General features: G+C 38.9%; 1 protein-coding gene across 1 annotated transcript; it reads right to left on the minus strand.

Moving 5' to 3' along the window:
* Nucleotides 1–958: 958 nt before the first annotated feature.
* LOC122809096 (myosin-4-like) lies at nt 959–31,385 on the minus strand. The gene is made up of 39 exons (XM_044080324.1): nt 31,182–31,385; nt 30,945–31,088; nt 29,994–30,150; nt 29,884–29,911; nt 29,663–29,777; nt 29,477–29,569; nt 29,316–29,379; nt 29,118–29,216; nt 23,838–23,941; nt 22,640–22,778; nt 21,098–21,216; nt 20,836–20,985; nt 20,575–20,745; nt 20,179–20,488; nt 19,617–19,684; nt 19,070–19,157; nt 18,858–18,975; nt 17,772–17,895; nt 17,552–17,688; nt 17,201–17,456; nt 16,856–17,098; nt 16,581–16,757; nt 16,348–16,493; nt 16,168–16,258; nt 15,689–16,078; nt 15,471–15,597; nt 15,042–15,160; nt 14,684–14,880; nt 14,409–14,592; nt 14,091–14,256; nt 13,784–13,908; nt 11,990–12,298; nt 5,583–5,786; nt 5,367–5,492; nt 3,373–3,543; nt 3,186–3,290; nt 2,997–3,092; nt 2,721–2,855; nt 959–1,063 (listed from the first exon to the last, which is right to left on the minus strand). Exons 1-39 carry the CDS (start codon nt 31,383–31,385, stop codon nt 1,043–1,045), a joined length of 5,820 nt encoding a protein of 1,939 aa, XP_043936259.1. The 3' UTR covers nt 959–1,042.
* Between the last annotated feature and the right edge of the window lie 40,704 nt (nt 31,386–72,089).

The raw sequence follows: 72,089 nt of genomic DNA on the forward strand, positions 1-72,089 counted from the left end.
CTCATGTGCCTTCAGTTTTGCATTCCATTCCTGTATCTTTTGCTGAAGTTCTTGCTAAGAGTCTTCCTGTAATGCCACATTCCCTGCATACAGCAACTTTTTTTATCTGTCCCCTCCATAACCATTTTCATTCGCCAGTATTTCTGTATCACAGACTAGAAATTGACAGTGTTTTCAACAGAATATGACTTGAGGAAAGATCCATATATTGCAAAGCCTGTTTCAGTGCTTGAGAACATTCTGTAGCAAAAGCAACAGTTTTAGCCTTTCAGTCTTTTATGGGTTACATTCTTTTATATGGAAAAAGTAGATAAAGATCCAATACAGCTGACCAAAATTACATTTAAAGAAAGAAGATTAACTAAAGTTTGTGAAGAGTAAATCTATATAAATCACAATGACTTGTAAAGACCAGTGAAATTTCAACATTTATTAAATGGCTGAACATTTTAAACAAACCTTGGGACTTCACCGGTCTTTGCTGGTCATTATAATTGACTAAATCCTATTTACCAAATCTTTCAGACATTGACCACTGCCTGAGTGTGAAAGAAAGCTTCTCTGACCCACCCAGCAAGGAAAGAGACCTGTACACTGCTCATATAAATTTAACCAACACCAAGGTCATAAGTTATATTTCATTCCAGAGTGCGTTTGGTGACCAGAAGATTAAGTAATGAGTTCAGACAAAACATACTATAAATAATTATGGTTGTAGGTCAGCATTTAAATATCTTGTTAATATTACTAAGCATTTATTTATAGATTCCTTACCATATTTCATGGATGAGAATGTATTTCAGCAATCAAAATTCACTTACTTGAAGTCTTCTACTATTCATAGATTCAAGAGTACTTAATTAATATAATATACTATTTGCGTGAATGAGTTATAGGAAAAATATTCAAAAATTCTGATCAAATTTTATTTTATTTCTACAAAAACAAAGAACTGTACAATAATTATTGGATGCTTAAAACACAGGAAAATGAAGAAATACACATTTTGTTTCTTTCTTCACTTCTTCACTGCATTTGGTGTTCATTCTTCTCTTTCTGCTTTCTGAAAATAAAAAAAATATATATGCGGTCAACAGAATACATGTTGCAGATGGTAAATACTTGCTTGTTTGAGTACATTTTTACTAAGATTGTGAGATGCATTCTCTTAATGTGTGATTCGAGAGTACTAGAATTGCAGCCTGTACTGTTCTTAGTATTAGCTATAAAAGGTAGAAAGCTATTTTCTGCAGAACACAGTACTATAACCCCAGCAGTGAAACTGGAAGAAGGTATTGGGATCTGCAGTATTTAACGAATTATGCAGTCTGCTGCATTGATAAAGTACCTTTTGCAGTTTGTATAAAATATAAAAGGCAATAAACTGCAGCATTCTCTTTTGATTTTTGAAGCACAGATAGAGTGATCCTAGTACCATCCCAGCTTGATGCAACATGGCACAGTAGTTTATTGAAAAACTGTCTACTGATAAATAAACGAGTAGGTTATTTATACTAGGTTTTAAATTACGAGTTATTAATAAAGGCATGCCAATATATCCTATTTGTTACTTAAACATAAACACATAACCACAAGATTAAATGAAGGGACTTGTGAAAATTACCAAGTTCTGTAGCTGGTCTCAATGCAGCTGAAGTAATAATGTGCAACAGCTCAAAACAAATCCAGAGGTCTATACAGCATGTGATAATGGAAACAAATATTTGTCGGTTCTTTTTGGTAAGTTCTTTACTTTTATGGCTACCATCTCCATTAGCTGCACAAAGTTAGTGATTTAAAGAAAACAATGTCAATGCTACAGGTAATTATCAGTAAGTGCATAGATTTTCATGGAGGGAGGCACCCATCCATGATCTGGACTATATGTGGTCTGGTGGAGATTAGATTCTGCTCCCAGCGCCAAATCATATTTGGAAGGGTATTCAAAAATTAGTACCTGCTACAACTGTAGCTAACCCTCACCTGTCACTTGAATAAATGTTAAACTTAATTTTTTTTTCACTTGCCCTGCCAGAATACTTGTTTATCACAGAGACAGGCACTCGAATTTTCATTCTTGTATATATGATGTTAACCACAGTGTGAAGAAGAAAATTCTGTGGTGTTTTCTCTGCCCTCACAATTTCTGTCTTGTGACCTAAATTGACTATGTTATGGTCATATAATTTAAATGCGATTAAGGTATGACATAGCATCTATAGGAAATGCCGCAGGGTATATGGAATACGTAATATGTGCAGCTTGGATACAATAATATCAATGATACTTGGGTATTAAAAAATGATATCACATAGCCTGTAGACACCTTCCAATACATAACTGGCTATTAGTTTCTTCAGGAATGCTCCAATAAGTACATATAGGTGGCATAGGCTCTGAGTTTCTAAAGCTGTATTCAGGACATGATGGACGCCAGCTTCCAAACATTCTCAGATATTTGCTTCCCCAAATATCTTCCAGTTTTCAAAAGACATATCATGACAAATATTCTTTAAAATTTCACACTCAAATCTCTGAATATATGCTGGAGAACTAGTAGCCTTACTGTATTTGGTCTAAAGTCCTCCAATAAAAAATGATGACTGTGTTTCCTTTAATATTCTTAGGATTTTGAGAAAGCAGAAATGAAAAAAAGAGGCAGCATTTAGAAATTTCAGAAATTATAAAGTATTGTGCAGTTTCATATTCTAACATCTCACCTTGCCACCAATATCACGGCTCTTAGCTCTGAGCTTGTTGACCTGGGACTCAGCGATATCAGCACGTTCCTCTGCTTCTTCAAGCTCATGCTGGACCTTCCTGAACTTGGACAGTTGGACATTGAACTGCTCCTCCTGGAAGGTAAAGGATATATTCAGTCTATTCTCCATATCAAGTAATGAGCAACAAAAATAACATTCATTTTAAATATCAGCCAGTGGACAAAGCTTAACACATTTTCTTTAAGGATTCTCACTGGAATAATTAACACTTACAGATTCTTCAGCTTGTCTCTTGTAAGCTTTCACTTTCAGCTGCAGTTTATCAACCAGATCCTGAAGTCTCAGTATATTCTTCTTATCCTCCTCAGACTGTAAAATAAGATAAAATAATCTTAGATTAAAACTATGATTGACTTAATGACAGTAATCAAACTATCCCCTAATTCAGAGAGGTTGATTTACCTGGTATGTGAGCTCCTTAATTCTCCTTTCATATTTGCGGACACCCTTAATAGCCTCAGTACCTCGTTTCTGTTCTGCTTCCAGCTCATTTTCCAGTTCACGTACCTGAAATATAATAAATGAAAATACTTTGTTTCTGTAGCTGTTTACAAATGAATGTAAAGTGATGATTTCACACTGCACTTACCCTAGACTCCAGTTTCTGGAGCTGTTTCTTTCCGCCTTTCATTGCTAATTGCTCAGCCTCATCTAGACGATGTTGTAGGTCCTTCACTGTCTGTTCAAGGTTCTTCTTCATCCTTTCAAGGTGGGCACTGGTGTCCTGTTCCTTCTTCAGCTCCTCAGCCATCATTGCAGCCTATTGGTTAGACAGTAAAGACAGCAGTGAGAATCATCAAAAGATGAAGTGCGTTTTAAATAAGGTGTAGCAAACAAATGATGTTATAGTGAATCATTAATAAGTCTGTGTTACTCTGGAAGTGTAATTATTGCAGTGTACCATGTAGTATTTTACCATGTATGTAGTATTTTAACATGTATGTAGTATTTTACCATGTATGTAGTATTTTAACATGCTATTTAGTAAGAGTCAGAGTTGCATTAATGACAGCCAAGATGTTTCGCACCCACCTGATGATCTCAAAAAGATTAGTGAAATTCATTTTTTGATGTCACTGTATTTTGCATCAAATACTGTCCAACAGCTGAGGTTCTATCTGTCTTTTTCTGCCATCCCTTCATATGCAAGTACATTGGACTAGATACGTTATGTTATTTGTCTTCAGAAGTTAGAGCTAGACTTTGATTCATGGAAGGCAAATGCAAGGTATCTTATCTTACTCTGAATTAGCACAACCAAACTGAATGTAGACAAAGAAAGATTAACAGATGAATGGATGGCTAAATAGATATATGGATGAACAGATGGAATAATAGACACTATTGAAAAAGTAATTCTCCATCTTAAAAGTATCACTGATTAGATAATCTAAATAAATATGGGCACCTAGAAATTCCTGACTGAAGAAAATAATACATAGAAAAGAGCTCAAAGATCTCTAAAGTGAAATACTAAAATGCCTATTGAATTACCACATAGGTGGTAGTACACTAAACACCGAAAGTGTGATAAGAGACTTAGGGACACAGGTGGACAGTGGTCTCACCCTTGATAACCACATTGCCACAACAATCAGGAAATCCTTCTATGTGGCACACCTCATCACTAAGGACTTTTCATCCAGAAAAAAAGGAGGCCATTGTCCCACTATACCCATCCGTCATTAGACCCATTATGGAGTACAATGCCCCATTTTGTATGTACCTCTCAAGACATCTGCAACAACTGGAAAGGCCGCAGAAATACCTCACTAAAAGAATCACAAGCCTAAAGCAGATGCCCTATGCTGACCATCTAAAAAAACTCCACCTATAATCTGTTGCATATCGTCTACTCAGAGGCGATCTATGCTTAACATACAAGGCCATGTCAAACCCAGACCTGTTGGACATGCTGCACTTAAAAACTCCCAATCCCTCAGAGACACACACACCAGGGATCTAAACCTTGTCATCACAATGAACAAAACATGCTGAAGGGATAGGTTTCTGACCCAGAGATTCCCCAGACTCTGAAATAGACTGCCCATACACGTCAAGCAGAGCACCTCTTTGGCCCTCTTTAAATGAACCTTGATGATTGGATGGGAGATAGGAAATTCACCCCAGGGATCATGTCAGTCACCATGCTACACAGGGGTCCAGGGAAGTAAATACTGTGGGAAGAAATAGCCAGGGAATTGTTATGGCTAGGCTTGTATAGGCCCTAGGGTCAATAGCCTAGTACCAACCTATGAACCTATAAGCCTAATGGTGAATAATTGACTGTGCTTTACAGAGCCCCAAGAAAGTTATTTTCTGATTTTCTTTGTCTGCTGTCACCATAAGCGTGGACATGCAGTTATAGATGCATGCAGCAGAAGTACATCATTTATCTAGAATAGTGTTTTCATGCTGCTTTCTCCTACATTATAATTCACTCCTTAAAAAAAATGTATGTTGATCCACAACTGAGGTGGCTGGCAAAGTAATTCTTATTTTATTTTAGTTTCTTGGATATAACAGACAGCTTGGTACTTCAATGCATGTTTTTTTAAATCTAGCAATAACAGAAATACTTACATCTGTGATAGCCTTCTTAGCTTTTTCTTCAGCATTTCTTGCTTCTTGAATGGCTTCGTCTACTTCTGACTGAAGCTGAGTGATATCACCTTCCAGCTTCTTCTTTGTGTTGATCATGCTGGTGTTCTACAAATACAAAGCCAAAGTACGTGGTTAGAATCTGCCATGACAGACCTGAAACACAGTAGCACTATTAGAGCATCTAAGTCGCTTTACCTGGGAGTGAAGAAGCTGCACACGCTCACTGGCATCGAGCAGTTCCTGCTCAGCAACCTTGCGAGTCCTTTCCGTTTGCTCAAGCATGGCTCTCATTTCTTCAAGTTCGGCCTGCATCAAGGAACTCCTGCGTTCAGACAAAGCCAGCTGTTCTTTCAGATCCTCCTGTCCTCTAACAGCATCATCTAGGTGAAGCTGGGCATCCTACAGAGTATTTCACAAGTATTACTATTCTGAATACTTTCTCAGTCAATACATCAAAAATCTGCTTTAAATGTAGCATTTTACTTTTATGAATTATACATTTGAGTGTTGACTGTTGGAGCTGCCTATGTACCCTTCCTACCAAGTGGGGGTGTCCAACCTTTTGGCTTTCTGGGGATGCATTGAGTGAACAGAAATGGTCTTGGGGCCGTATATAAAATATATCATATAGTTAACTCTTTCGTTGCTCCGGAAGACCACAGTCGACCTCCTGGCTGTACTGTAGGTGCATTTGAACAATGAATAAATGTAATAAATGCCTAATATTTGCCTTAAAATTCTAATTCTCATTCTAATTCTCTAATCTAACAGTTACATCTTAGTTAATATATATATATATATATATATATATATATATATATATATATATTTATTTATTTATTTTTTTTACAAATAAACAGATATTCACTACAGCACTAGCATTTCTCACTGGGAAAACCATTCCAGTAGTCCAACTACATAAAATGTCAACATCAGCAGCCCTACAATACTATAATCCACAAAAATAACCCAACAAATTTGCAGTAAAGTAAAGAATTCACATTACTGACTTAATAAAAACAATTCTGAATAAGCTACAAGAGGGTCTCACCCAAACAAGTAATTGGTGCCAGAAATATGGCCTCAAGCTAAATGCCAAAAAATGCATCATCATCCCCTTTGAGGAGAGTGATGTCCCCACAAATTATCACATTAATAACAATGTTGTAAGCACGCAATAAGTCGTATGGTACTTGGGCACCCAGGTTGATAGAAACCTGACTTTTGACCACCACGTTGTCTCCATTGTAAGGAAAGCTTTTTACATGGCCCACTTCATTAGTAAGGGTATCTCATCCAGGGACAAGGAGGTCATAACATCCCTGTATTCTTCCTTTACAAGAGCCATTATTGAGTGCAATGCCCCTTTTGGCATGTGCCTCAGCAAAACACCCTGCCAAAAGAAAGACTACAACCATTTCTGACAAAAAGGTCAAAGGACTAAGTTCACTTAGTTATCCAAACAGACTAAAAAGCGTATTGCTTTCCTCTGTCTCTCACTGGCCCCTATAAATTTCAGCATTGGCTTGCTTGCCAGGCTAAGAAAGATCCTGCCTTAAGAGTCTTCCTCTACCTCAGAAATACTGGTTATACTTAAAATGTTCACTACAAAGACCACAGCCTTCACTGCAACATAAACAAGCCAATTTTTATGGACAGGTTCTTGACACAAAAACCTTCAACTTCTGTGAAAAGCTCCTCTCATTATCAAACAATGTAGTTCAGCAAATGACAACTGGATGGCTGGATGGATAGCCATAAATGTAGTCCTTGGGTAAGTAGCATAGCCTTCATCAAACCAGATGGAAAATCCACACACTAACCTTTCCCAGCTGGATGGCTAAGATCTAATATTGGTTACTCAAGTCTAGTTGCCCAAGAAGAGGGGCATGTTTAACTAAGAATTCCATTTGCAAAATTATATTCAGTATACACATTAAATCTTTCTCTCATACACACACACACACACACACGCACACACACACGCACACACACACACACACACACACACACACACACACGCACAAGCCCCTACTTGTAAAATAGGCAACCTCAGTAATCACATGACACCCACCACTGAATGAAATTGTCTGGAAGTCAAAATATCTGAAAAAAAATCATAATAGTAATGGATTCATCCATGTAATTTCCCACCACCAAAAGGGCCATCAATAAATCAACAAACAACTGCTCGGCAAAAAGTAAATCAATAAGAAAACCATAAAATATAATGCTACATACTGGTGTAAACATATAACTTGTGTCAATCTCCAGGTTAATCCATACCAAAAGATTGCTTCAGAGCTTCAGCTATGTACAAACAGCTTTATCCTAAAAACTTTACCCATTGATATTTGCCTTGCTGTAATTATAACTGTAAAAAAATGTTTTTAAGTTTATTCTGTACCTCAATGATTCTCACTGTTATGAGATGTAATCTCTGCCATATCGTTTGAGTACTACATCCATAATTTGCTGTCTCTCTCTCTCTCATGTATTGTATTACATGGTTTTGTGTTATTTTTGGAGCTTTTCTCCCCAGGCCTCTGCTGAAAATGGACCTGTGTCCAGTCGGGCTTTCCCGGTAAACAAATGTAAAATAAAATAAATAAAAATAAACTTCCCTCCAGTCTAAAGCCATTTGACATTCAGACATTTTAATTTGTGCAGACGTTACTCACAGACTGACAGTTTACTGAGTTGTAATGCTGACCTTCGCTTTTGAAAAAAAACAAATTCCCAGACTTTGTCAATAGCTCAAAGTGTAGAGAGGATTATTTATTTATTATATATTTATTTATTTTTGGAAAACATATTTAAAACTGTTAAATTGATTACACACCCAGAAACACAGAAAAGTTATTGTGATTATGTAAACCACAGACTGCTGCAAGAAATCAAAGTCACATTAGCACTCTATGCTTATGTCCGAACAGATGAATCATACCTGTCAATTCCAAAGGAAGTAAAATAGCTTAATAAGAAGGTTATTTGCAAGGTTACATTGCAGTTTATATTGGAAATAAGCAGAGATATTTAAAAGACTCTGTTTTTTCATAATTATGCCGAAAAGTCTTCCAAGGTAAATACAACTTCTGATTTAGTATGGAACCGTACCTCTCAACCTTAGAGCAAGAAATCTGGACAAAGCGAAAAATAAAAGTGGGACACATGCCCAAAAATAGTTATGCATCACAGACACCATTCAAACAACTGCAGCTGCAAACATTATACATCACTTATAATCTTTCTATCCCATCATTGTCAGTTAAACATTATATGGCTCATTCAGTCCTGCCTTCTTTTGCAACAAAGAAAACCATGTTTTGAAATGACAAATGCATTAAAAATAATAAATAAAACACACTGCATCAACATCCTGCAACTTCCTACCTGCAAGCAAAAACAGAGTTTTCACTGAAACCAGGGTTGCTTATTTCCCTAGAATGACAGCTCTCCCTAATTAAGTCTAATGGGATACAATCTACAAGGATCTGGACTACCTGAAATAAATTAAATTATGGCCTGTAAATTGAAAGTATACTTTGTTTAATTAAATTATATTTCTAAGCCCACTTACTATATTTTTTCAGTAACATCCCAATATCCATTTCCAGGTGACTTTACAAGACATTGGCAGTGGTAGACTTGGCATCCTTCAGAACCCCACAGGCCCACGCTAATACATTGTCCATTAAATGTAAATATCCATCCACTGTAAATGGCAAGAAGCTATGTCTTAAAAAATCTACTTCTGGCATGCGTACCCAAGTATTAGGATTTCGAAACAAAGAAACATATTCTCCACAGTCCGTAAATCTCTGTCTTTAATAATCATCTACTGTTGCAGCACTCCCAACACATAAGCACGTGACACACATACACACTAAAATCCCCAACATTTAAAAAATGACATTGTGCCCACTTGATTTGCCAGTATTGATGATCCGCCAAAGCTATGCTTACTGTTGTCCAATCTACCACTGCTTAGAACCCACCAATGAAAAAACAGTACTAGGTGCTTTTTTGTTTGTCTGAAAAAACAATACAACTTTATATGCTACAATCCCACATAGTCAGTCCACTACTGACCCATTAACCCTAGGCTGCTGTCTCATTCTTACTGCCTGGAACTGCATTACCTTGGATGACTACTTTTATTTCCTAAGCAAAAGACACAAATTGGAAGAGGAGGCAAAAATCCAGACATTCTTTGAAAATCCATACAGTTAAGAGGTATGAGTTCATGTTCAATACAACACTCTCCCTGTCAGGAAAGCGGCAATTTAATGAAAGTGTACTCTTAATGTATGATATATTTGTGAGCTAACTTGTTTGTGTTCAGTAGGTAAACTGATCATTGTTAGCCTCTTTGTGCATGCGTCTCTCTCTGTCATGCACACATATACACACATACACGCACACACTCTTCTGCTTTCATGCATACAACTCTGCTTTCATGCATGCACTCACTCACTCCGTACTTACCTATTAACACATGTAATTGCTGTCCCTTTCAAAGGCAACAGAGGCAAATCCATACATGAGTCCCTCTTCAGCGAGAACACACACACATACACACACACACACACACACACACACACACACACACACACACTGATTGTTCAGTGCAAAATAATGGCGTAGATACACTGACCCTTTTTTGGCTCAAAAACAAAACTAGAAAGGTGCTTTGGCGCATGCGCACACTGACATTAGCGTTACAGGTCACAGGAGCAAAAAACACAAAACAAAAAAAGTGTTTTGGGGCATGCGTACATCGATGTTGCAGTTAGAGGTTGAGGGCCGCATGGAAGAGCTCTGAGGGCCGCACGTTGGACACATCTACATTATACACTTACATGAAAATAAAATAGACTGCAGTCTAGCAACAATACTTTTCTTCTCTCAGAACCTACCTTTCAGCACTGTTCTGTATATAATATGTGACTGCACTATATAAATGCAGGAATACACTAATGAACAATGATTTTTTTACCTTATCCAGCAAAAATCATCCACAATACAAAATCTGATACGGAAACCTTTTTAGCTATTCAAAGTTAGTAGCAAAGAGAAGATTTTCTAATAATCATTTTCTAGTTTTCATAAGTTACACTTGGCAGGCAATAAATGATGTATTTCAGAAAAGATAAAAATAAATAGATGTACTTCAACTATACCTCAGTGTATTTTGTTTGCTAGGGAATTTAAATGTAGCAGTATAAAAAAGAGTTTGTATTTTACCACTGTATTCTGTGTAACTTAGGAAGGTCATTATATGTCTTAATACACATGTGGCACCTCTGACCACAAAACAACAATAAAGGAATGTGTAAGTGAATGAAGAGGTAGATTAATTTAATATTACTCTGTGTGCTTGTGTGTTCGTATAAGGGAGCAGCCCGAGAGAAACCATTGCTGCTGGAGTAACCAGCAAATGACAAAACAGTATCAAACTACAGGGGTCAAATTTAGTTAAATTATTTTAAATTAAATTTATAACATTCTAAAAACTTAACTCTGCTTGTTTGGGGGTTTATATTAATACTTGTTTTAAAACAGTTATTTAACAATAAACTAATTTAGGCTTCAGGGCTGTTAATGTAGCTGCCTCTTGGATGCAGGCTTGGTAGTTTAATTCCCAGCTGGGGTGCCATGTCCTCCCCTTAGCAACATGGATTTTTACCATGCACTGCAGCTTCCTCCCACATCCAACAGAAATTAGTGATCATTCAAATAGCTTTCAGGTACATGTATGATTATGTGTGTGGTGGGGGAGAGGTGTTTGTGGCAGGCATGCATGTGGGTATGTTACAGTGACCCTATGACCTAACCAGGATTACATGTCTATTTTATACCAAGTGAGTTGGCTCCCCATAATGCTGAATGGGATAAAGTGGATATTAGAAAACTAATGAACAATAATAAATGGACCAATGGTCATGATCTTTTTATAGCCACTTATTTCTGTTTGTAGCAATATTTTTATCAGTTTTATATATTTTGAAATTATTATAGAGTTTTGCATACTTGTATGTGTGTGTGTGTGTGTGTGTGTGTGTGTGTGTGTGTGTGTGTGTGTGTGTATATATATATATATATATATATATATATATATATATATATATATATATATATATATACATTTTTGTGATACAACTTCCTTTTTAAATATTCCTTCCATCTTGTTTTGTTTTATTTTCTTTTTAAAATGAAGGTATCCCTGATTTTAACAGTTATATTTATTTTTAATTTATTAATTTGTTAAACAGGTAAACCCACTAGGCACAAGTATTATTCTTCAAGAGCAGCTTGAGTGCTATCTAATATGATAGCTCTACAACTGTTTAGATTAGCCCATTCTTTATTGTTTTAGCCTTTGAAAAAAGCAATGTCAAGCTGAGAACATTTAAGAGTTTACTCTGTACTCGATAATCTCTGGCACAATATAACTTTCAATTGATTTCCTTTAATAAAAGAAAATGCAATTAACTTCTTGTTATAGCTCATTGTATAATGACGATGTGGACCCAACAGTTCTGTGTGTGTTAGTCTACTAGAACTGCAGAGTAAAACATTAGTACTATAAAAATACCTACCTTTAGTTGTCCTTGTACAGTCCTGAGATGTTTCTGTGCTTCAGTAGCTTGTCGGTTGGCATGGCTCAGCTGAATCTCTATCTCATTCAGATCACCTTCCATTTTCTTTTTGAGTCTAAGGGCATCATTTCTGCTCCTGATTTCAGAATCCAGTGTGCTCTGCATGGACTCAACAACCCTCAAGTTATTTCTCTTTAGCTGTTCAATCTCTTCGTCTTTTTCTGCAATCTTCCTGTCTATTTCAGACTTCACTTGGTTCAGTTCCAGCTGAACACGTAGTATTTTGCCTTCTTCATGTTCTAGTGAACCCTGTGATTTGAAGACATACCAGTATGAAGCAAAATTGGTAACAGACAACACACAGTTGGCTCATATATCTGTATATTTCCTCACTTGCTTGATAAGCTATGAATCATACTTATGAAATGGTTAGTTATAGCCTACCACCCCAAATACTGCTTAATGACCATACAACTTATGTAGTCTTATATTACCATGGACTCATTCCTGGTGTTTTCTGCATCTAGACTACTCTGGATCCCAGCAGTGTTTTTTTTAGCTAGAAAAATCTCTGACAAGTTCAGATCCATGAATGAGTCCTTGGACACCTGTGTGCTCACAGACTTGAAATTCATCACAAGAATTTTAAGCATCACCTTCTGCAGTTTTAATGTCAGTGTTTCTTAATCCATGCATCTCCCAACTCTAGCACCTTCCACCTTCCTCCCAACCACTGCCCTAAATCTGTAGTCAGTAGAAGTGTCAGAACTCTCTACAGCGAGTCCCAAAACATGAAGAGTATATGGCCAAAAATTGGACTTACACATGCTAAGTGCAAGATGGTCATTTCTCAAGATATTCCCTTTTCTCTGAGGTATGTCAGTCTTAGAGTTAGTATATAGAAGTTTGGAAAGCTTGCCCCACTGCAAAAAAGAACTTTGAAAGAGGAGTAATCTTTGAGATTCACTCTTCTCCTGAGTTTTCTGTCTTTTTTTTTTTGGTTTGTCAGCACTTGGCATTTCAGATGCCAACATTTTGGTAGGGAGCCCCCTAAATCACATGTTTTGTAAAGTCCAGGAAATGGCATAATACTCATAATTCCTGTGGGAATTCACTAATGGTCCAGATATACCAGGGGATGAGGTTTCTGTGGCATAGCCTTCAGTATGCCCTCAGAACTACGTATACTCATTCCTCAAAACAGTATTCATTGCTTTTAATACTGTAGACATTAGACTGGACTAGTGTGTAGTTCTCCAGTTCTTTACTTAATCTTATGCATTTATTTATTCTGCGCTCAAATGTATTTGTTTATTATTGTTATTTGTTTCCTTGTTTAATAAGTAGGATGGGATTATGACAGAAACTTTGCAGTCATCAGACATTTGCCCAGTCATCAAGTCACTGAATAGCCTTCCCCTTACTCAGGCACTTTATCATCCTGGCAATATTTATTTTAACTGGAGTAAGTGGTATTATTGGTTTATCCTTTATTCTTTAAGAAGCTAAGAGGTAACCACACATCAAGTCTTATTACTTTGTTTGTCTTATGATTTTAAGAACTTTCAGAACATTTAATTCTAAGAAGGACAGTTATTAACTTATGAACCAAATGATATCTAATGTTTCCATTGTACAACCCCCCATTCTTTATGAATTCTGAGCAGTATCATAACAAAGTTTATAAAAGTAATTAAAGTGGTGTTACATTAATGCTTGTGAATAACAGAGGTACAGCCTCGTAAAGGTAACATTCGACAATGAAGGGCATACTGTTAATTTACAGCTCTCTACCTCTGCTTCCTCAAGTGCAGCTTGAAGGTCGCTCTTTTCTTGTTCAACCTGCTTTTTCGCTTTCTCCAGCTCATGGATACTTTTTCCATTCTCTCCAATTTGTTCAGTTAAGTCTGAGATTTCCTCTGTAAAAGAATAATTGTAAAACTTAATTAGCTTTAAAGAATGAGTTTATTCTGAATGTTCTGTTTCAAATACAAAGGGCTGATCTTGCATTAACCATTCCTCAATCCAAACAAAGTTAAAAGATTGGTCAACACTGCCATACATCCTTGTTTGTCAAAATTTTAACTATAATTTAACTTACGTTGTAGGTTCTTGTTTTCACGTTTAAGAGTTTCAAGTTGGTCCAGGGCTTCTTCATAGGCATTTTTCAGCTTAAAAATTTCTGTACTTAAGCTGCGAGATTCCTTCTGAGCAGCTTCTAGTTCAGCCTGGCCTTCTTCAAACTTCTGTTTCCATTCTGCCAAAACCTTTACAAAAGGAACTAAATCAGAGCTTGTGCATGTGTGTGTGTGTGTGTGTGTGTGTGTGTGTGTGTGTGTGTGTGTGTGTGTGTGTGTGTGTGTGTGTATGCTTGAGCATTTGTTCAGTAGAAATACATTGCAATTGTAATATAATTTACCTTGTCAAAGTTTCTCTGCTTTTTGTCAAGCGCTGCAGCTGCCGAATTTGATCTCTCAACATCAATCATCAGATCCTCAACTTCAGCCTGAAGTCTCTGCTTGGTCTTTTCTAAAGAAGCACATTTGGAGTTCACAGCCTCAATTTGTTCTTCAGCTTCCTGCAGGCGTTGAGCAAGCTTTTTCCTAATAATCATAAGATATAAATGTTATTCAGTGATTCACAATTAATGTATGAATGAATACAGTTGGATTTATGATGAAAAACAAAACCTACTTTGCTTCCTCAAGTTCATCTGTGCGCTGGACTGCATCTGTTTCATATTTGGTTCGCCACTGGGCAACCTCACTGTTGGCTTTGGACATGGCTCGCTGAAGCTCAGCCTTAGCTTCCTGCTCTTCCTCAAACTGTTCACGGAGCAGGTCACAGTCATGGCGGGCAGACTGCAAGGCATGTGCCAGAGCATTCTTGGCCTATGGTTAAAAATATGTAGTTAAGCATGCATTCTGAATTAAATGTGAGTTTACAGAAAAGCTGCAGAGTAAATATGAAATCAAGTTTTCATGTTTTTGTGTCATGATGTAATTATACACACTAGAGAATGCATCGTGTTCCATAAAGAGAAATATATAACCTTAATTTCTTCTTCTAAATGCCTTTTCAGTTCCTCAGTCTGCTGAATGAAGCCTTGTTTGCCTCTCGTCAGCTGAGATATCAAAGATTCCTTTTCTTCTAGCTGCCGTAAAAATTCACCTTTGGAGAAGTTACATTAAATATTAAGATCAATAATTTAGGATTGTTGTAGTAGCACTAGTAAGGCAAACACTAGAAGCACATTATTAATAGTATGCTTCAAAAGTGTGTGTGTGTGTGTGTGTGTGTGTGTGTGTGTGTGTGTGTGTGTGTGTGTGTGTGTGTGTGTGTAATCATGTTTATGTGTGTAAATACCATGTCTACATGATGACACACAATACAGAGATTTGAGTATGAGTGTGCATGGAACTTGCTCGTGTACACAGACAGCTATATCAAACAGCATAAATATAATTTTGTATCCCAGTACCATTTTCTGTTTGTAGCCGTGTTTTCTGAGTAGTCAGATCGCTGATAAGGCGCACATGCTCATCATCTTTTGCTTTTACTTCACTGAGTTGATCTTCCAATGAACGAGCAAGTTTTTCAAAGTTTGCCTACAATTCAGAGTAACAGATAACAGTGCATGAAATAACTTATTTTGAACATTTTCACCTACTTATATTTATTTTGTTTTATAGAACAGACCTTTGATTTTGAAACAGATTCCATGTTGCTGGCAAGATCATCAATTTCCATCTTCAGCTCACTTTTTTCCTTCTCAAGTTTTTGCTTCACACGTTGCAAGTTATCAATCTGTTCCCCAAGTTCTGCTACAGTATCAGCCTGCTTCTTACGGAGAGCTGCAGCTGTGGCTTCATGTTGCAGTGTGGCTTCTTCCAGGTCACGACGCAGTTTCTGAAACTCTGCTTCACGTTTCTTGTTCATCTCAATCTGAGCAGCAGTTGCACCACCAGCTTCTTCAAGTCTTTCACTAATTTCTTCAAGTTCCCTGGCAAGATCAGACCTCTGCTTTTCTATTTTTGCACGAGATGCACGTTCAGCTTCAATTTCTTCTTCAAGTTCCTCAATGCGAGCCTAAAATGGTAAACCAGCATAAATATTACTTAGTTAACACATATGCATCAGCAAGCTAAGTCTCAATTCACAATCATGAAAAAGCATACTTGAAGTTCTTTGATTTTCTTCTGTAGCTGTATTCCCAGAGCCTGCTCATCCTCTATTTTGCTTTGCAGTTGGCTGAGCTCAAAGTCTTTCCTATAAAAAATTAACACAAAATCACTGAGTTTACATGTATGACATAGTATGACATATGTTTTAAGTTTTGTTTTCATGTTTTCACTAACTTTTTTAGCTTTTCTTCAGTTTGTTGTTTGTCATTTTCAAGATCCATCATAGTTTCTTGAGCCAGCTTCAGGTCACCTTCTAGCTTCCTTTTAGCTCTTTCCAGATCCATACGCAATTTTTTCTCTTGTTCAAGAGAACCTTCAAGCTAAACATTAAAACACACACTTAGTTAAAATCAGTGCTAAATTAAAATTAATTTAACTACCTCTCTTTTATTATTGTGAATGCATACATCATCAACTTGCTGTTCCAGCTTAATCTTGGCCTTTGTCAAACTGTTGACTTTGTCTTCTTCTGCTTGAAGGTCATCAAGGGTCTGCTGGTGAGCCTCCTGAAGGGCTTTCTTCTCTTTGGTCAGTTTAGCGATGCTTTCATCAAGAGCTGCCATCTCCTCTGTAAGATTTTTGACCTAGTTCAAAATGGACAGAAGTAATGGTTAGTTTTATATAATCTAGGGTTGCAATAAAATGCTATTAAAATGGAATATTATATTTGTTGATAATTTACCTTATTTTCTGTAGCATGTTTTTCTTTTTCGACTTTAGCCAAGGTCAGTTCTAGATCATCAATGTCTTTCTTAAGCTCTGAACACTCATCCTCCAATTTCCTTTTCTTGGCTGTTAACTCAGCATTTGATTCCTCCTCATCTTCCAGCCTTTCATTCATCTCTTTGACTTTGGCTTCAAGGTGAATCTTACTCTTGATGAGGCCTTCACACCTCTCTTCTGCATCAGCTAAAGCTTCTGCTTCCTAAAAGAAATTATTTATGAAGTATTAATGACTCACACTCTTTATAAGAACTATCAATCTTATTGTTTTTTTTTTTGTTAAAAAACATTCTGATTTGCTTACTGCCTGAACTGACAGCTGAAGATCATTCTTCTCCTGGGAAAGAGCAACCATTTTTTCTTCCAGCTCTTTTCTTCTGGCCTCTGACTTTGCAAGCTCTGCCTTGGTTTTTTCAAACTCTTCCTTCATGTTGGCCATTTCTTTTTCAGTCTCTGCACTCTTCAGCAAAGGCTTTATTTTGAAGTACAGCATCATCCATGGCCAGGTTTTTACATTCATGAATGACCTGATATTGTACTGGATACAATATAGTGCATCTCTGTTCAATAAAAATAGGATAATGATTTTCAAATGATAAAATTCAGAAATGTCACATAAGTTAGTATATTTAAATGTTAAACAGTACACCCATACCGTCTTTCCACCATCTTTTTGAATTCACCTCTCATTAAATAACCCCGACAAACAGCTTGTGTACGAGTGATAATTTGTGCAAGTTTGTCATCTCGCATTTCTTCAAGAATACCCAAGAGACCAGCTTTGAAGAATACCTGTAAAACAACACAGAGTCTGAGAATATCAGGTCTAAAATGCAGGCATCATAATTTTATTACAGCAGTGAATGAATGCATACCTTGGTGTGTCCAAATTTGTACTGGGTATGATCAACATCAATTGAGGATAAGAGTTTCTCAGAAGCCTTCTTGCTGTCAATGAACTGACCCTCAGGGATGGCACTTGCATTAAGAACTTTGTATCTATTGTTATAAATAACAGTATCCATTTGTTAAGTAGACAGTGACATTAGACTAACACCTAATGGCAATACATGAAAAGATAGGCAAATATGGCTGAATTCCTTTATAAATATTATTTTTAAAGCGTCTTCACATTTGTCTGAACTGAATGACAATGCTGACTTGGATTAAAATTCTAGATAAAAAAGAAATCTAATAAATGAATTATTAAACACACACACACACACACACATACATATATATACATATATATATATATATATATATATATATATATATATATATATATATATATATATATACTATAGTTAGAAAAGATTTTTTTAGGTGTATAGAGTTTCATTGTACCAGATTATCCAAACTCATTGGATACTTCTCACAGCTCTCCAGACAAGGACAAGCTGCTTGATTTTGGAAACACAAGAGGCTTTTCTGTACCTCTTGTGCTGTTCTCAAATGGAAAATGGCAAGCACATCTATGTCCATATATTTGCCAGTTGCTGTTTCACTGCCTCCTTTTCATTTACTATGACTCTGAAATCATTTCTTTCTATTTCAAATGATGGTTACAGATCATGGCCATCCTGGAAATGGCATTTCCTAGGCACTAACTCAGTATTCTTTATTGAGTGGGGGTGCATTATACATTGTGCCATATTTTCATGTAGACTCAGACATCATTGCATTATCTGGCCCTGCTTGACGAACTGCATTTTTATCCATGCCTTTGTCTCCCCTAGGGACCATACAGTCACAGCGCAACTCCATCCTCACTTCAGTCAGGGAAATGGAGATTGGCTGTCTGCCACAGTATTCCTCCCACTGGACCAGCAATCCATCAATCTATTCTCACATTTCAATTTCTGAGGACACATATGGATGTCTTCCATATACACTATTAAGCCAGCATAATATCAATGCAACATGTGTTCAAAAATTTATGATTAAAAATGAATGCAAACCTCTGCTTAAAATCACTGTAGATAATCCTGCTAGGGAATCCCTTTCTGCAAATTCTTATACCTTCCAAGACACCATTACATCTTAACTGATGTAGAAGTAGCCCATTGTCCATAACACCTAAAAGAAGAAGATTCATAACATCAGATGTTTGTTTTGTATTTACTAGTGTTTATTTCTGTAAATGTTTACACAGCCAGTACACTAACATTACCTGGTGTTTTAGTTTCATTGGGAATTAGACAACGTACAAAGTGAGGATGAGTGCTTCTCAGGTTAGTCATCAACTTGTTCAAGTTTTCCTGTAGTTCAACAAATAAGACAAGCAAACTATATTAAAAGTAAATTTCAGATATGCAACAAAGTTATTTAATAAATAAATCAAAGTTTTAGAAACAGTTTGCACTGTTCTATACATTTAGTATATTAAAATTAATTTTCATATTAAATATATTACTATGTTTAATAAAAACTAAGCACAACATAATAAATTACCATAAAAAAATCAAAAAAGCTAAGCATACTAAAACTTAAATAATATTCAGTGCTAGATATTACAATGATACAATATATAAAAAATCTGAAAAAGGCTAGGTCAAACATATAAAAGCTGAGAATTTCTTAAAGCAAGCCAAAACATAGCACTTCCTAAGCCACTAGATAGCAAATTCAAAGAATATACATGTGTGATAGCTATACATAGACTGTGTAAAATATATATTCAGATATTTAAATTAGAAAAAAATGCATTCTTTACATACCCTAAAGACAGCAGACACTGTTTGGAAAGAAGATCCCTTCTTTTGCTTACCCTTCTTTCCACCAGTATCTGAAAAAAGTAAAGTTAATTCAGTGAATATTAAGTCGGAATGGATAGCTTATATTCTTAAGAGACAAGACTGTATGTCATGTAATGAAATCTATCAGAGCAAGAAATATTCCACTCTACAGGACAAAAAAAAATCTAACATAACTTCTGGTCTAGGTCTTCCTGTGACGCAACTAGAGTGCTTTATTTGGAAGTCAGTGGAATCACGCTTCCTAACAATGTGACTATCAAGGAAAGAACCACACTCACTTGAAAATAAAGCTGTATGTTTAGTTATGTCATACATAAAGCAACAGTTACTTGTGTCAATGAGAAAAAAACTTAACTGGAATATTTATAATAATACTCAAAATCATCTGAAAGACGCACACCTACCGGTTGTCCTATTACAGGATTACGGCTAACACACACAAGTTCCAGAGGCTCACTTTAAATGAAAACAGTAATTTCAGCAGATGCTTTATATTCCTACATTTTCACAATTATTTAATTACCTCCATCACCTGCACCATAACTTGCATATAAGAAGGCAAGCAGTTTTAGGGAAGACTTCTGGTACAGCCCAACAACGGTTTCATTCAGTGGGTCCTTATTCTTCTCCAACCATCCACTGATGTTATAATCCACAACACCAGCATAGTGCACCAGTGAGAAGTGAGCTTCAGCCTTTCCTTTGGCAGGTTTGGGCTTCTGGAAGTTGTTGGACTTTCCAAGATGCTGTTCATAGAGCTTGTTCTTGAAGGAAGTGTCTGTGGCCTTGGGGAACATGCACTCCTCTTCAAGGATGGAGAAAATGCCCATAGGCTAGAAAAAATATAAACATTCAGTTATAAAGATAACAGTTTATAGATACATGGCCATATACCATTACATTGTAAGTAATTATGTACCTTCTCAATGAGTTCAATACAAGCAGCCAGGTCCATACCAAAGTCAATGAACTCCCAGTCAATGCCTTCCTTCTTGTACTCTTCTTGTTCCAGGACAAACATATGGTGATTGAAAAACTGTTGCAGTTTCTCGTTGGTAAAGTTGATGCAAAGCTGTTCCAATGTGTTGAACTGTTATGAATAAAAATAAAATGCTTTATAAATAATATGCACATTAAATACTCTATAACAATGTGTTTAAATTTGTGGCTTGAAGCTTACATCAAAAATCTCAAAGCCAGCAATATCCAGGACACCAATGAAGAACTGTCTTGCTTGCTTAGTATCCAGCTGCTGGTTGATACGGAATACCATCCACAGGAACATTTTCTCATAAACAGATCTAGTCAGAGCACCGACAGCATTGTACACCTAGAAACATGATTATATATGCATTAATATTGTGTTGACTTACAAATAATATATATATAGATATATATGACACTTGGCTTTAAACGTGCATTAATGCTGTCTGTTAATTCACCTGTGGAACATTTTGGGCCTTGGTAACATATTCATTTCCAACTTTCACTCTTGGGTAACACAATGCCTTCAGTAAGTCCGCAGAGTTCAGTCCCAGCAGGTATGCAACCTTATCAGCAACTTTCCAAAAAGAAAATTAACAAATATCCATGAATGTATTCAGTAAAATGATAATGTAAAGAGAAATACAGGTCTGGTATTCATTCTGTATACAGAAAAATGTACATTATTATTCATCGATGGTATGAAGAGATGAAGTTTGAAGGGAAGTAATAGCTGTATCTCATATTCAGACATGCAAGGAAATTATATTCTGTGACAATGGCGGTTTGTTTACTGTACTGCTTTAATGTTTAATCCAAGCTGGCTCAATGCAGAACTATTATCTGTTAATTTTTTTATAATTCTTTCAAAGATAATGTTTTTTTTTTTTTTTTTTAAGATTTGTATTCTGTTGTGACCAGGTATAGCAGAAGAAATAACAGTACCAGTGTCTGCAAAGGAAATATAATAATACATTGACGACTAGTACATACAGAAGGATTAGCGTTAGTGGTTAGTGCTAGCTGGCCATGTTAAGAGAGAAGTTTTATCTCTGCAACCACCAGCTCAGGTTCTTATGTTCAACAAGTAGCCCAAGTTCCACAGGTCTTTTTTGTGGGCATGTGTGTGTGTGTGTGTGTGTGTGTGTGTGTGTGTGTGTGTGTGTGTGTGTGTGTGTGTGTGTGTGTGGTGTGTGTGTGAGTGTGTATGTGTCTGTGTATGATTATGTTGTGTATGTGTGTGTGTGTGTGTAAGATTGAGTTGTGTATGTGTGTGTGTGTGTGTGTGTGTGTGTGTGTGTGTGTGTGTGTGTGTGTGTGTGTGTGTAAGACTGAGTTGTACGTGTGTGTGTGTGTGTGTGTGTGTGTGTGTGTGTGTGTGTGTGTGTGTGAGTGTGTATGTGTCTGTGTATGATTATGTTGTGTATGTGTGTGTGTGTGTGTGTGTGTGTAAGATTGAGTTGTGTATGTGTGTGTGTGTGTGTGTGTGTGTGTGTGTGTGTGTGTGTGTGTGTGTGTGTGTAAGACTGAGTTGTACGTATGTGTGTGTGTGTGTGTGTGTGTGTGTGTGTGTGTGTGTGTGTGTGTGTGTGTGTGTGAAAGATTCCCTGTTGTGGCACTGTCCTCTACCATAGGCAGATAAACAGCACACCTGTGCTGAGGCACAGTAAGAGCATTTTTTCAGCACAAGCAGATGTCCCGAGGAAAGGTCAGACCCCAGAATGACAACACTGACAGGGAGAAAGGAAGGTATTAAAAAGAACTGTCCCTCATCACTGTCGCTCAGGAATGATAGCCTCTCTTTTGTACCATCTGTTTTCTCATCATACAGATACATGAAATTTACCATTGCCTGAGACAACAGTGCAAGATCAGTCAAATGCATCTCAAAAGACTAGAAAAGAACTAGGGTTAGAAATGCAGGACACAAAGTGTACCACATATCTACACTGATATCAAAGGAAATGTTTACTATACAATAATTTAAAAAAAGTGCCAACCTTCAGTGCCATCGGGCTCTGCCTGTTCCTCACGCTGCTTCTGCTTGAACTTCAAGTTGCCGTGATGCATAATCGCACCAGTTATCTTGTAGATACCAGCTTTTTCTTCATTTGTGAAGCCCAAAATGTCAATAGCTTCCTGTTGGAAAACATATATAGTAACTTTATTACATATCACGTCTGAGTAGTAGCTTAGCTTTAGTTAATACACAGTCTCAAGTTACATACCAAGATCAACAACAGCATAGTAACTATTTCTAAACTTTTTGTTCAGTTTGCTAGAAGCTTAGTATTGCAGGGTTCGAGAATGTAAGAAGTACCCAAGAACTAGTGGGGGCTGGATGATACTTGAGATTTGCAACTTGCTAAAAAATGAAATAGCAGAACACTTCCAGCATTGCCTTTGGCAGGAAACAGTATTACTCGCACTTCTAGCAATTAAAAGAAATTTTAATTTTAGGAGTTGCCAACTAGATCTGGAAATGTGCCTAAGTTGTAGGTTAGCATAACGGTTAAGATGTTTACCTCCAACTTACAAGGTACACAGTTTGATTCTCACCTTTGAAAGGGAAAACTGGCAATGTTTAAAATGGTCTGCAAGGGCAGCTAGCCTAGTACTAACCTATGAACTTACGAGAAAAATCATATGAATAAAGAAATGAGTAGTTCAAAAGCCAAATCAGTTTACTGTGCAGAAAGCGCCCATTAATTCTTAGAAAGATGGCAATTTCATCTTTGGAATGAGATACAAAAGGGTTTCAGTACTTATGATAGTGGATGTCATTAAATGGTTAGTCAGTGGCACAACTTCCAATTTGAAGTGTTTGGCTCTATTTTAAAAATAAAGCAAAACTGAACAAGTACCATAATGTCACAGTCACAACACACTGAATGTAGGGCATGACAAATTGTAGGCTAAACAAACTTAAGTTGAATGTGTGATTATATATTACTGTTGTGCTTTGTACTATTGGAGAAACCCCAGGTGAAAGAAGTTATTTATGTTGAAGGACTGGGAAATACAAGCAATGTGAGTGATGTAATTAAGGGAGTGCAGAAGGATTGTTTCTTCTAATATCACATTTCCCTACTGTCAACTGTTTAAGATTTTTTGTAACAGATAATTAGCAAAAACAAAACTGCTTGATGATCTATTTTTTTTTTTGTTAGCTTTATATGCATTTTATGTCCTCCTTACATCGGTGGCCATCAGCTCCTCTTCATCATTGATGCTTTTGACAGAGATCTCCCCCTGGCTGCAATATGGGAAGTCGTATGGGTTGGTGGAGATCAACAACATATCTGAAAACAAAACAGCATTTATTTTTTAGAAGTATTTGCACATAAACATATTAATTGTATTCTGCATATCAGTACGTACAATAATACTATGGCATCTCTAAAAGTACACAAACAAATACATCACCTGCTGTGAATACAGCATTAGCAATCTACCAAAGTACGCACTATCGGAATCTGTTACAGAGATGAATGTAACCCAGCATGCAAAAATGCTGATTATACATTCACATTCACTAATGTCTTTTTTCTTTCTTATCTGTGCAAGAACTTTGGTCTGCTTAAGTGAACAGCTGGTATTAACACAGGAGTAGAAACTGTGAAACTCTTACTTATGTTGCATTCTATAGACATTTTATACTTTGTTAGCTAGATTATCTGCCCTCTGTGATAAAATGTTAAAAAAACGAAACTGTCCTTTTTGTTTGGTTTGCTAATCAAGTTTAAAAGAAAAACAACATAATAAAATAAAAGACAACCATTCTAGATACCTGTCGGCATGATTAACATGTTGTATAACTGTAGTAAAACAGTGAGCGAAATGCAAGTTTTAACCAAAAATAAATAAAAAAATTAAAAAAACAAGGAAGAAAATCACTTTAATAAAAATAAAAATAACAACTCCAGTAAGCATTTTCATCTTTATCAAGACTTCTTCAGCTCATGTGCACCAGGGAAATTGCAGCACTTTGTTTCACTTCACATTTACTATGTGGCGGAGGCTGGGTGAACAAGTAGCAGTGCAAAGTGCATGATGGATACTTAACCTGTCAAACAGCATAACACAACAGTGGACCAGTGCTGCAGACTTTGTTTCAGTAGTACGTCCACTGGCTTCAATGGGGGGGAGTAGGAAGCATGCAAAAAACAGTGAACCCTATTAAATGATGGGCACTATCCCCAGGGCTCATTTTCCCTCTTTCATTGTCCTTAGATGTTGAGAAGAAAAGGGAGGATGAGGGTTCACTTCTGGGGATTGAAGGAGGAAAATGCCTAAAAATACTCGTGTAATGTTGCAGCGGTGATGGTGACCCTATGACATGAGTGTCAAAGGTGACACGGCATGACGTTTTGAGTAACACGCCACTGTTCACCAACACCCGAGCTACCAAAGAAACTGCTTTTGCATTCGTTGCTTGTGTGAAGTACATTGAATTATTTTGTGCCAGGAGCTAGTTCAACAACACCGCTGCAGAGGTAAGGAAGTTATTAACCTCAAAGACTATTTCGGTATACTGTCTCAATAGAGTCTGCAAAGGGCAGTGCTGACATTGTTTCCTCTTCATTTTTACACTTCTGCAAAGGGCAAATAGTCTGCATTTTTAAGAGTGTGCTGTTTTACATTCCTCTCAACTGTCCTTCTTAATCCCTCCTAAAACTGGTGACATTTTACACTTAATAATGACAGTAATTAGATTTATAGGCTTGTTTTACTTCAGAAAATGTATATTAATTCATGTTTATTTTTTCTGTCCGTGTCTCAGATTAATAGTACTAGTAGTTTAAAACTGTCCATGTCTCTTATTTCTAGATTTGTCCCTGATTCTGTTGAGATTTATCCCTGATGTACTGAGAGCTATACTATTTTTATTTATTTATTTTTGTTTGGGGGGGGGGTAGCATGCCAGCAGAGTCAAGTTAGGTGTTTTCTGAAATTTTGACACACCAAGCCCAGAAGGTTCACCATCACTGACCTACAGTCAGATCAAAAGAGTAACAATTTACAGTTTCTCTTCTAAATTATAACAGTTCCTGCGAAAAACTTGGCTTTGCAGTAGACAGTGGAAGGGATGCAAAAAAAAAAAAAATGTGAAGGTCTTCTTGACCAGTTCTGAATACCTTCTAAATGATGCCTTTGTTGGGGGTTGAGGGTTGGGGTTGGCATAATGGTTAAGGTGTTTGCCTTACAGACACAAGGTACAGGATTTGATTCTGACTATTAAGGGGAAATTGGCTAGGCTCAAAATGGTCCACAAGGGCAACTGACCCAGTACTTACACGTGAACCTATTTTCCAACACATATTGTAGGCTATATAGTTAATCTGATCCAGATGTCATTAAATTCTAGATAGGTACCATTCCCAAGATTTATAAAGTACATAAATACATACATTTCATCATAGATGAGTTCTATCTTGTTCATTCAGTCTTCTTATCACTCTGCTAAATGAACTGTTGGAACTGATTAACAGACAGATTATTTCTTCATTCCACTCCCTAAAATCACTGTATATTTTCATTACAATACATTATTGAATGCTACCACTCAAACATTTACAAAAATATTCTTTCTTATTCCACATCACACAAAGTTATTAATTACACACTTTTATTTATTTTTATTTATTTTGCATTTGTTTACCAGGGAGGTCCGACTGGACAGAGCTGTCCATTTTCAATGGAGGCCCAGGGAGAAAAGCTTCAGAACAATTGCTAACATATTATACATAAGATATTTACATGAGCATTGTGATTTAGACATATAACAGATAATAACATATGATTGCATAAGATATTTACATAAGCATAGTGGTTAAGATATACAATTAAAAGTATAGCAAGGAGTAACATATGATTGTTGTTCATACAGTATGCTTAGTAGAGATAATCTTGAAGATGTAATGAAGATAAGAGAAGAATTTATTTATTTATTTATTTATTTTAAGAAAGGAAAAACTAAAATACTAGCCAGTTTGTCAAAGGAGGAGAATATAGACAAGTTCATATGAGGTTCATTGACATTTTAAGGGAAAGCTTTTCAGCTTAGTCTAGGGAAGAGTTAGTGTGTATAGATAGGACAGTAGTGGGTAGGCAGCAGTGAGTTGGCAAGTAACGTGTGATAATATATATATATAGTGCATCTGTGAGAGTTGTAAAGAGGAGGTTGGATAGTGGGTAAGGGAAAGGAGTTAGAATATGTCAGCCAGGTGCTAGGCAGTTACATGTAATGTGTGGTAATATACAGTGCATCTGTGGGAGTTTTAAAGAGGTTGGATAGTGGGTAGGAGAAAGGAGTTAGAATATGTCAGCCAGGTACTTAGCAGTTACAAGTAACGTGTGATAATATATAGTGCATCTGTGGGAGTTTTAAAGAGGAGGTTGGATAGTGGGTAGGGGAAAAGAGTTAGAATATGTCAGCCAGGTGCTAGGCAGTTACATGTAATGTGTGGTAATATATAGTGCATCTGTGGGAGTTTTAAAGAGGTTGGATAGTGGGTAGGGGAAAGGAGTTAGAATATGTCAGCTAGGTGCTAGGCAGTTACAAGTAATGTGTGATAATATATAGTGCATCTGTGGGAGTTTTAAAGAGGTTGGATAGTGGGTAGGGGAAAAGAGTTAGAATATGTCAGCCAGGTGCTAGGCAGTTACAAGTAACATGTGATAATATATAGTGCATCTGTGGGAGTTTTAAAAAGGAGGTTGGATAGTGGGTAGGGGAAAGGAGTTTGAATATGTCAGCCAGGTACTAGGCAGTTACAAGTAACATGTGATAATATATAGTGCATCTGTGGGAGTTTTAAAGAGGAGGTTGGATAGTGGGTAGGGGAAAAGAGTTAGAATATGTCAGCCAGGTGCTAGGCAGTTACAAGTAACGTGTGATAATATATAGTGCATCTGTGGGAGTTTTAAAGAGGAGGTTGGATAGTGGGTAAGGGAAAGGAGTTTGAATATGTCAGCCAGGTGCTAGGCAGTTACAAGTAACATGTGATAATATATAGTGCATCTGTGGGAGTTTTAAAGAGGAGGTTGGATAGTGGGTAGTGGAAAGGAGTTAGAATATGTCAGCCAGGTGCTAGGCAGTTACAAATAACTTGTGATAATATATAGTACATCTGTGGGAGTTTTAAACAGGCTGGATAGTGGGTAGGGGAAAGGAGTTAGAATATGTCAGGCAGGTGCTAGGCAGTTGCATGTCCAGGAGTTGTTTAGGTGAGAAATAAGCTGTTTTTTGAAGATGGTTTTGTTAGGTTGTACCCTGATTTGTAGTGGTAGGGAGTTCCAAGTCTTGGCAATGTTGTTAGAATACAGGGAGTCACCAGAGCTGTAATGGCTTTTGGAGATTACGATTAGTGCCTTGTTAATGGATCTAAGTTCTCGGTTGTTGGAGTAGAGGGTGATCAGGTCTTGTAAGGCTGGAGTTTTGTCAGGTTGGTACAGTATTTGGTGAGCTAGAAGAAGTTGATTTAGAGCTATGGTGTTAGGGAGTTCAAGCCAGGAAAGCTATTTTAGGGCCTGAGAGTGGTGGGTGCAGTAGGAGGAGTTTGTGGTGAATTTTGCTATTTTGTTGTAGCATACTGATAGCTTGTTTAAATTGTTCTTGTTTAGATTAATTAAGACAGGAGAAGCATACAGTAAGGTAGAGAGAACATGGGTATGAGCTAGGGTAACTTTACTGTTGTTGGTTAGGAAGTTTTTACATCTGTAAAGAGTACCTAGTTTTTTTTTTTACTTTGGTTATTGTATGAGGTATATGTTTGTCAAATTTATATTATTGTCAATAACGACCCCTAGTAATTTGGTTTGTTTGAGGGGGGAGATAGGGGTATTATCTGATGCAGAAATAGAGAACTGGAAAGTAGGTACTGCTGCTTTGGAAGGATGGAAGAGCATAAGTTGGGTCTTTTTAGGATTTAGTATTAGCTGGGAGTTTGTTAGCCAGGTTTCGATGGATGTAAAGGCTTCTTTGGTCTTAGAGGGTGGTGGCAGAGCAGATTAAGGTGGAGTCATCAGCGTATTGAACCAGGTTTGCTAAAGGGGTGGCTTTGTGAAGATTATTTGTAAATACAGTGAAAAGTAGGGGGTCCTAGGATTGATCCTTGGGGTACTCCCAGTTTTACAGGGGAAGGGGAGTTTTTCCACTGAACAGCTTGTTGTAGGTGGGAAAGGTAGTCTTGAAACCATAGTAGAGTGGGGGTGGTTAGTTTTAATTCTGAGAGTGATGTTAGAAGTTTACTAATAAGTACTTAATTATAGCACATTTATGTAAGTTATATACAGCCCTTTAAAGAAAACAAAAACAATGCATTTCAACAAGCACCTTTGTATTTTCACTTGAGATTTAATATAAGTGAACTCCATTAACACTTGTCATAGAGTTTGAAAAAAAAAATTTATGTGGACAAAAGTGCATGCTTAATGTATTACAGTAATTGGTAATAACATCAAACATCATCTTACCAATAAGTTCAGGTTTCCTGTTGCTTATAATTTGGTAAAATATATGATAGCCTCTTTCAGTTGGAAGCTGGAATGTTACTCTAGATTTTTCCAGCAGATCTGTGGAAAAGAAGAAATTAAAACATGATAATATTCAACATCTAAAATATGAAAACAGGTGTTTCTATGATATACATTTAAAAATAGTATCTGTCTTACAAGTTTCAATGTCAGCTGAAGCCAGTTTTCCTGTGGTGCCAAAGTGGATTCTGATAAATTTACCCTAATGATTGGAAGTCAAAATGGTTATAGTTAATGATATTTTCAACATTATTTTAGATCTCACATATCATGCAAAATGTTATAGTTCTACAACTTACAAAACGAGAGGAGTTGTCATTTCTGACAGTCTTGGCATTACCGAAGGCTTCTAACAGTGGGTTAGCCTGGATGATTTGATCTTCCAGAGTTCCCTAGAGAAAAAAAAATGGAAGATTTTCTCTAATAGTCCCTATGATACACCTTAATCAGAAGAGTTATTAAAGATATAACTATATCCCACCTACCTGCATTTTGCCTGACTGTGATTCCTGCTTCTTCTTGTCCCCAATAGCTGCAATTGTTGCAAAATACTGGATGACACGTTTTGTGTTTACAGTCTTTCCAGCACCAGATTCTCCACTGTGGAAAAAGGAAGATAGAAATAACCAATATGAATTGCTAACTTTTCAAAAGTGACCTCATCTACACTGTTATTTATACCAGTTCTTTTCAACCATCTACTTACGTGATCAGGATAGACTGGTTCTCGCGATCTGTTAGAATTTGAAAAGAAATGTTCAATGAACAGTAAGATACAGGGATCAATAAGGCTAACTTAGAAGGGTTCACTCTTACCAGTTAACATGAACTGATAGGCATTGTCAGAGATGGAGAAGATGTGGGGTGGAGCTTCCTGACGTTTCTTGCCTCGGTAGGCAGCAACCACTTCAGGATTATACACAGGCAACCACTTGTAGGGGTTAACAGTGGCGCAGAATAAGCCAGAGTAAGTCTGAAATTACAAGAGAACCATTTTGATTCTTTTTGATGACACAGAGTAATACAACTTTGTAGGCTAGGCAACTCATGTGTTTGCTTACCTAGCCATCTAAGAACAAAAGTTACACTGCAGATAATGAACCTTCTGTCAGTATTGTAGCACTACATTAGCACTGTCCATATTATATGATACATTAACACTGTCGGTATTGTATGACTATGTTAACACTGTCTGTATTATATGATACATTAACATTGTCCGTATTGTATGACTATATTAACACTGCCCATACTGTATAACTGCATTAACACTGTTGGTATTGAATGACTACATTAACACTGTCGGTATTGTGTAACTACATTAAGGCCCATATTGTATGACTAAATTAACACTGTTGGAATTGTAGAACTATGTTAACACCATTGGTATTGTATGACCACGTTAATACTGTTGGTATTGTATGACTACATTAACACTGTTAGTAATGTATAACTACATTGACACTGTCAGTATTGTATGTCTGCATTAACACTGTACATTCATGACCTATTACTACTCTTGTTTATCAGATAACAGCTAAAACACAGGTGCATTTTATGTGCTAACTTATGGTTAATGTCTGTTGCAACTAACATCTTGCCCTTTGAAAATAAGAAACAGTAAACTACTTTATAGGTAACTCATCAATAAATATGAACAACTTATGGTATATTTCAGACAAATGATAAGAAACTTTCCCTTCTAGTTAGGAAGAACAACAAGTTGATATTTCCATATTTTACCATAGAGAGAAGTCATTTACTTACATAAATCATCCAGGCCGCATAACGCTCTGAAAGGTTATACAGCACAGAGGGTTCATTCAGATGGGTCAACATGGCCATGTCTTCAATTTTGTCAAATTTGGGAGGGTTCTGTGGGCAGACTTGGTCTTCTTTAACTGTAACAGTCTGCAGAAAATTATTACAAGTGAGATTTGATGAAGTGCCCTATGTAATGGTACATCAAAGCCCATGTTACTGAGCCTTTGTCTACAGACTTACCTCCCCAGCTTCGGTTTTCACTGTCACTTTGCCACCTTCCCGGGATATGATAGTTCCTTTTACATACATCACTTTAGGATCTGTCACAAAGCAGCTATTCTTGGCATCAAAGGGCCTGCTCTGTGATGCAATTCTTTCCTTCTCAGGTTTGCGCAAATATTGCGCAGCTTCACCAAAAACTGCCATTTCAGCATCTGAACTCATGGCTGCAGATTACTATAAAAACATCATCAAAATAAGTTACAGATGTTAAAAAAAGCTATTTCCACTACTGCATTCATAGACATCTTACATCTACCACAATGGAAATCTCTGAAAGTATGCTCTTTGACATTTGTAAAGTAAGACAATAAAACTGCAATCCTTAGATGACCTTTCAAGCACAAACAAAATATTCAGTCTAGCAAGTTGTGATGATCCTTAATCCTGGCCAATAATCAAGAAGCCTCAATCCTCACCACTGACACCAGTAAGGGACAGCCATTAGGAGTAAAAATAGATACACACAGTATTTTCAGATGCAGCTGTCTGCACCAAGCACAATTTCCCTTAAGAGCACACAGGGAGCACACTCCAGTGCTGGACTCTCTGTCTTTCTGCAGGCCCCAAACAGGACTCCACACTGACCATTTTGGAACTCTGCCTCCCTGTTCCAAGTAGCTGATACACACACTTGGATACTTGATTTTCACATACACACACACACACACACACACACACACACACACACACACACACACACACCTGGGAAAGGCTGGTAGAGATTTACCAATTGTGCTCCCTCTGCCCAAACTATAAGGTAATTATGCTGCCACGAGTCAGCTACTCTAAGGCTCTTACAAGGGTACCCAATTATACTAAATAGTAAAATTAATACTAATACAAATGGTATAGTTTGACCAATGCAGCAAGCCTTTCAGGAGCAGCCACAATGTCACTAAAATAAGCTTAAGTACTCTTCGGATGTTAAAAGTATTCTCTAAAAGACCAGCTACAATGAAATGTATAGAAATATTTAATAATAAATAATAAAATGGAAAGCATGAGAATATTGAATGTCTAGTTACAATAAACACCAGAGTTTCAATCACAGGTGATATAAAAGTAACACATTTGGCTAGCTTCACACAGATGCAGAAAAATAATATTTATCTAATCTCACTATATTTTCCTGACTGACTAAAGAATTATGGCCAAGATGAAGGTGCCCTGTGTGGCAGGGGACTCTCTGGCTCCTGATGTGTTTTGTGTTTTTGAGTTGAATTTTTGTTGAGATATCATCTATCTGGGGAATCAATTCTGACTTTGTTGGCTGTGTGGTTTGTCTACAACTATGGTCTGTTGGATCATTGGATTTGTTTGCATTTGGAGATCTTGTGCTGGTTGTGGCCATTCAGGTGGTGAGTTGCACTGGATGTAGTTGGCCTTTATTTGCAGAGTGAATCAGATCAGATATTGTTGGTTGGAGGGACCAGACTGTTTTTTGAGGATGTTGGTGATGTTGGAGAAGATGTTGGAGATGAAACAATGGCAGGGTGGATGGAGGAGATTGTGGGGAAATGTTGGGGAGATTATTGAACTGGTTGAGGTCGTCCGGGCCTTCAGGTGGCAACAGTTGTGAAGGATGCACTTAGCGGAAGACCCGACTATGTCAGGCTGTTTAAATCTGGAGTTGTCAGACTGTTTCAATCTGAAGTTGAGGTTCTCTTGGTTGGAGGGAGCCTTACTGGGACTTTGGATGTTGCTGGTGTTGGAATAGAGCTAGTGGCAGTGTGGAGGAAGCGAATGGATGCAGTCACTGTGATTGTAAATGAACCATGCATGGTTGATGAAACTTTCTGTGCCTTCTGTTGGCTTGGACTCTGCTGTTGTTGTGTTTTTGTTGTATATGCACTTGTTTATGTGTATATGAGCTTGGAGGAATGAAATTTCATTCAGCTGTACATTTTTTTGTGTGCTGTCTGAATGAAAATAAAGTTTACTGTTTACTTTTTACTGTTTTTACTGTTCCATAGTTATTTACTACAGCAAGGCAAGGTGATGAGTGTTGAGTTGCTTACTACAGCAAGGCAAGATGAAGTGTGTGGTTGTGTGAGATATCTGTGAGAGATCTTTCCTGTCAGGTTCCAAGAAACAAAGTGCTGCTGCGTGCTTTCTGTCGTATCTCTCACTAATATCTAAAGAATCATTTCAGTGCTGGTTATAGAATGACATTATATCTGGTCACCTGACTGGTACAATACACAGCCAGAGATCTGCTAAGATCTGTTGCAGCATCTGAAAGCTATAAACAATTTCAAAAACTTCTACCCTTCCAGGATAGCAATTAGTTCACCCCTAAGGACAATACAGTAAGATACCTAGTCCTGGTTTTCCCAGACATTTTTGTCTCTGGTTGCAATCAGACCTGTAAGAAAAAATCTATATGGCCTAAACCAATCCATTTAATTTTCAACCTATTTTTCAAAATTAGCTGGACTGAGATTAACCTCCTCCCTTTTAGAATTCTCTGTTGAACATAATAATCAGTTATAATAATACTGTCTGACATATATGTATATCTCTTTTCTGTTCAGCAGGACCCACTGTTGATGCATTTTTAACACAAGCAACTTTGCAAATACATTTTAACACAAACATCTGTACAAATCAGTGTGATAGTCAAATTACATATTTTTTTTACAAAACTCCAGTTAGCTATGCTGGCATATATCACACATGCACTGCCCTGCTCTCCCTGGCACAAATGGCACTACCTCATGTCATCACACAAGTAATGAAACAGTTCCCAAGAAAGCTACCAGAAAGATGTGAGCACATAAATATATGTTTATAAGTCAAATATCAAACAAAGATCTGTCGTTTATTAATGTCACTCTATTCCAAAACTCACATTGAAAAAGGTAGTGGAGATGCAGACATAAAGTAACAGGCTGAATCAGTTCTCATATGTCAGTAATATAGCTGGTCAATGAAAAGAGTTTGTTTAGAACACCAAGGAAAATTCCATGCTTTTCTGAGAAGGGCCTTAGTATTTTAAGGAATTACCAATGACAAACATGTGGCAGTTTAGTTTGTAGTCTTTTTACAAAGACAGTAGCACAGCACAGCCTTCATAGAATTTGAGAGGGTGATGATAAGACAATCATGAAGTCCCAGTGCAAGTCTAAAAGTTGCTGAGCTACTGATGTAGTTTCAGAGGTTATGTAGTTGTGAAGATTAGTGTTTGAACCCTAAAACAGGTGTAACTAGAAATTTAGGGGCACTGGTCCATGACTCAACAGGCCTTCTTACATAAGGTTTTGAGTAAGTGAGCACTGTGCTACTGCCCTGCCATAGTAGGCAGAGTCAAGAATTATAAATACAATAGATATACAATTACATTTTACAGCTAAAGTATGTTTAACATAACCACCTAAGACAATGCTGTTTTTTTTTTTTTTTTTTTTTGCCAATTGCATTATTAAAGACCAGTGTATTACAGTGCATTTTTAAGGCATTGTGTTAAAACATTTTTCTCCTGAGGCAATTTATATATATATCCTTTCCTCTGATGACTTGAAAGGGGGTTATTAATTCAATTGTCAAGGGTTATCTCTTAACAAATTGTGTTCCCATACCATGTGTCATAAAAATGAATCGACTGTGCCTTACTTTTTCACAGAGTGTGTTTGGTCTAATTTTAAGACAGGCTGAAACTTCTGAAACAAAGTCAAGTTGAAATTATTACTGAAAAAAAATAAAACTGTTGATTTAACAACCTTTGATATGGGCAATATCTAATCACACTTGTTTAAATGTGCTGAAAGATTTAAGTTGTCATATTATATGCAGCCCCAGAAATATATAAAATGTCCTTAAAGAAAATCATCACATACTGGCAAATTGATTTTGCCGACAACATTAAGCCCAATGTCTTAGAACCCCTAAGTAAGCAATACAGCTTTATTAACAAGATCCTGCCAAGCTCAACAGTAAATGCATAATAATAATAAATAAATAATATAAAAAATATATAAAGACACTTACCTCTTAGTGAAATAACCCAGAGTGAAAAAAGCTACCGGTAATCTGCAAAAGAAGCACTGCATGTCACATATAATCATTGAGAAACATTTGTAATTTAAATTAGTCCTATAAAACTGCATGATTAGTAACATTTTGTGTCAATAATGCTGCACTCAGACTCAGTAAAGGCAATACTGAGGCTGTAGTGAAGTGCCTGCCCTTTGTAGAAACGTACTGCAAACAAAGAGCTGTAACACTCAATGCCTTTATAATATCTGTTAAACTGTCTTCCTCCGCCTCTTCTTAGCTTAGATTGACAGTTTAACAACGCTTCATTCTGCCTATCTGTAAGTGAACGTGTATATACACAATTAAATAAGTTAATTTGGGCATGGCAGTACTACAGACTGATATCTTCCAAGTACCAGTACTAAAGGCACTCATTTTGTGAGACTGGAAAAGTCACAGCTAAATGCCATTGCCCTAGACAACACTAAGGCAATCAGAAGTTCTAACCTATCTGTTGTTATTCCTTTACTTCCATATTGCATTTCCGTTAAGAGTCACTTTAAGATGGTGACCTGAATTAGTAGAACAGCTGAAGGTTATAAAAAGGTGCTAGAAAAAGAATAATTCAGCTGAACAGAAAGATCCACATATACGTGAAATGTAACCGAATCACATTTGGGAATGAACACTATACAGAGGTGAAGATGTTAATAACGGGTACAATAACTCCATAGAAACAGCACAAGCAAGTGGGGGGGGGGGCATATGAGCAGGAATACAGTTACTTTAGCTTGACATGTAAGAAAAGACACTTGCCTCCATATGATACCTCTGAACATTACATTCTGTCTTATAATTATTAAGAATTCACTCAGTGTGATTTTATTACAATTGCAGAAAACACTATGACGTCTCTGCTTGTACTGATATTTTTCAAAATGACACTGGGATAGAATTCATCTCTAGCCTGACAGCTCAAAGTGGTCCAGAATGATATGGCAAACTAACCTTTTAAAGAAGACCTTCCCTAACTCTGTTAACTGTTTTTGAGTCTGTATAAACTACTCGTTAAATAGCGATGCAAATCAACATGCCCATGCCTTACTGTCACCCTAGATTGTGCTTATAATTCAGAGTCTACATTTAAGACCAGTTTAAATCCTGTCCCTAACACAGTTGTTATAATATTCACTGTGCATCAGTGTGTGTGTGTGTGTGTGTGTGTGTGTGTGTGTGTGTGTGTGTGTGTGTGTGTGTGTGTGTGTGTGTGTGTGTGTGTGTGTGAAAAACTTCTCATAGCTCTCTGTGATAAATTGCTGGTTTCAACAGCAGGTACATATTGGTTTCTTTTATTGCGAGCACGCTTTTTGAACGTTCTACCTACATCTATATCTGTTTTTGCAAGTATCTCTGATTACCCTGCGCTCCTCCATAAAAATATAGTGTAAGTACGTTGGCAAGGTACCACATTGCCCTAAGGGTGGGTGGGTGAGTGTGTGTGGTTGTATATGTGTGGGTCTGTGTCTGTGCGAGTGTGTACCAAATGAATGCATAAATGCCTACTCTAGCCTTCCCCATTCACTGCTTCTGGCTATATTATTTGCAAAACTGCTGACCAGTCTTTTCAGGGTAATAAAACACTACTCGGCTATTACAAAAATAAACATATTAAGATTTTTGAAGCAGTTGAATGATACATACATTTTCAGCTTAACAGGGTTTATAACCTCACACATGCGATATTATCAGGAGTTTTTCTACTGTACTACATCTTGAATGTATGTATGTAAAACTTCCTCCTGTCAAGCTAACCTTGACATGAAATTTTATAAGTAGATAAGAAGTAACACTTATTGTAAAAATGTTTACATGGTCAGTATTGCTATGTTTTAACAAGTGTTAAACTACAGCTGTAACAACTTGTCAAATTCCATGAGCAGAGAGATCCTGGTTTCAATATGCATACACAACATTTAGTTACAGTACACTATACTACAGTTGTCTCATTTATTTTTTTATCTATGTAGTTATTTCATTCTAAGGTATGTGTGCTTGAGAAATAAGCAGTTGTTTAAATATATATATATATATATATATATATATATATATATATAATTATTTTATTTTATTGTAAAAAAGCAACCAGCAGTCTCTGCATCCTTCCCACAACAGTGGAAAGATGTAACTAAAAAGTATATTTTTTCATCACTACAGGCTAACACCTAATAGAAAAAAGGTTCAGAGAGGGTCTGGCTTACCTTTCCAAAGAAATTGCTACAACTGTGCTGTCTGTAGTTAGACCCCAAGTAGGATCACCAAAAGATCCACATTAGACTAGGCTTATTCAGTAAGCAAAGACAAAACCATGCATCTCTGGGAAAAAAAGCAAGCTACTTACCAGTGAGTACCACCTGTCTGGCCTTAATTCTGTTTCTTCCTTTATACCATCCGTTCTGCTGAGCTAAGCAAATGCAGACACTTACTGCACTCCAAGTAAGGACAAGTCGCCCCCCCCCCTCAAAAAAAAAAAAACAATGCTCTGCTACTGGAAACCAGCCACTTCTTTAATGTATTATCACTATTAATATCCCTATTCCTACGACTTTATATGTCTAACCCCTAATGTGACAACAGCATGCCTTTCAGGAATTCAATACAAGGCAGTTAAAGGTTTGTCCTAAAAAGAATGCCAGGGGAATTTGTATCGTGTGTTTTCCTGTTGTCAGCTGTGTGTAACAACTCATGGACTGTCACACAGACTAGCTAAGGGCCACCTTTTAAAAGTACCTCATTTTATTTTATTTTGTTTTATTTTTTCCCTTGTGGTAAAGTGCATTTCTCAATGTGTCAAAATTAAAATCATAGGACTGGTCTTTAAAAACATGGAAGACAGCTAGTAAAGATCACCAGTGTTTAAAGAATTATATATATATATATATATATATATATATATATATTAAGATAAGCTAGTATAATTAGCAACAAGGAATATTTCCATAAATTTAAGCAAGTAATTTTATAGTTCCTGTGACTAAAGATTGATATAGATAAGAAACAGTTACAAGTATAGAAGCAAACACACACATTTATTTTTAAAGTGGTAAATTTATTTTAGTTATTTTATGAATGGGTACCTGAGCTAGTCCAAAGGACATTTTCGACTATAACTCAGGAGAAAGGCAAACAAAAACAGAATATAAGCAATAAGGCATAATTCCATATTTGAAGTGCAATGTTAGTTTATATGTATAAATATAGTAGATAAAAACTACAAAAGATGATACATGAAAATGATATGGCAAGTTCATAAAAAAGGTAAAAATCTAATTGCATAAAACATCTGTTATAGACAAGATATATTTCATTCACAGGAATTGCAAAATTGCACTACAAATTAAGTTCAAAAGGAGGCCACATAAGCTATGGAAACTATACAAGCCCATTCCATGGTTGGGCAGTTAAGGGAAATTAATGAGAGCAAAAATAATTTACAATAATAAAGCTAGCATGCGTCTAATAGTTCAAAGCAGAAAACTTGGTCAACAGTAAGTAAAGGCAGACAATCATTTTAGGCAGTCATTTTCCAAGAAATAGAAGTAGCCATGGTCCCTAAATCATTTACATATGGTAGCAATGGGCACGTATCTTCTGAGGACAGTTTTAAGAGGCCTGGCTTAGATCAGCTCCTTGTTAAGGTGGCAGATAATTCCATATTGCTTTTAAAATTTCAGAGAAGGTTAATTCATGATCAGCAAAGATGACCTTACACTGATGATAGCTCCATGTTTGGGAAATACATTATTATTTTAGGGAGATCAGTATCAGCTTGCTTGTTTTGTTTTTGTTTTTTTTGCAGAGAATGGGCAGCAAGCACAAATTAAGAATGTAAATGTTTAAGTTTCCTTAAGAACATTTGGTTCTTTAGGTTTGCATCAACCACCATTCTTTTCTGTATTCTCTAGACCCCGCTCATGCCTCTTTTGATTGTGCTTTCTTTTCTGCACATGAAATCACATTATCATAACAGACTGTCATATTGTTTTGTGATGTGTTTCAGTAATAAAGATCCCACTTTCCCACTCCATTATTTTTTTTCCCTTTTCAGTCTTCTTTAGAGCTAGTCACTCAATTTGTACTTGCAGCAGGTTAGCCAACTACACTGTGGTGGTGGTGCTGCGGTAGCGTTGTCGCCTCATAGCAAGACGTCCCGTTCGATTCTCAGCTAGAGCGTCTTCTGTTTGGAGGCATACGTGAATGGGGCATGCCTTCATTGAAGGCTGTGCATCAGGGCTGGTAACCCGGTACGTAAAAATCCACTACCAATCATTAGCGGACCGGAGTTCCGCTGTGGCGACCCCTAACCCGGAAAAGCCGAAAGACACAAACAGCAGGTTAGCCAACTACACAACTTCATATTAAATCTTAGCTATATGTCCACCATGCTAACTCTGTGTTGTCTAACTGAAAGATGGCCCTCCATGCCTGAGTGCTGTACCAGCTAAGATGTTGCTAGAAAATATCCTGATCCTATTGTTTACGTACCAAGGTATAGGAGAAGACAATATCCCACAAAGAAGGAAGGGCCTTCATACCAAACTTTGTAGCAGTACTTCCTCACTACACAACTCTTCCTCCATCCCTGTTCTTGTCTTCTTGTCATTCAGATACATGCTATCATATCCACATAGGTTCCAGACACATTCAGTACTGAGGCCATCTGTTTCCTAGGTGACAGAACATCATGGCCTTATAAATATCCAAATATAGCACAACCACCTAGTTATTCTTCTCTACTGCACCTTTGACTTAGTCAAAGAATGACATTAAAATGGGCTGACAACTCATTTCCTAGGTGAAGCTATGCTGTTGTTAATTTACAAAGCCATAGTATCAGGGAAATTGACCAGCCTACCCTGCACAGTTCTTTCCATTTATTTTCTTAGGAGAACAAATGTTGGTAAGTTTAGAATGTATCCATTCTTTCTGGATCCTTCTTGTGCGATGGCAGTAAGTAATCCCCCAACACTCTACTGTGACAATGGAATCCTTGGAAAAGCTGTACTCCATAGTTTTGCCAAACTAATCCACTGTATATGATAATAATCTCTACATAGGGGGCAATGATTCTGCTTCATGCAACTAGTCATTCTCATTATTTTTTTGTTACATTTTTTTTTTCTTTTTAACCTTCCTTACTCCTACCAGTTCTGTTCATCCGTGGTAGTACACTCCCTCACACTTTTTCCCATCTTCTGCCTTATGTGCTTACTATTGCCTGGGTTTTTCGTTTCAACTTCTACAGCAGCTCCTGCATTGTCCCTTCCTCTCTTAACAACCCTACTACCTCTTTTATAGTCTCACTATAACAACATCTAGACCTGTAGTCATAATATGTTTACACTGGGCTGCTTTCACCCTCTATCCTGACTGTGAACTGCCCAGAAAGATGGTCACCATTTCTTGTGAGATCTCTTTTATTCACCTCTTCCACCTTATGTGTGCATGCCCAGTTAGGGTCCTGGACATTATTCCTTTCCTGCACTCAGGCATGGAGGGCCATCTTTCAGTTAGACAACACAGAGTTAGCATGGTGGACATATAGCTAAGATTTAATATGAAGTTGTGTAGTTGGCTAACCTGCTGTTTGTGTCTTTCGGCTTTTCCGGGTTAGGGGTCGCCACAGCGGAACTCCGGTCCGCTAATGATTGGTAGTGGATTTTTACGTACCGGGTTACCAGCCCTGATGCACAGCCTTCAACGAAGGCATGCCCCATTCACGTATGCCTCCAAACAGAAGACGCTCTAGCTGAGAATCGAACGGGACGTCTTGCTATGAGGCGACAACGCTACCGCAGCACCACCACCACAGTGTAGTTGGTTTAACTGTCTGTAACTAGTAATCCAAGAACACATGCAGAATGATTTCATACACTTGAACTGCTTTTTTTTAAATTCTGCAATTTTTTTCAGTTTCTGTACCAGAAACTCAGATGTCACAGCTTCTTTGTTTATCACTGTAATTCACCCTAACACCCCTCTCCATTCCTTAGCCCCACTACCAAAAAACTTCCCTAGCCAACTACCTGCAGCCCTGTCTTCCTCCATTATGTAGGCAGTTCCTTCCTTTTTGAATGACACTGCCACTCTTGCTATCCGCTGCATTCTGAGTTTCCAGTTCCCAAAGTCACCCCATGCAGTGTGTTCCATCGTTCTTTGCCAAAATTAATTTATCGATTCAGCATTTACTTTCTGTTCTAGGAACACTGCCTTCACCATGTTCATTTTGCTTTCCAGTTTCCTAGCAGTGGAAAACAGTACCATCTGGGTCCCACCCTTCTATCATCCTTTACAGAACTATCTCTTTTTTTTGGGGGGGGGGGATAGAAGGCACCACTGATCATACTATGTTTTCCATTATTCCCTGTCATTCCAGATTATTTGCCTCGGAACCGAGCCGGTCATCTTCCAAGCTCGCGTCAGCTACAAACTCTCGAGCTAAGACTCTTACCCAGAATCCCCCTCTCCCTGTTACCTCAGATTTCGTTTGCCACGTCGCCATTCGGTCGTGTCAAGCTACTTCTCTTGAGCTAAGTACAATATTTGTTGTCATTCTAGTCTAAAACAACCTTTTCTCTCAGAAAAGTTTCTAAATTGTTTTCTCTTACCTTATCGCATTTAGCGACTGTCTCTTCTTAAAATTTTTCAATCTTTTTACTGCGAGGTATTTTCTTCTATACCATCGTTAGTAGACACTTTTTCTTCATTACCTTCGGGTATTTCTTGTACCATTGCTGGTATTCTTTCTGTTTCATTCTTTTCTATCTTGGATAAAAAAGGTAGTCCAGGATTTAAGAGATGTTCAGATTGTAGACATAAATTACCTACTTCAGATGCACATTCTCTGTGTGTCTATTGTTTGGGTGTGCTTCATTTATCAGTTGATCCGCCCTGTGGAATTTGTAAGAACGTCTCTAACAGGACTTTCATTGAGAGGAAAAATAAATTGTTACTGAAGGGGCTACTCAAATCTCCTTTTTCAGAGGCTATTTCTGGGTCAGAGGCTTCAACCCCTCCAAGATCCCATAAGAAAAAGACTGATGATCTTTCAAAGGCCACATCTCTTCTTTTGTCCCCGGCTGGGGACTCCAATCAACTGAGACCCAAGAAGGCTAAGCTTTCTACTTTGGATCTGTCTCTTTTGGCTCCAGCACTTTCGGTGCCTAGACCTTCGGCACCGAGGCCATTGGCGCCATCTGTGACTTTGGCACCGAGGCCATCGGTGCCATCTGTGACCGGCACTGAGGCCATTGGCGCCATCTGTGACTTCAGCACCAACTAGCGTGCCCTTTACCTTATCGGTACTGAGGGGCTCCTCGATTCAGACCTCTCTACCGGCACTGACTATCCTGTCAGCACAGACTGTAACTACATCGGCTCTGATACCTTACCCAGAACTGACAACTCAGTTACTGACACCGATTTTTTCGGTCCCAGCCTCTGCACCGACAACCACTTTGGCTCTGACCTTATGGTCGGTGTAGACCATGACTTTGGCACCAATGATTTCCTCGGTGCAGACACCTGTAGTACAGTCCCTTACGGCACCGTTGTTTTCAATGCAGACTGGTGATGTGGACACCAAGCTTGTCCCATCTGTGGATAGACCTGACTCCCCTTCAGCCATGTCTGTGAAATCCACTAGAAGCTTCTCTGAACACGACGTGTTGCGTCTTGTGGATCACATGCTTTTGGCCAGAGGTATCTCGCCCATCAGGACCTATCCTTCCTTGGGAGGTGATCATCCTTTGCCAAAGACCCCTACTTATTCTCTTCCTTCATTGACTTTGAAGCCCTTTGATATAGCACAGTCTTCCCCCTCTATGGTTCCCTTTATAGACCTCACTAAGGAACCGCAGTTGCCTTCGTGGCAGGAGAGTTTTGCTACAACCCAGGATGTCAGCTGTGGCATACGTAATTTGGTGTTTCACAGCCATCCAGGGACTCCAAGGTGGCAGGCTGAGCCACTTAGGGGAGGGGTGACCCCTGTCCAGGACACTCACCCCTCTTCAGGGGGACTGGCCTTCCAACTAATGGAGAAGGCTTTGGCGTCGGCTGGCAATACTGTGCTGTCAATCTCCCCACCCTCCTCTGGCCTGCTATGTACACAAGTTGCTCCTAGCAGACACCTGGTGCAAGGACCTCAGGATGTACTCCCACAGGAAACCCCTTTTGCATTGTCTTCCCCAGCGTCTCCCTCTGAGGAAGTTCATTGCAAAAGCTCATGCAAGAGGAAGCACATGGACTCCACAGAGGAGTCCCTTACTGAAGACACAGACTTTGATCATGGGGAAGGATCCCCCCGCTCACCCTCTGAGGTATCCTTTGGTGATATCTTTGAAATCCTTAAACAGAGAGGTGACTGGCTGCCCTCTAACCCAACCTCTGAAAAGTCTGTGTTCCTGCAGGCCTTTCACGCCTGGCCCCCTACCTCTTGGATTACTCTACCTGTCGACAAACTGGTCCGGCTTGTCATGCAGCATGCATGGAAGGCTCCTGACACCATTGAGGCCATTCCCCGGAGGCCAGATTAAATTTTGTCCCCTCCTGCTACTGACCCCATTGGGCCAAAGGACTTCCTGTAGATGCTCTGGTGGTGACGGCCGCAATCAAAAAGGACCTGGCAGAAGAAGAAAGCTAGACTGTCCATCTGCCCAACAAAGAGTCACGGGCTCTGGACAGAATAGGGAAGCATACTTTTGCATCAGCGACCTTTGCAGTCAGGTCCCTGAATTATATGGCACACTTCACCAGGCTTCAAAGGGATTTAGTATCTGAGCTCTCTGAAACTTTGGCTGGTGCCTTGTCTGATGAGGTCCGTGACAAAGTGGCCTCTCAGCTGGCTACCACTGAATCGATATCAAACTCCTCCATGCGCCTAATATCTCACGCATCAGAAGAAGCATCTAGAGCGGCGAGTTCAGGAGTTGTTTTGAGATGGCATGCCTGGATGCGCTTATGTAATTTCATGGAACCCTTCAAGGCTTCCTTTCTCAATGCTCCCATCGAAGCCTCTTCATTGTTTGGACCCAAAGTTAAAAGCACACTGGCCAGATGTGAAGAGGATGGTAAGACCCTTTCTGCCGTAGGTGTCCGTTATTCTTCCCCTCAACGTGTTTTCTCCAGAAACCAGAAGAGTGGGAAGACATGGTACAAAAAGTCTCAGGGTCCTTTCCGTGACACACAGGCCGTGTTCTCCCCTAGAGGTAGAGGAGGAAACTCACAGGGAAGATGCCCTTTTTGGGGCAGAGGGGGTCCACGTAACCAGGGTTCCATGGACTCTTTTCCTGGTCAATCCTATCAGTGCTCCTGAAGAGTCGCCCAACTCTTTTCCTTTGGAGGTGGTTGGGGGTCGTTTCTCCTTGTACCCTTCTGGCTGGCTAACCATCGCCACCGATTCTTGGGTACAAAGGATAATAACCAGAGGTTACTATATCCCCTTCGATCTTTGTCCTGCCCCCCCAACAAACTTACCCGATGTTTCACCCAGTCAAAGGGGAGAAGCAGCACTAGAGATAACAAAGCTGCTAAGAAAAAGAGTCATCCAAATAGTCCCTCCAGACCAGATAGGATCCGGATTCTACTCAAGACTATTTTTGGTGCCAAAGAAAACCGGGGACTGGAGATCAATTTTGGATCTCAGTGTATTGAACAAGTTTGTAAGTGTACAAAAATTATGGATGGTCACAATACAGTCTATCCTTCCACTTTTGGAAAAAGACGATTGGATGTGCTCGATAGATCTTCAAGATGCGTACTACCACATAAAAGTGGACAGGCCATCAAGAAGATTTCTATGCTTCTGTGTGGGAACCAGTCACTACCAGTTCAGAGTACTGCCCTTTGGACTCTCTACAGCCCCCATAGTGTTCACAAAGTGCATGGCGGTCATCACAGCTCACTTGTGACTACAAGGATTCCAGGTGTTTCCATACCTAGATGACTGGCTCATCTCCGCCCCCACCAGACATCTATTGGAAGAAGCCCTGGCATACTCTCTCCTCGTTTCAAAAAAGCTAGGCATAACCATAAACTGGCAAAAATCCAATCTCACCCCATCTCAGTCCATAGAATTCATAGGGGTCATATTGGATACAAAGAATTGCAGAGCATCCATTCCAGAGCACAGAATTCTAAGGATAAAGCAACAACTGATCCCAATCCTTTCAAGAGAGAAATCCACAGCTCACTCTGTCCTACAGCTGTTGGGTTCCATGGCAGCCTCCATCACCATTGTCCCCCCTGGCTAGGTTTCACATGAGGCTTCTACAATGGCTACTGCTCACCTAGTGGTATCCTTTCCAGCATCCTCTTTCATCCAAAATTCGAGTAACTCACAGGTGCAAACAGGATTTAAATTGGTGGATGACCCACAACCCATCACAGTGGTCTTGCCCCTTCTCCCCCCAGCAGCCCAAGGCTACAGTGACCACGGACGCCTTCCTGATGGGGTGGGGGGGGGGGTTATGTCAGGGTCAGACAGTCCAAGGCACTTGGTCCAAATTGGAGGCCCAACCGCATATAAATGTTCTGGAGCTGAGGGCGGTGCTTCTGGCGTTGCAAGCATTCCATCCCCTGCTGCCATCTGGGACTATTGCATTACAATCAGAAAATATGGCAGTGGTCTGGTACATAAACAAACATGGCGGAACCAAATCTTACCCCCTTTGTCGAGAGGCCATGAGGATATGGCAATGGGCGATGGCTACCAACCGTTTTCTTCTAGCAACGCACATTCCCGGGAGTTCCAGCGTGATAGCAGACAGACTCAGCAGGTGCATTTTACAACCTCATGAGTGGTCCCTGAATCCGTTGATGACGGCAGAGATCTTCCACCACTGGGGCCATCCTTGCTGCGACCTCTTTGCATCCCCGACCAACTACAAATGCAGCAACTACTTCGTCCTGATTCCTCCTCCGGGACAGTCACCCAGGGACACTATTCCACGATTGGCTCTCAGGTCTTCTTTATGCTTGTCCACCTCTTCCCCTCATTCCCCAGTTTCTGAAGAAACCCCGTCGGTCGAAGAGCAAGGTGATTCTCATAGCACCATATTGGCCTCATCAGATTTGGTTCCCCTTCCTTTGGCCTCACCTGCTAGATCAACCATGGATTCTCCATCCAACCCCGGGGTTGATCTCCCATCCGCAGAATCTGATTCATCCCAACTTGGACAGCCTGAAGCTCACAGCTTGGCTCCTCCACTTCCCTTGATTGCCAGGCAGAATGATCTTTCTTTACCAGTACAGGACATTCTTATTGCATCTCATACGTCTTCCACTAGAATTACTTATCTAAGCAAGTGGAAAAGATTTACCTGTTGGCTGAAAGAAAAGCAAGTAGATCCCTTTTCAGCACCAGTGTTGATAGTACTAGAGTATCTAGCTGATCTGTTCCAATCGGGTCTATTGGCCTCTAACATCAGAGTTCATTTGGCTGCAATATCTAATTTCCATGAGGGTGTCCAAGACCTCTTATGTCACACAAATTATGCAAGACCTTCATAAAAGGTGTGAATCATCTGAAGCCCCCTTTTAGAGAACCTATTCAACCATGGGACCTGTCATTAGTTCTACAAGCTATGACAATGCCACCTTTCGAACCAGCTTCTTCACGCGACCTCAAATATTTGTCATGGAAAACCTTGTTTTTGGTCACAATTACTTCTGCCAGACGTATCTCTGAGCTTCAGGCCTTATGCATCAAGAGTTCAAACTTGATTTTTCATAGAGATAGAGTGTCTTTGAGAACTAATCCTTCCTTTCTGCCAGAAGTGATCTCTGAAATGTCCATTAATCAAACCATTGAATTGCCAGTTTTCTTCCAAAATCATTCAAACAAAGGAGAGTATTGCCTACATACCCTAGATATTCACAGGCAAATTTGCTTCTACTTGAACAGGACTAAGGCCTCTCGTAAATCAGACCAGTTATTTTTGGCCTATTCTGGACCTAGATTAGGATGTGCTGTTGCTAAGGTCACATTGGTTAGATAGTTGAAAGACTGTGTGACCTTCATTTATACACAACGTAATATTCCATTGCCGACTACCATAAAGGCTCATTCGACAAGGTTGGTGGCAACTTCTGCTGCCATCCATGCCAGAGCTTCTTTACATGATATCTGTGCAACTGCAACTTGGGCTATGCCTCATACCTTCATCAATCATTACGAATTGGATTTGGCCTCCAGGGGAAGAGCATCTTTTGGTTCTATGGTGCTCAGGAATGTCCTTCCATGAGAGCCTCCCAGGAATAGAGGAAGATGGGGACTCTGTCCCATACGTAAAGAATGAACAAGGATTAACAATATCAGATAAAGAAGTTATGTCTTACCATAACATCCCATCTGTATTGTTGATCCTCGTTCAGTCATTACGACCCTCCCTCCTTCCTTCTGTGGCTTCTAGTGGATCTCACCATCCGGTTCTTTTAGGTCATTTGACCTGAAGTAGCCTCTACCTTCTTTTGACTTGCAAACTCAATCTGAGGTAACAGGGAGAGGGGAATTCTGGGTAAGAATTTTAGTTGGAGAGTTTGTAGCTGATATGAGCTTGGAAGATGGCCGGCTTGGTTACGAGGTCGAAACCGATACCCATACATAATGACTGAATGAGGATCAACAATACAGATGGAACGTTATGGTAAGACATAACGTCTTTATTTATCCTTTCCCCCTGCTTACTGCTTTCAGTAGAGACCTCCCAGGCACTTTCAGTATCATGCCTGTCAGTACCAACCACATGCTCCTCCTTTTTCCACACTACATGCTCTTATCCTTGATAATTGAATATCCCAACCAATCAATCTTCTTACCCCCTTTCCATACTTCTTTCTTGTCATTCCTTTCAACTAATTCTACTTCCTCCTCTTAGTTATGAGCAGTACTATCTCTGCCCCACTTTCTTTGACTTCTGTCATCAGCTGCTAGCACCCCTTCACCTCTTTCTACTGCCTGCTGCCACTCTACACTGCTTTGTCTATTTTCATCATCTCTTCTTAACTGAACTCTTATGGCCTCTGCCCATTCTGAACGTTCTCCTCTCACAAATCCCCCATTACTTGACCCAAATAACCATATAGAATGTTTCCCCTTCTCTACCTACTTTTCTCAATTGGCCCTATTTCTCCTACCCTACTTTCCAATTACATACAACCTTCCCTCATCTTTCCTACTTTTTAATACCTAGATATCAAAATATTTTCCCTATATGCCCTTTCCATCAATGCCCCCCGCCACAGCCCAAGGACAATAAGTGTCACCTTCACGTAAGTATGACTGTTTTGTCAGTTTACACAAGTAATCTAGTGAACTGAAAACATGTTGTTTTTTTCAAATTCTTAACAAAGCAATGATATATACTATTCATAGTTAGCACACAGATCTGTTGAAATAAAACACATAAATGAAAGAAAGATATATGTCAGTCAACAAATAATCATCTCTGTATAAACTGATATCTGTTTGATGTATTATTATATATAAAATGCAGGCTTCCAATATAAGGATTCTGGTGTACGTGCTAGGTACTTAGCCAAATATTATGGCAGTACCGGCTTTTTTGTGTGTAAATCTAAAATTTCTAGCTACAGTCCTGCATCTCTCATTCCATTCTTCACATCACTTGAAATTTCCGTCTCCTGTTCAAGTTCTTTATATACAGTAGCGCTATCTCTATCTTCTTCTTTCAGCTTTCCCCAGTTATGGGTCGCCACAGCAGATCACCTGTCTGCTCATGATTGGCAGTGGAGTTTTACGGTGTTGGGTTGGCAGCCCAACCTTCCACAGAAGGCACACATATGCACACACTCATGCCTTGGGCCAATTTAGAGTGTCCAATCCACCTACAGCATGTCTTTGGGATGTGGGAGGAAACCGGAGCACCCAGAGGAAACCCACATGACCACAGAGAGGATATGCAGACTCTGCACAGAAGGCACCCCAACTGAGAATTGAACCAGAGAACCTCTTGCTGTGAGGCGGCAACGCTAACTGCTCCAACACAGCGGCCACCCATAGTAGTGCTATCTCTATAATTAACCTTTATCACAGCCACAGTGCTCATATCCAGAATTATTAAGATAAACTGCTACATCACATCCCTGTCTTTTTTCCTCCTGTCTTCCTTAAACACTAGAACCCTTTAGTGCTTCCACAGAGCTCCTAAACACCACAATATTCACAGTCATGTGAATGAATGGGCTCCTTCCTCCTGCTTTGCTTTGTTTCTGATTCCCTGCCCATCTTCATAAGAGCCCTTTCAGATCAGTCCCACTATAGGTTCATGGAGTCATAAGTGCTTACTTGGCTATTGATCTGTAAGGATCTTAAGAAGCCTAGCCTTACATTCCCATGGTAGTTTCTAGCCCTTACATTTTTGCCTATGAGTAACCCAGAGATGGGATGAACAAGGCTAAATTGGGACATATATGTTTCCCCAATTCATGAGAGACAGGGATGCTAAAGCAGGGGTGAATTCATGGTTACAAATCCATTCATCCAAATTATTACATCTGAATAGAGTAAGAGGCGTACTTTGCTTTATGTGGTGTGGAAGATGGTTCCATGCAAGTTGTAGTCTCTGAGACACATATCTATCTCTCCAACATATTTTATCTTACTATACTATTAGACTTAAGAATGTGTAATAGGTCTTACAGAATAGGGTATTTTGAAGCTCTATATGTGAGACAGAGCTCTCATCTTAGTAGCCTGATGATACTGAGAAAAGGGACAAGGTTTTGACACAGCTTGCATAGTTTTTATGATTCAGGCCCCTGATTTTTTTAGTAAGAAACTGATGTGATCATTCCAGCTGTGACACGTTTTGAACACATACATACCAAAAGAGGCATTATACTAAGTAATCTTATAAGTAAGCACTAATAAACTAAAGCACTACACCCTCTTATACTCCCTTTAAGTACTTGGCTCACTATTGGTCCTTTTTGATCAGTCAAAAGGTAGTTCCTTATACTGTTCTGGCATGTCCAAAAGTCAGTTTCAGGTTTACTCTCCAGTCCAGCTGGTGAATCTGGGAATCTTGAGGCAATGTTACAACTGCCTTATGTACACAGACCACCCTCTCCTCCTCCCAACAAGCTCAAATATATGTGAGAGATGCAACTGAGGCTGAGCTCTCTCAACCCAATACTGGCGCAGTCAGTCAGGAGGAGAAGGTAACCACACACACCACAAATCCAGTCTCACATAGACCTATGGCAACAGAAAACCAAACACATAAACACACAAAAACATACTCTGAGGCTTTAAATAAAAATCTGCCCAAGCAGCAGAGACCTCCAAAGCAGACATCCAAGCAACCGCTACCCCACAACAATACCCACGTATCACATAGTTCACAAAGTCAGTGTGCCATACAGTCACAGCCCTTAAGGCTAAACAACACACCTAATACACTTGTAATAGGTGACTCTATTGTCAGACACACTGATGTCCCATTCACCAGGCTGAACAAGGAGAAGGTCACTGTAAGCTGCCTGTCGGCCACATAACACAAGCACTCAGGTCACTCCAAAGCAAGTACAAATATGATTCCGTCATTGTCCATGCTGGTGTTCATAGGTTCATACTAGGCTATCTGCACTAGGGCATTTATAAGCCTAGCCAGAGTGTGTTTGGCTTTCACCACCCATTTTAAATTAATTTTGCTATGCCCTTTTTTGAGGTTAGTATACTGTGCCTCTGTCTAACAGTGACACAGAAGTGATACCCGGGGTAAACCTACGATCCCCCATCCACTCATCAAGATTCCTCTTGAAGAGAGTCAATGAGGGACTCTGCCTAACCTGGACTGGGATTTTATTCCAGAGTGAAGGGAGCCTCTGGGTTATGAATCTGTCCCTGCAGCATGTCCTATTTATTTCATTGCTGAGGTTCAAGTCTCTCGAGCGCGTAGCTCAACGGGATTTGGATTTTCTGAGGTGCAGCATGTCCATTAATTCCGGGTTGGACATGGCTTTATACGTAAGGCACAGATCGCCTCTGAGCAGGCGGTATGCCACTGAGTAGAGCTGGAGTTTCTTTAACCGGGCAGCATATGGCATCTGTTTGAGCCCTTTGATCCTCTTGGTGAGGTACTTTTGGGGTCTTTCCAGTTGCTGCAGGTGTCTGGTAAGGTACATCCCAAAAGGGGCATTGTACTCAATTATGGGCCTGATGAGGGATGAGTAAAGAGGCACGATGACCTCCCCTGATCTAGATGTGAATTCCTTCATGATTAGGTGGGCTATATAAAATGTTTTTTTAACCACTTTGGCCACGTGGTTGTCAAATGAGAGATTGCTATCAACTTGGGTCCCCAGGTCCCTAATTACTTCTTCCGTACTTAATGGATTACCACTTATGTGGTAATTTGTGGGCACTTTGTTTTTGTCAAAGGGGATGACTATACACTTTTTGGCGTTTAGCTTGAGGCCATGGCTCTGGCACCAGTTGTCTGTTTCTATGAGGCCCTTTTGGAGGATGCTTGTGTCGGCTGGAGAGTCGATTATGGCACCCAGTTTGCAGTCATCTGCAAACTTGGTCAGCCACAGTACTTCCATGTGGGCCTGTACCTCTGAGAAATATATACCAAACAAGAGAGGTCCCAGGACTGAGCCTTGTGGGATGCCACTTGCAACTGGTTTGGAGTCTGACATGGCTCCAGCAATTCTAACCATGTGGGTTCTGTCCTTGAGCCAGTTTGCAACCCATCTAGTGACATAGGGGTTTATATTTAAGCTGGTGAGCTTATCTATAATGCCCAAGTGGAGTATTGTATCGAAGGCTTTTGCGAGGTCCAGGTAGGCTGTGTGGACCACCTTCCCCTTGTCAATGGCCTTGGTGACTGTTTCAAAGAAATCGACCAGGTTTAAGAGGCAGGATCTGCCCTTAACAAAGCCGAACTGGGTAGGATCCAGTGTCTGTAGGTCCCCAATATCTTTATTTATAAGGTCCATGATGATCCATTCCATAGGTTTGCAGACCAAGCTAGTCAGGCTTATGGGGCGATAGTTTTCAGGATCCGTTGAGGCACCACCTTTGGGGAGAGCGACCACCGTTGCTGTAGGCCACTCTTTGGGTACATATCCTGTAGTAAGGCTGAGATTGAACAGTAGTTTTATGTTTGGGTTTAGCTCTTCTTGGAGTTCATGTAGGATGCAGCCCAGGACACTGTCTGGTCCCATTGATGCTGTGTTTTTTGCTTTGGAGAGGGCGGCTATTACCTGAGCATCTGAGATGTCAGGGGGGCAGCACTCTGCTGGGATAGATATTTGCCCTTTTGGTGGGGAGGGGGGGAGAAGTTTGTGTTGAACCTGTCAGCTAGGATGTTGGCAATGTCTGTCCGTTCTGTGTATTTTTTGTCATTTTTGACTAATTCTGAGCATATCTGGGAATTCACACCCATGTTCCTAACATAACTAAAGAAAGCCTTGTGATTATCCTTAGTGTCCTGTGCAATTTTTCAATCGAAGCTGGCCTTAGACGATTTTATGAGTGCCCGTAGTTTTTTGCTAATACTGATCAGAGATGCCTTCCCTTTTTGGGATTTTGTTTTATCATGTAGTAGCTTCCTCCTTCTATTGTATAGTTTGTTTATGGCTGGGGTCCACCAGACAGGACGTCTGCCTTTGGAGGATTGGGTCTTGGTTTTATATGGGATTGCATGATCCATGCATTCCTGAAGGTGTTCATAGAATGCGTTTATAAGGGATTCTGCGGTTTGGGCCATATTTTCCACAGGCCCGGGGGCTTTGAAGGATTCCACCTCAGTTTTGAGGAGTGTGAAATTTTCTTTAGAGAAGTTTTTCACTGTGGTTTTCTGGGCAGGGGGTGGGGTCGGGATGTGAATATCCAGTGAGATTAGTTCATGGTCTGATCTTACCAGTGAGGGATACACTTCTGGTCTGGAGCATAGAGTCCCCATGTTGGTGATGATCAGGTCCAGTATGTTTTCCCCTCTTGTGGGAGTGGTAACAAGTTGTTCCATAGCATTTGAGTTTATAAATTCTAGGAACCTTTGGGCTAGGGTGTTGGAGCTAGAGTAATGCTCCCAGTCTATGTTTGGGTAGTTGAAGTCGCCCAATATAATGGTGTTTGGAGAGAGCTTCATATTTTCCAGTGTTCTCAGGAAGGCCGAGTGGAGTTCCTGGGTTTGGGAGGGTGGTCTGTAGCAGGCTATAAACTGGAAGGCAGTTTTACCCACTGTTAGTTGCACATGGATAGTCTCTGATGCTTCGTGCTGTGCCACCAACCTGGAGGTGTGGGTATCTTTGACGAATATTGATACTCCCCCTACTTTTGTGGTTTGGTCCAAGTTTTGGGGCCGAAAAGCATGGTATGAGGTATAATCTGGTAGTGCTGGGGTGCTCTCGGGAGCCTTGAACTAGGTTTCTGTTACTGCACAGATATCGATGTTCTCCATGCTAAGGAGAGTTTCGAGTGCATGCATCTTGAAGTTTAGACTTCTGGCGTTGAGTAGCATTACTCTTAGTTTCTTATCCCTTGTGATACCTATGGAGGTGGGTTTGTCTTTTGAGCCTTGCCAAAAAAAGGCACTATGGGGGTAGCAAGAGCCTTTGCCAATATCTGAAAGCCCAGGGGTGATAGGTGCAAGCCGTCCCTAGCGAAGCATTGTGGCTTGTCGAGCATGTCATCCCAGGCTGACAGGCATTGGATCCCCTTTGAATGACACCAATACTTAAGCCAATTGTTGAAATTGATCATCTTGTCTTCATATTGTGGTATCATTTTTGGTTAAGTTAAGATACTACTCAAGGTCAGGGTCATACCAGCCTGGGCTACATGCTCAGAGAGCTCCTCTATGTCTCTTTTTCATGTAGTCCAGTGAGGTACATCTCAGGTCATTCACACCAGCATGGACAATGACTGAGTCATATTTGTACTTGCCTTGGAGTGACCTGAGTGCTTGTGTTATGTGACGGATCCTAGCGCCCGACAGGCAGCTCACCGTGACCTTCTCCTTGTTCAGCCTGGTGAGCGGGACATCAGTGTGCCTGATGATAGAGTCACCTACAAGTGTATCAGGTGTGTTGTTTAGCCTTAAGGGCTGTGACTGTTCGGCACACTGGCTTTGTGAGCTATGTGTTGCACGTGTTTTGTTTTGGGGTAGCGGTTGCTTGGGTGTCTGCTTTGGAGGTCTCTGCTGCTTAGGAAGATTTTTATTTAGAGCCTCCGAGTATGTTTTTGTGTGTTTATGTGTTTGTTTTGCTGTCATGGTAGGTCTATGTGAGACTGGAATTGTAGTGAGTGTGGTTTTCTTTTCCTCCTGACTGGTTACACCAGTACTGAGTTGAGAGAGCTTAGCCTCCAGTTTGGCTATATGGTTGCATCTCTCACATGTGTTGGAATTTGTTGGGAGGAGGAGAGGGTTGTCTGTGTACATGAGGCAGTTGTAACATTGCCTCAAGATTCCCAGATTCACCAGCTGGACCAGAGAGGAGATTGACAACTGACTTTTGGACATGCTAGAATAGTATTGGGAATTCCTTTATAATTGAAAAAAAAGGGCCAAACGGGAACAAGGTACTCAAGGGGAGTTTGTGAGGGTGTAGTGCTTTTAATTTTTTAGCGCTGACCTATATAATTGCTTTAGTGAGCAAGTGCCAGGTAACTTAAATGCAATGTGCTACAGGTAACTTAAATGCAAAAACGACAAACAGTAACTTTCATTCAAGTGAAACAAGGAAATAAGTACAGTAAGCAATGCAGATATCACTAAGGGTCCACAGAAGCGCTGAAAAGCCGCATTTTAGGTGGAATTAGCCTTTCAGGGAAATAACAAGCAAACAAACAACAAGCATACAAACAAAGCTAAATTCAGCAGGCCTGGATCTAGTCTATGCTACAGCAAACAAGGTGTACCAATTTCAGTAAGAAACAGTTCAAATATGCAGGCACTATAAGCCTTTAACCAGAAATTCCCAGCTCAGAAGGGCAGAGTCCAGCCTCTCCTCCCACAAGAGTGCAGACCACGAACCTTCTTAATGTAAAATAACTGGTCTGAAGCCCAAGTACTTAAACCAGAACTAATACACTTTTAGAATAACAGACATTGAGCCCTCAATCAGCAGTTCCCAACTTAGAAGGATGTAAGCTACCTGTCCTGCCACCACTGTGCAGGCCACAAACCTTCCTAATGTAAAACAACTGGTCTGAAGCCCAAGTGCTTAATCCAAAAGACTTAGAATGATAGCTACACTTTAATCAAGTTACTACCAAGCAGTAATAAATACAATTGAATACTTTAAAGAATGCCTGGATTAGTGCTAAAGTTATACAAACAAAGCTAGATTCAGCAGGCCTGGATCTAGTCTATGCTACAGCAAACAAGGTGTACCAATTTCAGTAAGAAGCAGTTCAAATATGCAGGCACTATAAGCCTTTAACCAGAAATTCCCAGCTCAGAAGTGTGAATGACCTGAGACGTACCTCCCTAGACTACATGAAAAGAGACATAGAGGAGCTCTCTGATCATGTAGCCCAGGCCGGTATGTCCCTGACCTTGAGTGGCATCTTACCCTCACCAAGAATGATGCCACAGTATAAAGACAAAATGATCAATTTTAACAATTGGCTAAAGTATTGGTGTCATTCAAAGGGGATCTAGTGTCTGTCAGCCTGGGATGACATGCTCGACAAGCCACGTTGCTTCACTAGGGACGGCTTGCACCTGTCACCCCTGGGCTTTCGAATACTGGCTAAGGCTCTTGCCACCCCCATAGTGCCTTTTTTAGGCAATGCTCAAAAGACAAACCCACCTCCATAGACAACACAAAGAAAAAGAAACTAAGGATAATACTGCCCAGCGCCAGAAGTCTAAACCTCAAGAGGCATGCACTCGAGGCTCTCAGTATGGAGAATATCGATATCTGTGCAGTAACAGAAACCTGGTTCAAGGCTCCCGAGAGCACCGCAGCACTACCAGGTTATACCTCATACCATGCTTTTCGGCCCCAAAACTCGGACCGAACCACAAAAGGAGGGGGAGTATCCATATTCATCAAAGATACCCACACCTCCAGGTTAGTGGCACTGCATGAAGCATTGGAGACCATCCATGTGCAACTAACAGTGGGAAAACTGCCTTTCAGTTTGTAGCCTGCTACAGACCACCCTCCCAAACTCAGGAACCCCACTCGGCTTTCCTGAGAACACTGGAGAATATGAAGCTCTCTCCAAACACCATTATATTGGGTGACTTCAACTACCCAAACATAGACTGGGAGCACTACTCAAGCCCCAACACCCTCGCCCAATGGTTCCTAGAATTTATAAACTCAAATGCTATGGAACAACTAGTCACCACTCCCACAAGAGGGGAAAACATATTGGACCTGATCATCACCCTCATGGGGACTCTATGTTCCATACCAGAGGCATACCCCTCATTGGTAAGATCTGATCATAAATTAATCTCACTGGACATCCATATCCCATCCCCACCTTCAGCCAAGAAAACCACAGTGAAGAACTTCTCAAAAGCAAATTTCACACTTCTCAAAACCGAGGTGGAATCCTTCAAAGCCCCCGGGCCAGTGGAAAATACGGCCCAAACCGCAGAATCATTTACAAACGCTTTCTATGGACACCTAGAGGAATGCATGGATCATGCTATCCCTGATAAAACCAAGACTCATTCCTCCAAAGGCAGGAGACCTGTCTGGTGGACCCCAGCCATAAATAAGCTATACAACAGAAGGAGGAAGCTACTACATAATAGAGCAAAATCCCAAAAAGGGAAGGCATCTCTGATCAGTACTAGCAAGAAACTACGATCCCTCATAAAATCATCTAAGGCCAGCTTCAAAAGAAAAATTTCACAAGATGCTAAAGATAATCACAAGGCCTTCTTTAGTTATGTCAGGAACCTGGGTGGCAACTCCCAGATATGCTCTGAGTTAGTTCAAAATAACAAAAAATACACTGAACCCACAGACATTGCCAACATCCTGGAAGACAGGTTCAGTGCAAACTCCCCCCCTTCCCCTCCAAAAGAACAAATGTCTATCCCAACAGAGTGTAGCCTCCCTGACATCACAGATGCACAGGTGAGAGTTGCCCTCTCCAAAGCAAAAAACACAGCATCAATGGGACCGGACGGTGTCCCAGGCTGTGTCTTACATGAACTCCAAGAGGAACTGAACCCTCACATAAAGTCACTGTTCAATCTCAGCCTTAATACAGGATATGTACCCAAGGAATGGTGTACAGCAACAGTGGTCCCACTCCACAAAGGTGGTGCCACAATGGACCCCGGAAACTATCGCCCTATAAGCCTGACTAGCCTGGTCTGCAAAGCTATGGAGCGTATCATCATGAAACTCATAAACAAAGACATTGGGAACCTCCAAATACTGGATCCTACCCAATTCGGCTTTGTTAATGTCAGATCTTGCCTCTTGAACCTGGTCAACTTCTTTGAAACAGTCACCAAGGCCATAGATGAAGGGAAGGTAGTCCACACAGCCTACCTAGACCTCACAAAAGCCTTTGACACAATACCCCACTCGGCCATCATAAATAAGCTCACCAGCTTAAATATCAACCCCTATGTCACAAGATGGGTTGCAAACTGGCTCAGGGATAGAACCCACATGGTCAGAATTGCAGGTGCCATGTCAGACTCTAAACCAGTTACAAGTGGCGTCCCACAAGGCTCAGTCCTGGGACCTCTCTTGTTTGGTATATATTTCTCTGAGGTACAGGCTAACATGGGAGGACTATGGCTGACCAAGTTCGTAGATGACTGCAAACTGGGTGCCATAATAGACTCGCCGACTGACACAAGCATCCTCCAAAAGGGTCTCACAGAGACTAACTGGTGCCAGAGCCATGGCCTAAAGCTAAATGCCAAAAAGTGCATAGTCATCCCCTTTGGGAAAAACAAAGTGCCCACAAATTACCACATAGGTGGTAATCCATTAAGTACGGAAGAAGTAATTAGGGGTTTGGGGACCCAAGTAGATAGCAATCTCTCCTTTGACAATCACATTGCCAAAGTGGTTAGAAAGACCTTCTATATAGCCCACCTTATCAAGAAAGAGTTCACATCTAGATCAAGAGAGGTCATTGTGCCCCTCTACTCATCACTCATCAAGCCCATAATTGAATACAATGCCCCATTTGGGATGTACCTTACACGACACCTGCAGCAACTGGAAAGACCCCAAAAGTACCTCACCAAGAGGATCAAGGGACTCAAACAGATGCCCAACGCAGTTAGGCTAAAGAAACTCCAGCTCTACTCAGTTGCTTACCACCTACTCAGAGGCGATCTGTGCCTGACATATAAAGCCATGTCCAACCCAGAATTAATGGACATGCTCCACCTCAGGAAATCCAAATCCCTTAGAGCTACACACTCCAGGGACTTAAACCTCAGCACAGAAATAAATAGGACATGCTGGAGGGACAGATTCATATCCCAGGGGCTCCCCTCACTCTGGAACAAAATCCCAATCCATGTTAGGCAGAGTACCTCAATGACCCTCTTCAAGAGAAATTTTGACGAGTGGATGGGAGATCGTAGGTTTACCCCTGGGATCTCTTCTGTGTCCCTACTAGACAGAGGCACAGTAAACTAACCTCAAAAGGGCTATCTTCTGTGACCTAACTATACAGAGGCACAGTCAACTAATCTAAAAGGGTGGCACAAGCCAAACACACTCTGGCTAGGATTATAAATGCCCTAGGGCAGATAGCCTAGTATCAACCTATGAACCTATGCACTCAATGATTGGCCTAATGAGTGCCAAGTACAGTGGAATAATTACATCATTGGACCCGGACAAAATACTTTTAAATGCGAAGGAAAAGGACTTCCTTACAATAGTGGAAACATGATGATCAAAACAAAGTTCATCATCAACAGAGGTTCCCAGGTCCTTAACTATGGGATCCATTTTCAGGGATGTGTTGTCAATGTAATACTTACAAGGGGATTCATGCTTACTGAAGGATGTGATTATACATGGTTTGGCATTTAGTTTTAGTCCATGATTTTGAGACCAGCTATTTGCTTACGACAAGCCCTCTTGGATGATTTGGTGTCCTGTAGGGTGTCCTGTATTGCAACCTTTATACTAAATTACTGTGTGAAATACCAGTAAGTACTTTTTCAGCAAACCAAGAAAGTAATTAATTAGAAAACCCACAAAACGTACTCTCTCACTGATTCTTTTAAGCTTCCTCTTCCGGAAGTCACATATTAGCTTCTCCACCAACAAGAGTTATTTAGTATACCATGCCTTTAATAGGCTTTGCAATGTCAGGATGTGGTTTCAGAACCCCAGTCCTATAAGACATTTTAGTTATAGAGGACATAAAGCAGGCCAAAGTTAGTGCAAGTGAGTTTATTCTACCATTTTAAACAATATTGCTACCAGTAGCAAAAGGGAATGTACTGGCACAATTATGTAGGATGGAAAAATATAGATATAGAATAAACAGTATATATCACCAGAGCTACAGCCTGCTGTACTAAGGCCATTAAAATGAACACAAGTGCTTATGTCTTCATAGTAACACAGAGGTAGACAGAACAAAATAGTAACTTATTTGTCTAACACTGAGGCCAAAATCAGCTAAACATCTACATCACTAGGAAAAATACCTCAAGAAAGCAATCCACCGATCTCATTTGCATTACAACATCCACCAGGCTAACTCTGAAAAGAAGCCATTACTTAAGATACAGGAAATGGATTATGAGAAGGAATAAGGTTTTGATTCCTTCAGTTTCCATTTATCTCCTACATGACCCAGAGTAAGTCATTGAACCATCTCAGTGCTGCACACCTTCCCACTGACTTCATTGACAGAATAACAAAAATCTCCAGTACTACAGTCTGTCATTAAATAGTTTCATTTAAATAGTGTAATTAATTTGTGATAGTAACATAATTTTATTTATATTTTATTTAGCCATTTGCTGATCAACCCTGTGGACTGATCTAAACAATGATGTATCAACTCAACCCAAACTAAGTGAGTAAAGAATTAAATAAATCAACACTTAAGAAGGCACAATGCATGGTGTATAGTCTAGAAATAAATCAGTTAGATGTCAGCCAGTTCAAATACACACACACACACACACACACACACACACACACACACACACACACACACACACACACACACACACACGTGTGTGTGTATGTATATTTTTATATATATAATATATATATATATATATATATATATACACACACACACACACACACACACACACACACACACACGCGCGTGCGCACATACTCAATAAACGTGTGTGGTGTGTGTGTGTGTGTGTGTGTGTGTGTGTGTGTGTGTGTGTGTGTGTGTGTGTGTGTGTGTGTGTTAATGTTTGTGGTTTAGGATTAAATTAAAGGACAGATTTAATGTTTGTGCAACTGTTTGCGGGTTAGGGTAGAATAAGGAGATAGAGCTAGTGTTGTGCATGTGTGTGTGTGTGTGTGTGTGTGTGTGTGTGTGTGTGTGTGTGTGTGTGTGTGTGTGTGTGTGTGTGTGTGTGTGTGTGTGTGAGTCTGTCTTAGCTAGTGGAAGTGTTATGGTGAAGCTCCCTGCACCACCTTAGTAATGCATGCTAATCTTAACTCCAGTCCTGCACCTACCCCTAAGCCTACACCATTCCTTATGAAAATCCTTTCCAAGAACACTAGCACTATTTGGACAAATTAGGTTTGAATGTTATGGCAGGGCTGTGATTAAAAGTTTGCGAAAGGAAATTGTTTTCTTTTTGCAATTTTTAGTATATTCATTGCTTTGTGTGTTTGATAGTATGAATGTTTGTTTTTATCAGTTGTCTGCATTTCACATTGCGATACTGCCATCAAATACAATACCATCATACATATATATATATATCTACAGAGAGAGAGAGAGAGAAGACTGATTAAAGATCTATAAATAAATCTACAATACAATAAAAGTAAGGTAAAAGAAAACAGTACCTTTAGCAGTCATTTCCTAGAAAATAAATGTTGAAAACATGATGTAAGCATACATGAAGCTGATAAAGCAGTAGCTAAGGAGAGAAGGGTTAATCTCTGTTTGGTATAAGAAGAACGGTGAGAGGATCAGTACAACACTTGTACACTGTTATAAAATTACTCTTTACAATGGGACATGTGGTTGGCAAAGAAAATAAATATTCTGAGAGAAGGTAACCCCACATTCAGCTAAGTAGGCTAATGGTTGTAGGAAAATAGGTAGAATGAATGATGCAAATATCTAAGAGGGAGAAGAACTTGATGAAATAAGGCAGAAATGAGACAGTAACTTGAGGTGAAATTTATCCATTTTAGCGGTATTACATGAAGTGGACAAAAAAGCAATTCACAGCTTAAGGCCTAGGATGACGAAAGTCTTTTTTTATTTTGCAGAGGCCTGTTTGTGTTTGTGTATTATCAGGAAATTCTGAAAACAGTATAAAGTGGCTACATACAATTATAGAGAAATTGCTGGAAAACAAAAGATAGACATCAACATAACTGAGCTTGAAATTCTGTTCTTCTTCAGGTGGTATGGTGATGTGCCATTTTTTTTGTTATATGGGGCAGTCGAGTGTCCCTTCATGACTATTCCCTGACCTACATAGCTAGACCATAGCAGCACATCCCTCTAGCCCAGACTCCATGGGCTGCACCACCCAAAGCTCCAACTGGGTGACACCCAAGTGGTGAGGCAAGCTGTCCAAGTTGTATGCCTCTCACTCCTATCTTCCTACCCTGCTCTCTCCAATTCCTGTGCCTGCCAATCAAACACAGTTCATCTGTGTCACAGTTAGGGATTTATCCACCTGCACTATTGGAGTGGGTTTGGTTAGGTGGTATACTGAGGTGATTCCATCACTGAAAGCCTAAACGTACATTAATACCATGCAACAGCAGACTGTAGGTTGCTAAGGAGATGAACTAAGTATTGTGGCTACAGCCATGGACAGAGACTTGTGAGCATGGCTAGCTCAGTCAGTACAGCACAAGACATAATCTCAGAGTCTTAGGATTGAGCCCCACATAGGATTAGTTATTTATTTATTTTTGGACGCTTGGCTAGGCTTATAAAGGCTTCAGTGGTCATTCTGGTCATTAGCCTAGTATATATCTATGAAGTGTTGAAATACAGACAAACTGAAACAATGCCATTCATGAAAATAACCCTAGATGACCAGGTTACAGAGCAGGCTGTCACTTGTGAGAAGTCAGAAAGAGATATCATTCAGGAAATGTGCTTATTTGGTGAAGAAGCTGCATAGAGTATTCAAGTCACTTGATTGCTCCTGAGTAAATTTGTGATAAGCCCCAATACCAAAATGTTTCCTGATAGAGATTAACTGACTTCACTTCCTAGCTAAAACCATGACTTTATTTTTTGGCAAAGAGATAAATCACAGCACCGAAGAGGTAACCACTAAAAACTAAACAACTAAGCACATTCTTTCTATCACTACCATTGCATTATCTTGTTGCTCTTTGATCTGCAATTAATACACTAAAAAAATGCAAAATCCTGCTAGAGAACGTCAGCCAGTTTCATGTACATTGGGACACAGACTGGAGAGCTGTTATTATGGTTAACAAATGAACAAAAAAGCATTGTTTACAGTTCAGTTAAAAATAATAATAAGGTGTTTTATTTCATTCTTGTGAAACTTTTGCTAATTCTCATCTCTATGAATTCTAAAAAACTGGACACTGGTTTGCTCTTGTGGAAGTAGAATACTTAACAGTGTGAAACTGAATGGCAATATGAAGGACATTAAGGAAAATGATCCTGTTGGAGTAATCAGAGGAAGAGAACTCACAAGGAACAGAGCAAACCAACTGAAATTCAGAAAGGCAGGTATACAGCTTTACCAAAGTGGAACTTCAGCATTTGTAAATGTTCCTTTTACAAGAGCTATTCCTACTGCTAAGAAATCTTTTATTCCAAAGCTATGCTCCATTATGTATATTGTGTGGTCTAAATAGCCACAGTAACAGGATTAGGTAAACTGCATTATGCAGTCGTCCAAGTATTAATATAATTAAGAAAACTGCACTGCTGAATGCTCCCTGACTCACTCAAAGGCCTCTAGACTGAAGTTTGTTTGTGTCTTTTGGCTTTTCCCGGTTAGGGGTCGCCACAGCGGAACTCCGGTCCACTAATGATTGGCAGTTGATTTTTACATACCGGCTTGCCAGGCCTGACGCACAACCTTCAACGAAAGGTACGCCCATTCATGCATGTCTCCACGCAGAAGACACTCAAGCTGAGAATCGAACCAGACAGCGTCTTACTGTGAGGCGACAATGCTACCGCAGCACCACCACCGCGGGTTTATAGGCCTCTAGACTGAAGTATTGTATTAAATTAGGCTACTATCCATGTTTAGATGAACAGACCCAAACAAATCTTTTGAATCAGAAGTCTCATTATATCTAGTGCATGGAAGTCATATAACATCAATGTCAGGAAACATCGTTGTAATAAAGGTTTACTATTTTCACTAAACATTACACAATGCCTTTAATATTTGAGAAGAAAAATGGAAGAAGGATTGTCTGATATAACATATAACTTTTAAAACTAAATATCAGGAATCCTATCTTGAGATACCAGCTAAAGTAATAGGAGGTGAAAAAGACTTAATTTCCCTTTTTTATATGTGAATTAATATTTTTGATCTTAAGGTTAAATCACAAGAGCATGCTTTAGCAGAACTGCTACTGTCTCACAGCCTGATACCTGCTTATCATTAATATATGTTTCATACAAGAACCACGTGAAAGTACATCCATATCCCCTTTAGTTACAGGTAAATAGGTATGGCCCTTTCCCTCAACGTCTTCTTGAGAAATTTTCAACAAACCAAAACATTTTTGATCTATTTCAAAGGTTATGGGTATAATTATAGGTGTTTGTAATTTAACAGCACATATTTTACAGCACACAGTACTAGCATTACATGATCTTAACTCACATACCTATTTTACACATCTTTTATTTATTTATTTATTTTGTGTTATTTTGCCACATATAAGTTATATGATCAGAAAAAAAAGTTGTACAACCTACAAGAGTAACAGTAACAGTATTTTGAAACTATGCATAAAAACTTGGTATCCTTCTTTTTTTAATTCATTGTTGACCAGGTAAGCGCACTGACACAAGTGACCCTTTTCAGGGGTGACCTGGGAGTACTGCCTGGTTAAGTGGCTTGCTCAGAGTCACACAATAGGCAAATGGAGGTGGAAGAAATCAAACCCTGTACCCTGTATTACAAGAAGTGGCTTGTTAACAGCCCAGAGCCATAATCCTTGGCTAAGTGTCAGACTAATAAAAACTAATAAACCTTTCATGAGTTTTCATGGTAATGACATTCCTTTTCCCATTAACTGGAGAAGAAAGGAATTTCTAGAGTAGCCTTTGTTTAATAAATCTGTATTTTAGAGATTGCGGCAAGATAATGAAATAAAACAAGTTAAATATTTTCATCAATATTGTTAATGTCAGGATGTTAGCTTACACTTCAGTGAATTTGTACAAAGCTGAAATCCTGCTCCTTAAAAGTTATGTCATTTATCCATTAGTTTAGTAAAAATGAGGGACTCTAAGCCTAAATTACAGAAGTACATATTCTGGTAATTAGAAGTCTGAATAATTGATATATTCTGTCATAAAGTTTTCTTATCTTTAAATTTCTGTTTCACATGAAGTCCATTCCTTTTGTGGGATACACATGTTTTATTGCCTCTGTCTGTAGTATGCTATGTAAATCTAGAATGTGTCAACCAGGTCAAATTCCAGAAGCTTCCTTTTGTGATCAGCTGGTCCTGCTATTCACCAGTTTATATACAGGGTCACTTCAGCAATAATATGCTTCTGTTCTTAGACCTTTAGTGGTAGGTTGACACCACAAGTAATGTGATATTCCACAGAAAGGCAGTTTACTGAATTATTTAGAGGTCTGGACAACAAAGTAGGAGTTCTGAAGTTGAATCCTATCAATTCACACTTGGATACTGTGTGCATTTGTGGCCCTGAAACTCCTCTGAAATAAAAAAAGAATCTTTAAATATTCCACCAAGATTACCTTGTTGAAAAGATGTACAACTGAAGACAAAAGCAAGCAAACAGGAAAATAATCTCAGTGTATATTATCAGGGAATAAGTATCACCCTTACTTTGCGGCATATATTTATTTTTACTCATTAGAGACATGCATCTTTGAGAAAACTACTAAGGTATCCAGGCTGCCAAATGCAAAAGGCACCCCCCCACCACCACACGCAAACACCTACACACATACACACACACACACACACACATATATATATATATATATATATATATATATATATATATATATATATATAGATATGGGTCTACTATATATGATCGAAATTCCAAAAAGCCGATTCCCATATGGCCAAGACCTTATGATCGACTTTTGGAATTTCCAACATCGTGAAAAAAAAAAAAAAACTTACCTACACATTGCTAGCTGGGGGGCTGTGCTCTCCACACCCTCTGCAATTTAAATATACCAACTCTTGAGATCGCACTACAGTGCGGAAGATGGAAATCTTCCCATTCCGCACTATATGGAGATGTCTGTTCTGCATGATCGAAATTCCAAAAGTCGATCATATGGTCTCAGCCATATGGGAATCGGCTTTGTGGAATTTCAGTCATGTGTAGGGAACCCATATATATATATATATATATATATATATATATATATATATATATATATATATATATATATGTATATATATCACATGCACACACACACACACACACACACACACACACACACACATACACAAACATATGTAGATGTGTGCAAATGTGGAACTAGTACAGCCTTATTTCAAGTTTTCCAACTATTAGCAATGAGTGAGCGAGGGTATGTCTAGAGGACTTGTTCACATAAACATTAACAAGTTGCTTGTTTTTTTATGAACACAGTTTTCTTTTACAAAACACATCAGATTAAAAATGCTTCTTTTCCGCATGCTATTACTATTATTAACATTGCTCTCACACATCACATCTTTTTATCATAATCCCAGAAAAATCAACAAACACTGCAATTCCAGTTACCACTACCTACAAGTACATATTCACTAAACCTATTCCTATAGCACAAAAACTTACCATAAAGATTAGCTATAAACACAAATGCACCCCACCCTAGGCCCACATACAAAGTCCACATACCCCACTCTGTCAGCACCTAAACTGTCTCCTCCTCACATCCACTCTAATACCCTGCTGTTAGTAAACATGACTCTTAGAAGCATCAGTAATAACACACATGACACATATACTGTGTAGCCTTTAATAATCCAAATATGTAGAAGTATCAGTAACAAAGCACATGACACACATGCTGGGTAGCCTTTAATAATCCAGATATATAGAAGTATCAGTAACAAGGCACAAGATGCACATGCTGGAAGGCATTTAATAATCCAGATGTATAGAAATATCAGTAACAAAGCACATGATATACATGTTGTGTAGCCTTTAATAATCCAGATATATAGAAGCATTAGTAACAACGCACAAGATACACATGCTGGAAGGCCTTTAATAATCCAGATATATAGAAGAATCAGTAACAAAGCACATGGTAAACATGTTGTGTAGCCTTTAATAATCCAGATATATAGAAGCATTAGTAACAAAGCACATGGTAAACATGTTGTGTAGCCTTTAATAATCCAGCTATATAGAAGCATCAGTAACAAAGCACATGGTAAACATGTTGTGTAGCCTTTAATAATCCAGATATATAGAAGCATTAGTAACAAAGCACATGGTAAACATGTTGTGTAGCCTTTAATAATCCAGATATATAGAAGCATTAGTAACAAAGCACATGGTAAACATGTTGTGTAGCCTTTAATAATCCAGATATATACAAGCATCAGTAACAAAGCACACGGTACACATGCTGTGTAGCCTTTAGTAATCCAGATATATAGAAGCATTAGTAACAAAGCACACGGTACACATGCTGTGTAGCCTTTAGTAATCCAGCTATATAGAAGCATCAGTAACAAAGCACACAGTACACATGCTGTGTAGCCTTTAATAATCCAGATATATACAAGCATCAGTAACAAAGCACACGGTACACATGCTGTGTAGCCTTTAATAATCCAGATATATAGAAGCATTAGTAACAAAGCACATGGTAAACATGCTGTGTAGCCTTTAATAATCCAGATATATAGAAGCATTAGTTACAAGGCACAATATACACATGCTGTGTAGCCTTTAATAATCCAGATATTTAGAAGTATCGGTAACAAAGCACATGATACACATGCTGGAAGGCCTTTAATAATCCAGATATATACAAGCATCAGTAACAAAGCACACGACACACATGCTGTGTAGCCTTTAGTAATCCAGATATATAGAAGCATTAGTAACAAGGCACACGGTACACATGTTGTGTAGCCTTTAATAATCCAGATATATAGAAGCATTAGTAACAAAGCACATGGTAAACATGTTGTGTAGCCTTTAATAATCCAGATATATACAAGCATCAGTAACAAAGCACACGGTACACATGCTGTGTAGCCTTTAATAATCCAGATATATAGAAGCATTTGTAACAAAGCACATGGTAAACATGCTGTGTAGCCTTTAATAATCCAGATATATAGAAGCATTAGTAACAAGGCACATGATACACACGCTGGAAGGCCTTTAATAATCCAGATGTATAGAAATATCAGTAACAAAGCACATGATATACATGCTGTGTAGCCTTTAATAATCCAGATATATAGAAGCATTAGTAACAACGCACAAGATACACATGCTGGAAGGCCTTTAATAATCCAGATATATAGAAGTATCAGTAACAAAGCACACGGTACACATGCTGTGTAGCCTTTAGTAATCCAGCTATATAGAAGCATCAGTAACAAAGCACACGGTACACATGCTGTGTAGCCTTTAATAATCCAGATATATACAAGCATCAGTAACAAAGCACACGGTACACATGCTGTGTAGCCTTTAATAATCCAGATATATAGAAGCATTAGTAACAAAGCACATGGTAAACATGCTGTGTAGCCTTTAATAATCCATATATATAGAAGCATTAGTTACAAGGCACAATATACACATGCTGTGTAGCCTTTAATAATCCAGATATTTAGAAGTATCGGTAACAAAGCACATGATACACATGCTGGAAGGCCTTTAATAATCCAGATATATACAAGCATCAGTAACAAAGCACACGACACACATGCTGTGTAGCCTTTAGTAATCCAGATATATAGAAGCATTAGTAACAAGGCACACGGTACACATGTTGTGTAGCCTTTAATAATCCAGATATATAGAAGCATTAGTAACAAAGCACATGGTAAACATGTTGTGTAGCCTTTAATAATCCAGATATATACAAGCATCAGTAACAAAGCACACGGTACACATGCTGTGTAGCCTTTAATAATCCAGATATATAGAAGCATTTGTAACAAAGCACATGGTAAACATGCTGTGTAGCCTTTAATAATCCAGATATATAGAAGCATTAGTAACAAGGCACATGATACACACGCTGGAAGGCCTTTAATAATCCAGATGTATAGAAATATCAGTAACAAAGCACATGATATACATGCTGTGTAGCCTTTAATAATCCAGATATATAGAAGCATTAGTAACAACGCACAAGATACACGTGCTGGAAGGCCTTTAATAATCCAGATATATAGAAGTATCAGTAACAAAGCACACGGTACACATGCTGTGTAGCCTTTAGTAATCCAGCTATATAGAAGCATCAGTAACAAAGCACATGGTAAACATGTTGTGTAGCCTTTAATAATCCAGATATATACAAGCATCAGTAACAAAGCACATGGTACACATGCTGTGTAGCCTTTAATAATCCAGATATATACAAGCATCAGTAACAAAGCACACGGTACACATGCTGTGTAGCCTTTAATAATCCAGATATATAGAAGCATTAGTAACAAAGCACATGGTAAACATGCTGTGTAGCCTTTAATAATCCAGATATATAGAAGCATTAGTAACAAGGCACATGATACACACACTGGAAGGCCTTTAATAATCCAGATATACAGAAGCATCAGTAACAAGGCACAATATACACATGCTGGAAGGCCTTTAATAATCCAGATATATACAAGCATCAGTAACAAAGCACACGACACACATGCTGTGTAGCCTTTAGTAATCCAGATATATAGAAGCATCAGTAACAAAGCACACGGTACACATGTTGTGTAGCCTTTAGTAATCCAGATATATAGAAGCATTAGTAACAAAGCACATGATACACACGCTGGAAGGCCTTTAATAATCCAGATATACAGAAGCATCAGTAACAAGGCACAAGATACACATGCTGTGTAGTCTTTAATAATCCAGATATATAGAAGTATCAATAACAAAGCACATGACACACATGTTGTATAGCCTTTAATAATCCAGATATTTAGAAGTATCGGTAACAAAGCACATGATACACATGCTGGAAGGCCTTTAATAATCCAGATATATACAAGCATCAGTAACAAAGCACACAACACACATGCTGTGTAGCCTTTAATAATCCAGATATATAGAAGCATCAGTAACAAAGCATACAATACAGATGGTGGATAACCTTTAATAATCCAGATATACTTGTCAGTACTGAAACTTGGCTAAAGCCAGAAATAAATAATGGGGAAATGACCTCAACAGGCTACAATATTCTCAAAAGGGATAGGATAAATAAAAGGGTGGGTGATATAGCTATGACTTACAAAAATTGTGTAGGTATAACCCCACACCCTCAAAACATCCCTGATTTGAACAATGCAGAACTTTTCATCTCAGTACTAAACATTAATAATTATAAAAACACATGTAGTGCAACAATATAAATGCCACCAAGAGATAATACACATACCACTAAAGATATCCTATGCTGGGTATCTCATATCATGTACCATGAAACCATAGTACCCAATGATCTTAACACAGACTGGCAGCTGACAATACAACCACCTCCACCTGCACAATTAATCTCTGTAACTTCACCCAGCTTATGAAGATAACTGCCAGAATCAAAAACTACAAATAGAAAGTCCATACTTGATTGGATTATAACCTCCAAATCATTCAGTATAAGCTCCTTTGGGTGCTTACCTGATATAATCAGTGATCATCACTCCACATTTGCATTAAGACAACTAAATAATAAAAAAATATAATCTACAAACAAATACATAGTATCACAAAATTAATTGAGGAAGCTTTTAACAACAGCCAAAGATACTATAACTGGTTATCTCTAAAGACTCTACCCTTGACAAAGCAATATCTTATTTCAACACAACATTTTTAATATATACTGAATTACTATACATCACTTTATCAAAAAAAGCATTACGTCAAACCCAGCTCCATGGTTAACTAAAAAAAACAAATTCATGCCTAAAAGAGTGAGAAAGCTTGAACAAATTGGCTTAGAAACAAAATACAGAATGTCTATCAAAATTTCAGACACCTTAGAAACCTTACTAATCAAATAATTAAATCAGACAAGCAATCCTACTATCAACAGTGCCAACAGAAATATCAGAGCAATCCAAGCATTTCTAGTCCTCCATTAATAAACTGGTACATTGGTACTTTTGCTGTATCTATTCTAGTTGTCAAACGCAGCTTTAAATAAGTAAATACTGTCTAGCAAAGCCCTATGATATCTATATGAAGGAATCATCCATTTTCTATTTATTTATTTGAAAATCAAAGAAGTTTGAAGCTAGGTTTTATGTTTAAACCAAGAAGAGTACACTGAAGGACTGTAAAATAATGTTGTATAAATGATCCTGGTTAAGACGTAGGTTTATCAAAGATGGACCTCGAAAGTGTCCCTATTTTGGAGGAACTTTCCTGTCTTTAGACTTGATTTACCCTCTGTGCTAAGTGTACTTATTTTTGAAAGTTTGTGCCTGTTTTCAGGCTTGATTTACCCAGTCCCACAATTTTCTGAATCCCCCTTATCACATGTCATTTTTGAAGCTATCTAGTACATAGAAAATCATACTACATGACACATTACTGGCAACAATAATTTAAAGAAAGAGGATACACGTTGTACATTTCCCTTTTTCTAAAGCAAAAATAAATTACCTTGTCTGGTAGAATTGTCCACTATAGCTCATTAATGTCTAGAGATTTTACACTTTCTCTTTGATAATTTGCTTATATTTTTCCATAATTTTTTGTCACTCTCTGTTTTTCAAACTTGTGTTTCTGAACAATATCCCACATTCCTAGTAGAAGTGGGAAGAATAATATGCTAGTCACGATTCAAATTTTATGCTAATAAGATGTACAGATTTTTAGCTGAATGCTCCTGCTTTTCAACAGCCTTTTCTCCTATTTTCAATATCTTTGGGTTGAGAGGTATGAGATCTTAGACCACTGTCATTGCCACTAAGAATTTTTAACTGTGAAGCCAAAAGCACAGATTCAGTTATTACCCTGGGCAGTGATAGTGGAGTAGGGTTCCTAAGGACTGAAAGAAGGCAGATTTATTTGATTTCTCCTTCTTAAGAGTTAGTGCAGGACAGAGACTGAACAGTATTGTCCCATCAATGTAAACTACTCTGTAGTGAAAACTATGGAATCACTGCTAAAGGACATAATACTGAAACATTTGGAAGCTGGTGACCATAGAACCCAGGGTAACATAGGTTCATGGCAGGAAGGTAATCCAAACAAAGCCAGTAAAGATTTTTACACTTGGTAGCTGT

The sequence above is a fragment of the Protopterus annectens genome, chromosome 8.part0 (assembly GCF_019279795.1).
Source record: "Protopterus annectens isolate FY-2018-M chromosome 8.part0, PAN1.0, whole genome shotgun sequence".
Classification (NCBI taxonomy): domain Eukaryota; kingdom Metazoa; phylum Chordata; order Ceratodontiformes; family Protopteridae; genus Protopterus; species Protopterus annectens.

Bases quoted from the DNA above. Each gene is read 5' to 3' on its own strand.
- LOC122809096 (XM_044080324.1), bottom strand. From the start codon at position 31,385: ATGAGTTCAGATGCTGAAATGGCAGTTTTTGGTGAAGCTGCGCAATAT. The intron at 29,778-29,883 runs GTAAGTAGATGG...CTTTTTCCACAG, and splicing joins AACCAGTCTATCCTGATCAC to TGGAGAATCTGGTGCTGGAA. The intron at 15,161-15,470 runs GTACTGGGATAC...ACTTCTCCAAAG, and splicing joins ACGGCTACAAACAGAAAATG to GTGAATTTTTACGGCAGCTA.